The 72,089-nt window shown below is 35.6% G+C and overlaps 2 protein-coding genes across 2 annotated transcripts in view; both read left to right on the forward strand.

The window, feature by feature from the left end:
• The window catches only part of LOC147911167 (killer cell lectin-like receptor subfamily G member 1), a 23,782-nt gene extending 21,582 nt beyond the window's left edge, over window positions 1–2,200 (forward strand). Inside the window, 2 exon segments of the mRNA XM_087428473.1 lie at window positions 504–610; window positions 2,056–2,200. Of these exon segments, the coding sequence (XP_087284599.1) occupies window positions 504–610; window positions 2,056–2,200 (252 nt within the window).
• Window positions 2,201–19,797: 17,597 nt separating this feature from the next.
• LOC147911168 (T-cell surface glycoprotein YE1/48-like) lies at window positions 19,798–37,359 on the forward strand. Its single transcript, XM_087428471.1, has 8 exons — window positions 19,798–19,842; window positions 22,634–22,736; window positions 24,282–24,398; window positions 25,475–25,564; window positions 26,804–27,043; window positions 29,011–29,153; window positions 30,738–30,844; window positions 37,212–37,359. Exons 1-8 carry the CDS (start codon window positions 19,798–19,800, stop codon window positions 37,357–37,359), a joined length of 993 nt encoding a protein of 330 aa, XP_087284597.1.
• The last annotated feature ends 34,730 nt before the right edge of the window (window positions 37,360–72,089 follow it).

Genomic DNA, 72,089 nt, shown 5'->3' on the forward strand with positions numbered 1-72,089 from the left:
TATCCAAGGAGAAAATTGATTTAAAAAATTTTAAAAACAGCGGAAAACAATAAAGATGGGTTTGTTAAATGACAATGAGTTATCTTTGTAAGTCAAATGGAAAGATTTATGGGAAATAAAAGCACTCGCTCGTTATTGAGAACTACTGTGTCAGAGTTATATTTCTGTTTAGGGACAAAGCTTTAAGCTCTCGTGATGATGCTCTGTGTCTGCTCTAGGAAGCAAACTGAAGTTTCTGGAAAAAATAACATCTCTCCTGAAGCTATCAAGGGAGTTGTCCTGTTCTCATGTTCTGTGTTTTGAATTCCATTGATAATAATGGATCTTTTAGTGTGTGAATATTTGTGGCCCATAGGGAATGATTAGGCAATGACAATCAATCCTAATAGAAATATAAAAAGAGTTTTAAAAATTATCATTCTTTGTGTTCACATTATTTTCATGGTTGTATTGTTAAAAAGAGACAGAAGGACTAAATCACATGAAGAGTTCTTCCTTCACAGAAATTTATTCAATCTTTGGTGTCTTATTTTCACTAGATTGGGTTATCTTGAAAAGGGGTCGTCAGCCCCTGGATGTGGGAAGATGGCTCCTGGATGAATTATAATTTGTGAGTATTCAAGACACACTTGAGATCTCAGTTTATTTGTTATTCACTATGAAAATGAGTTACTCAGACAAGTTTCACAAAGCAAGGTTTTCTGACCTCAACAGCAACTCTAACAGATGAATTTTAGTTTCATAAAACACCTTGGGCGTTAGAAAATCGCTGCAGACTGCCATGCTTCTATATTTGTATTCCTGTGGTTTCCTCAACCAGCAATGGTTTTCCCTTGGGACTCTCAGTTTAAATTCACTTTCTCTTTGAAGCCATTCTTGATCTCCTATTTTGGAATTCATTCCTCCTCTATGATCCTAAATCACTTTTTTTCCTTTTACCATGTCATGTCCAATCTAGAGTTTAGTGTCTCTCATCTCTTGTTCACCCGCAGCACACGACACATAATACTTGGTGGTTTAACAAAATTTTAAAAATTTCTCAATATGGTTAGTAATAAATTTTTCTAGATTTGGAAATATATAGAGAGAGGGTAGCCAGAAATTTGGAGTTTCAATGACTAGTGCCATGTTCTAAATAGTTATACAGTGCTATGCTGTGTTTCTTTTTACTATCAACTTAGATAGTCTTTACTATCTAGTAAAGCACATTCCATAGCACAAACAAGTATAGACTAACAAGAGACAATTTGAGAATGAGCTGGATGGGGCTCAGTGTAATATTTTTTTCCATATTTTCTTGATATATTTTTCTATGATCCACTGAATTATAGAATTTTAGAACTATAAGTAACGTTGGAGATCAGATGAATTTCTTTTTACAGATGTTCCATAAACTAAGAAAGTCCTAACAACTATTAATGGCAGAGTGCTTTCCTCTTTGCTATATTTTTGCTTCAAATTTGCAGTTTCTCACATGAGATATGCTGTTTTATATATCTCCATATTTGCCTATGCTATACCCTTTATCTGGATTACCTTTAACTCCACTCTTCATCTTGTTAGATCCTATTCAATATTGTATTAGATAATTAGATCAGTCATTTATTTATTCATGCATACATTGATTAAATCCTTCATAAGCCATGCACCAGGTTCTGTGTAGTGGCTGGATATATAATGGAAAGCAAGGTGGACATAGTCCCTCATCACAAAGTGTGTGTATCTTCTTTAAGACTCAGCTTAAATGTTACCACATCCAAATAGCTTTCCCTGGCTAACTCTTTCCCCCTTGTTTGAGTTATGAGCCCCTCTTCAATGGCCAGTGGATGTGTCATTCCCTCTGAATGTAGACTCCTTGAGGACAGGAATAGATTTTCTCTGTATTGGTATTTCAGGGACTTGATGTATGGTGGTGCTATAAAAATGTTTATTGAGTGAACAAACAAAGAAATACCCAAATATATAACTATCTTCTTGTCTATATAGTTTATCCAATGAGAATATGACATATATCTGATCATTAGGCTCAGTTTTTCTTTTTCCCCTCATTAGCAGAGCTCTGAAAGTTTCAAATATAAACAACAACTGTGTGTATATCACAGCAACTAAAGTGGTTGCCACTCCCTGTACCAAGCAGCTTTTCTTTATTTGTGAGAAGAATTATATTAATTTTGATCTCAAATTTAGTGAAAGTAAATGAAGTGATGAACAATCTGGTGGATCTACGTTTTATCTGCAGGATGCCGGTAAGTGCTCTGCGCTCTTGACACTGCTTTATTTGCGAGCTTAATGGCTTGTGTAAGAAATCTTGTAATTTGGTGCAGATATTCTGAGTGTCAGAGTTTCATCCGCATGGGAAGTGGGTTGACAAGCAGCTTCTTTGACTTGATTGCCAGTTGCATTTGTTTTGATGAAAAATAATTGTAATTCAGAAACAATTAATGATATTCTTTCTTCTTCCACTTTAGCTGGATTTTCTTGCAATGTATTGTGTCACTTATATACTTTGTGAAGAAATGACCGATACATTTGAGTTTTTTTTGAATTGATTTTCATGAAATACCCCTTCTGATCAAGATGCACTATGAAATGGCTATTCACACACATTTTCCTTTTTCTGGGAAGTATATTATTACCTTCAGATAGAATGAGTCTCATTTCTGTAACTTCCGTTATATCACCTTTACGTTTCACAAGCCTTCACAATTAATATAAGAATTAATAGTTGAAAATTAAAAATAAAGTAGAAGTACATGGTACAAAACCTGACTCTACATTCCCTTCTCCTACTTTCTTCGCCTCTCCAGTGGGCACTGATAATTTGGTTTTTATCTTTCCAGACACTGTTTTCTAGCATTTGCTACAAATAAGGCATGAGCCTTTATTATGTGTATATCTCTGTGAATGTATCTAAATAATTCTGTAAAGTAGAAACCTAGAAGAGAAACTGCGATGTTAAATTGTATGCATCTTTTAAATCCTGAAATATAAATAAATATTTACCTTCTATAAGTGCTGTCAATTAGAACTCACATCCTTTTTTCAAATCCTTACTAATATTTTATATTATCAATTTTTTAATGGAAACAAATGTTCTTTTCTGTTGTTTTAACTAATACTTTCAATATTACCTGAGAGATAAAGCATCTTGTGTTTATTGGTCACTCATTCTTCTGTGGATGGCTGTGTTATTTTCTTTATTTACTGATTTTTCTATTTGTTTTCTTCCTTTTTTTTAGTGATTACAAAAAATTCTTTATGTCTTCTATATTTTTACTGAGTATACTTTTAGTATTTTTGGCTTAGTTTTTCATGATTTTTATTATACATATTGTATATATGTCATATGTATTTATGTCATATATATGACAATATTTTCCTTTATGACTCTTGGAGTTCAGGCCTTATATAGGAAGGTGTTTTATCCCAAATATTTAAAATAATCTTTTATCTTCTTATTGTTTAGGGAACTTTTAATTTCTGGAATAGGTGAGTGTGTCTGTGAACTGAAATATGTACTCTTACTTACTTGGATTTTAATTAATATTAAATTTATTGAAGCACTTTTCTCTTGTAAAACTAATATATCAGACCAAAAATTTAGTATATAGTATTCAAATATTTTAAAGCAGAGTCCGCCTCACAAGAAGACTAACTAGCAGCTACCTCTAGACAACACACCACTGTGAAAATCCCAGGACATGGAGGAGAAGTTGAAGCACCACCCTGAGACACAGAGACTAAGAAGGACAATATCAGAAGGATAAGAGGAGTGGCTACAATCTGAACACATCGCCTTTTCCCCAGGCCAGCACAGCACTGCAGAGAGGGGGCACTTCTGGGCCTACAGTTTCTCCGGTGTGTAAAAGAGAGCCCAAGGTGGACATCCAGCTCCCCCAGCATTGTGGGTCACTTCCCAGGAAGACCACTTGGGGCTTACCTCACAGGGAGTGTGGGAGGAATTTGTGGGGCTTGATGGCTAGAAATCAAATTGGGACAGAGAAGGGGATTGGGGCTGAGAGCAACCAGCACTTGGATCTTGGCAGGCCATGTTCCTCCTCACAGTGGCACCTGAGTAGAGATCTCAGCCAGCAGCTTTGCCCAGCTGCAGAAACAAGCTGTCAGAGAACTCAGTGTGCAGTTTTGCCTGATTTGTGACCCAAAACAATAAGGTGTGCAGACTTTGGAGCCTGTTCTGCTGCCTCTCCCTGGCAGGAAATATAATCCATAGCCCCTCCTACTGCTGAATACACACCCAGCCCCATCCAAACAGGAAATCTAACCAGAGTGCCTAGGATGCTGTATAGCCCATTCTATAGCCTGCTTACAGTGGCATTTGAGCAGAGACCACAGTCAGCGACTATGCCCATTTGCAGAGCCGAGCTGTTGGCCTTGGTCCAGCCAGAGCAATCAGTGCAAATTTCTGCCTCATTTGGTCCTCCAGCCAAGCCACTGTGCTTTTCTTGGAGCCTGATCTGTTGCCCTGCCAGGGCAGGGCAGTGGGTTCATGGTTCCGCCTACTGCTGAGTATAGCCTTTAGTTCCACCCAACAAGGAAGCCTAGCCAAAGTACCCAAGAGGCTGCATAGTCTCCCCTACAACCCAAGTCACAGCAGTGCTTGAGCAGAGATCAAAGCCAGTAGCTCTGCTCATCTGCAAATCTGAGCTGACCGGGAAACTTGGTGAATAGTTCTGCCTGATTTAGATCCCCAGCCAACTAGCTGTACTGATGTGGAGCCTGTCTATGGCCTTGCCTGGGTTGGGAAGCAAATTCAAAGCCCTACCCTGGCCTGAATATACCCTCCAGCCATGGCCAACCAGGAAGCCCAATCAGAACATCTGTAAAGCTGCATAGCCTATCCTATAGATGCACTCACAATGGCACCCAAGCAGGAAGCCCAGGCAGTGGCTCTGCCCATCTGCAAAGCTGAGCTGGTGGCCCTGTCTGGCCAAGGAGCTCTTCCTGATTTGAGTACCCAGTCATTGAGCTATAATGGCCATGGAGCTCAATTTAGGCTTCACTCAGGCAAGGGGGCAATTTTGCAGACCCAACTAACTGCTGAATAGAACGCTCAGTCCCCTTCAACTAGGAAGTCTGATCAGATAGTCTGAGAAACTGCTGAGACAATCCTAGATCCATGCTTGGCAGGAAACTAAGCCAGTAGTTCTATCCAAGTGTTCCCAGCCAGTGGCACCTCCCAACCTCAGAGCTCAGGCAGTGGCCTCACTGAAAAAGAAACCCCAATAGCAATCCCCATATGCCCAAGGGTGCTACTGGCTGACCAGCCCAGAACCTCAAACTAAGCTGACTGATGAAGGACTGTTTCTGCCAAAGTGAACTTGTAAAGTCTGGAAGAGAAGATGACTGACTCAGCTGTGCAGATACCAAGAATAATGGATCAGAATCAGGTAAACATGACACCACCAAAGGAAACTCACAAGGCTCCAATAACTAACCCTATAGAAATGGAGATTTGTGAACTGACAAAGAATTCAGAATAATCCTCTTAAAGAGACTTATTGGTCTACAATGACACACAGACAGACGACTAAATGAAATTAGGACAATGAAGGAAAAAACAAGAAGTTCAACAAAGAAATAGAAACTAAAATAAATAAATAAATAAATAAAACAAAATAGAAATCTTAGAGTTGAAGAATAGAAGGAGTGACCAGAAGAATTCAGTAGAGAGCTTCAACATCACTTGACCAAGCAAAAGAAAAAAAGACTTAGTGGACTGGAACATAGGCCATTTGAAGTTATCCAGCAGAGGAACAAAAAGAAAAAGGAGTGAAGAAAGCCTATGGTACTTATGAAACACCATCAAAAGAAATGATATATGCATTATGGGAATCCCAGGAGAAGCGAAAGAGAAAGAGACAGAAACTATATGTAAACTAATAACGTCTGAAAATTTCTGAAACTTGGTGAGAGAAATGGACATCCATATTCGTGAGACAGAAAGGACACCAAATAAGTCGACCTTGAAAAGAGCTAAACCAAAACACACTATAATTAAATTGTTAAAAGTAAAAGACAAAGAGAACTTTGAAAGAAGCAAGAAAGAACAACATGTCACGTACAAGGAAACCCCCACAGGCTGATTTCTCAACAGAAACTTTACAGGTCAGGAGATAGCGAGATGGTATATTCAAAATATTGAAAGAAAAAACAGTCCACCAGGAATACTATACAGAGCAAAGCTGCCCTACAGAAATGAAGGACAGAGAGACTTTCCTGAACAAAGACAAGCTGAGGGAGTTCTTCACCACTAGACCTGCCTTACAAGAAATGCTAAAAGGGGTTCTTCAAGACAAAATTAAAAGATGCTAATTAACATTACAAAAGCATAGGAATATATGTGTAAAACTAACTGGTAAAGGTAAATATATAGTCAAATTCAGATTCTCTATTGAAGGTGCATAATTCACTTAAACTCTAGTTTAAAAGTTGAAAAACAAACATATTAAAAATAGCCATAACTATAATAATTTGTTAATGGATACACAATATAAAAAAGATGTAAGAGCTGTAACATAAATAACCTAAAATGTGAGGAGAGGATAAGTAAAAGTATAAAGTTTCTCTATGCTGTCAAAATTAAGTTGTTATTAGCTTGAAATAGAATGTTATAAATATAAGATATTTCATGTAAGCCTAGTGGTAATTACAAAGGAAAAATGTTGAGTAGATCCACAAAAGATTATGATAAAGGAGTCAAAGCACATCACTATACAAAGTCATCAAATCACAGAAAAGACAGCAAATAAGAAGCTAGTAACAAAGGATCTCAAAAACAGTCAGAAAACAATGAACAAAGTGGCACTAGTAAGTTCTTCCCTATCAGTAACTGCTATAGACATAAATGGATTAAATTCTCCAATGAAAAGACATAAAATGGCTGACAGGACAAAAAAATACAAGACCTAATGATATACTGCCGACAAGAAACTCACTTGACATTTAAAGACACACATTTACTAAAAGTGAAAGGATGGAAAAAGTTATTTCAAGTAAATGAGAACCAAAAGAAAGAAGAAGTAGGTATATTTTTATCAGACAAAATAGACTTTAAGCTAAAGATGGTCAAAACTGACAAAGAAGGTCAGTAAGTAATGACAAATGGGTGAATTTATCAAGAAGATATAACAATTATGAATATTTATGCATCCAACATTAGAGCACCTAAATATATAAAGCAAATACTAGCAGAACCAAAAGTAGAAACAAACAGCAATACAACAACTTTGAGTTCTTTCATACTCGTCTGTCAACAATGAGTAGATCATCTAGACAGAGAATCGATAAGCAAACAGTGGATTTGACAACACTGTTGACCAAATGCACCTAACAAATGTGAACAAAACGTTCCATCCAACAACATTACAGTACACATTCCTCTCGAGTACACATAGAACAGTTTCTAAAATAGACCATATAAGAGGCCACAAACAAGTCTTCGCAAATGTAAAAAGATTGAAATCATGCCAAATACCTTTTCTGACCACAATGATAAGAAAGTAGAAATCAATAGCAGGTGGGAAATTGGAAAATTCACAGATATATGGAAGTTAACACACTGTTAAACAACGAATGGAACGACAATTCAAAAGGGAAATAAATCAAAAGTGAAATAAAAAATATTTTGAGAGAAACAAAAATTGAAAACACATGTCAAAAATTATGAGCTGCATCAAAAGCAATTCTAAGAGGGAAGTTCATAGCGATAAACACATACATCAAGAAAAAAGAGGGGCTGGCACAGTGGCATAGAGGTTAAGTGCAAGCACTCTGCTGTGGCAGCCTGGGGTTCAGATCCTGGGCACACACTGACACACCACTTGTCAAGCCATGCTGTGGTGGCATCCCATATAAAGTGGAGGAAGATGGGCACAGATGTTCCCCTAGAGCCAGTCTTCCTCAGCAAAAAGAAGAGGATTGGCAGATGTTAGCTCAGGGCTGATCTTCCTCACAAAAAAAAAAAAGAAAGAAAAGAAAGCTCTCAAATAAACAACTTAACTTAACACCTCAAGGAACTAGCAAATGATTAAAAACTAAGTCCAATGTTAGCAGAAGGAAGGAAACCATTAAGATAAGAGCTGAAGTAAATGAAACAGAGAAAGGAAAAGAATAGAAAAATGAACAAAACTAAGATCTGGTTCTTTGAAAAGATAAACTGGCAAGCTAATGAGAGAGGACTCAAATAAGATTAAAAATGAAAGTGGAGACCTTGCAACTGATACCACAGAAATATAAGGCAGAGAAGAGACTCCTATGAACAAGTATATGTCAACAAATTTGATAACCCATAAAGAAATGGATACATTTTTAGAAACATACAACCTACAAATATTGAATCATGAAGACATAGAAAATCTGAACAGATCTGTAACAAGTAAGGAGATTGAATCAGTGATCAAAAGCCTCCCGAAAAAGAAAAGCCCACAGCCAGATGATTTCAGTGGTAAATTTTACCAAACATTTAAAAAAGAATTAATGCCAATCCTTCTCAAACTCTTCAAAAAACTGAAGGAGAAGGAACACTCTGAATCTTATTTTACGAGGCCAGCATTATCCTGTTACCCAAGGCAGATAAGGACAATACAGGAAAAGAAAACTACAGGTTAATATCCCTGATAAATATAGATGAAAAAATTCTAAACAAAATATTACCAAACCAAATTCATCAGCACCTAAAAGGATTATACTTCATGATTAAGGGTAAGTCATCCCCAAGATGCAAGGATGGTTCAACATACACAAATTAATAAATATGTTCCATCATATTAGTAGAATGAAAGATAAAAATCACATGCTCATCCTAATAGATCCAGAAAAAGCATTTTACAAAACACAACCCCTTTCGTAATAAAAACTCTCAACATACTGGATATAGAAGGAACGTACCACAATGTAGTAAATGCCATATATGACAATCCCCCAGCTAACATCATACTTAATGGTGAAAGGTTGAAGTCTTTTCCCCTAAGATTAGGAATAAGACAACGGTGCCCACTTTTACTGCTCCTATTCAACATCGTGCTAGTGGTCCTAGCCAGATGAATCAGGCAAGAAAAACAAATAAAAAGCATCAGAATCAGAAAGGAAGAAGTATTATTGTCTTTATATGTTGATGGCATGATCTTATATATGGAAAATCCTAATGACTCCACCAAAAAACTTTTAGTTCTGAGCAAGTTAGGAGAGGGTAGTATTTAGAAAATAGATCATTGCTCAGGCAATGATATCATATCTGGTACTGAGGCTACAATTGGAGGTACCACCTGGCTAAGCTTACAGTAATTGTTGTCATTCTCCAAGGTTCTTGTGTCTCCTACGAAATCCAAATTAGCAAGTTCAATGAATATGTGATGAGAATCACCATCTCTGTATACTTCCAGACATTAATGGTGGCACTAATTAATACTTTCAGGAAAACAAGACTGATTTTTTTTTTTTAACTATTTCCTGGGCTGAGATAGTTTTAGTGGCTTGAACTTGGCCTTTTCCTCCATAATAGCCTTCACTCCATAGGTCAGGGAACCAACATGGTGATTCTGCTGATGAGTATATCTTTTTCAATTGTGCAATCTGAAGCTGGAGAAATAACCTCAGCATGGGTTCAAGGACCCACTGGGCTCTCACTGACACAGATCTGAGCTAAAACTTTATTTATCACCTGACCTCCATAAGCCCCAGTTCTGACTTGTGGACCATGGCAATGTTTTGATTTGATGTTTTGATGATTTGACACTAGAATTAGTGTCAGTTCAGAGCCAGTGTCTAGTAGTCCCTAAAAGTTCTGATTATTTTCTTTTCCCCAATGCACAGTTATCCTGGTAAAAGGTTATAGGTATCTTGGGGGAAGGCTGGGAGAAAAAGTAACAGTATAAATATTTGGTAGTGTTCCAAGGTCCTTCCTCAAGGGGACCTGGCTTCCTCTTCATTCAGGGAGTGTGGGTTTAAAACTGGCTCCAGTCTGGGGTTTGATTGAGAGGATGACTCTCTCTCTTTGTTATTCAGGTTAGATATTGGTGCATTTGACCTGGAACTTTTCTATTTATTCAGATCAAGGAAGAATTGCTTAGGTTTCTCATCTATTTCACTTCCAGAAATACCATAATGAACTAGCCAGTGGCGTAGGTCTGCACAAGTTAGACTATTCTGAACCTGCCACTTTGACTCTGCTGCACATTATGGGAACTGTGCCAATGTTTCACTTGACGATTGAGGGCCACCACTTGGCCCCTGCACCCTGGGATCCAATTACTCCCTTTGCATTTAGGTTTCCCAATTCAGTGACTACAGTTCCTACTGTAAGTTCTGGCCTAATGCAAAAGTTATCACAGAGCTCGTCAAGGCTGCTGGCACTCCCCTCAAACATTTATTTCTCACATTGGGAGTGACAGTTGTGTCTTCTGTACCGTTCCCATGTGCTTGAGTATGTGTTAAATGATAAATCTGCTCTAACACTCCAATCTTTGAAGCTAAGCCTTTGAATCCCTCCCTCTTCATTAACCAAGGCAGGTCTGGAATTTCCAGTTTTCTCTCTGTGGGCAACTTTTGGTTCATATTTCAACCAACCAACCAACCAAACATTTTGTTAGAGCCCTTCCTAGCATGCTGAGCTGCAACATTAAATGCTGAATCTCTGCTTCTTGAGTCCACATTAATATTTTCAGCTCATCCAACTCTATTTTCCTTCTAACATTATCCCACACCCTTAGTATCCATTCTCACACAAGTTTTCTGGATTTCTGTGCATACTAATTAGAAAACTCAAGTATTCCTTTGGAATGTAGTGCATCCCATCATGTGGCACACCCTTACGGGCCTGCTGGCACTTGAATCTAGTTATATATGTAGAAGCAAAGAGGCATATTGAGGGTCTGCCCTGAGGAGAATCAATATTGTCTTGCATGGCTACTGCTTCAGGGGAGGCCATAACAGTTTTTCTCAGGCAATGCGGGGTTAATCCTCTCAAACAGGGATAGAGGAGCTGCCATCAGTGGGGGTAGGGAAGCTGCTACCACTAGAGTTGGAGAGGTCACTTGTGTAGTGGGTGAGGAGGCCTCTTCCACTGGCAAAGAAAACTCATCAGAATTTCTGGAATCAAGGTCTCCAGCTTCACCAGGGTCTTCCTACATGCCCCCATTCCAAATTAACAGCATCTCTTTCTTTCCCAATCAATGCCCTCACTTTAACAGTAGACACCCTGTGAGGTTGAGATTTAATTTGTGTTGTGATTCAAGTAGAAGTAGGATGAGATTCTGCATTTGATTTTCAGCAATCTCAGCCCTGTGGCTGTAAGGGGTAGGGGTCTCCTCCAGGGCACACAGAGAGGCTTTCAGATTATTTATGTGGAACTTGAGTGGCTGCACCATTATATACTCCCATCAACAGTGCACAAGGATTCCAATTTCTCCACATCCTTGTCAACACTTACTATTTTCTGATTTTTAAGAGTAGCCACTTTTATAGGTATGAAGAGTGTAGCTGAGGTCATAGAATAAATTGGGAAGCATTTTCTTCCTTCAAAATTTTCCAGAAGAATTTGTATAGAATTGATAATATTTCTTGTTTAATGTTTGGTAGAATTCTCTAGTGAAGCGGTCTGATCTTTGAGTTTTGTGGGTTTTTGTTTATTTTTTTCCTGTGGAGATATTTTTAACTAAAATGTAAATTTCCTTAATACACATAGGGCTTATTCAGGTTGTCTATTTTTTCTTGAGTGAGCTTTGTGAGATTGTGACTTTAAGATTTAGCCCATTTCATCTAAGTTGTTGGGTTTATTGGTATAAAATTGTTCACAATGTTCTCGTCTTCTCCTTTTTTTTTCTTTAATTTTATTTATTTTTCTTTTCCCACAACGCCCCAGTAGATAGTTGTATGTCATAGCTGCACATCCTTCTAGTTGCTGTATGTGGCACATGGCCTCAGCATGGCCGGAGAAGCGGTGCCTCGGTGCACGCCTGGGATCCGAACCCGGGCCGCCAGCAGCGGAGCACGCGCACTTAACCACTAAACCACAGGACTGGCCCCTATTTTCCTTTTAATGTCTGTAGAATCTTTAGTGATGTAATCTCATTCTTGATTTTGGTCATTTGTGTCTTCTCTCTATTTTTCATGCTCAGTCTGGTTAGACATTTATCAATTTTATTGATCTTCTCAAGGAACCTTCTTACCAAGAGCTCTTTTAAATCTATTTTAATAGCTAGATCTAGTTAATATTAATCGTCACATAATTCTCTAATTTACAACCATTTTATTTTATTCTTACAAAATAGGGTGAAAGAGAGCTTTCAACTCCATGGAATAAAAATTTGAATATCATGAATGGAAACTACCATTAATGTAAGGGTTCTATCTACAAGATTTTAACACCATGGCCATCTCACTTCTTTTTTTTAATGATAAGCATTTTATTTGTTTGTTTTATTTGTGAGGAACATTGGCCCTGAGCTAAGATCTGTTGTCAATCTTCCCCTTTTTATTTTTTTATTGAGGTCATCATAGCTTATAACATTGTGAAATTTCAGTTGTACATTATTATTTGTCAGTCACCATATAAATGCATCGCTTCACCCCTTGTGCCAACCCCTCAACCCACTTCCCCTCTGGTCACCACCAAACTGTTCTCTCTGTCTGTGTGTTAGTTTATCTTCCTCATATAAATTAAATCATACTGTGTTTATCGTCCTCTGTCTGGCTTATTTCGCTTAACATAATCCCCTCAAGGTATATCCGTGAGGTTGTGAATGTGACGATTTTGTATCTTTTTCTGCCTGAGTAGTATTCCATTGTCTATACATACCACATCTTCTTTATTCAATCATCAGTCACTGGATACTTGGGTTGCTTCCACTTCTTGGCTATAGTGAATAATGCTGCAATGAACATAGAGGTGCATAATTCTCTTTGGATTGTTGATTTCAAGTTTTTTGGATAAATACCCAGTTGTAGGATAGCTGGGTCATATGGTATTTCTATTTTTAATTATTTGAAGTATATCCATACTGTTTTCCATAGAGGCTGCACCAGTTTTCATTCCCTCCAGCAGTGTGTGAGTGCATGAGGATTTCCTTTTCTCCACAGCCTCTTCGACACTTGTTATTTTTTATCTCATTGATTATAGCCATTCAAATTCATGTAAGGTGATACCTTAGTGTAGTTTTGATTTGCATTTCCCTGATGATTACTGATGTTGAACATTTTTTCGTGTGCCTATTGGCCATCTGTTTATCTTATTTAGAAAAATGTCTGTTCATATCTTCTGTCCATGTTTTGATCAAATTTTTTGTTTTTTTGTTCTTCAGTTGTGTGAGTTCTTTATGTATTATGGAGCTAAAAACCTTATCAGTTATATGATTTGAAAATATTTTCTCTTAGCTGGTGGATTGTCTTTTCACTTTTTTCCTGGTTTCTTTTGCCTTGCGGAAGCTCTTTAGTCTGAGGAAGTCCCAGTTGTTTATTTCTTCATTTGCTTTCCTTGTCCAAGTAGACATGGAATTCAAAAAGATCCCTCTAAGACCTACGTCACAGAGTGTACTTCCGATATTTTCTTCTAGGAGTTTTATAGGTTCAGCCCTACCTTCAAGTCTTTGATCCATTTTGAGTTAATTTTTGTGTATGGTGAAAGATAATGTTCTACTTTCATTATTTTGCATGTGGCTGTCCAGTTTTCCCAGCATCATTCATTGAAGAGACTTTCCTTTGTCTGTTGTTTGTTGATTTCAAGTTTTTTGGATAAATACCCAGTTGTAGGATAGCTGGGTCATATGGTATTTCTATTTTTAATTATTTGAAGTATATCCATACTGTCTCTCAAAGATTAGCAGTCTGTAGGTGTGTAGTTTTATTTCTTGGCTTTCAATTCTCTTCCATTGATCTGTGTGTCTATTTTTGTACCAGCACCATCCTGTTTTGATTATTATAGCTTTGTAGTATATTTTGACGTTAGGGATTGTGATGCCTCCAGCTTTGTTCTTTTTTCTCAGGATTGTTTTAGCTTTTCAGGGTCTTTTGTTGCCACATATGAATTTTAGGATTCTTTGTTCTGTTTCCATTAAGAATGTCATTGGGATTCTTATTGGGATTGCATTGAATCTGTAGCTTGCTTTAGGTTGGATGGACATTTTAACTATGTTTATTCTTCCAATCCATGTGCATTGGATATCTTTCTATTTCTTGAAGTCCTCATCGATTTCTTTCAATAATGTCTCACAGTTTTCATTGTACAGCTCTTTCACCTCTTTGGTTAAATTTATTCCTAGATATTTTATTTGTTTTTGTTGTGATTGTAAATGGGATTGTATTCTTGAGTTCTCTTTTCGTTAATTGATTATTAGAGTACAGAAATGCAACTGGTTTTTCTAAGTTGATTTTATACCCTGCAAGTTTGCTGTAGGTCTTGATTATTTCTAATAGTTGTCCAATGGATTCTTTAGGGTTTTCTATACATAAAATTGTGTCGTCTGAAAACAGAGTTTCACTTCTTCATTGCCTATTTGAAATGCTTTTATTCCTTTTCTTGCCTAATTGCTCTGTCCAATACCTCCAGTACCATGTTGAATAAGAGTGGCAAGTGTGGGCACACTTGTTCCTGTTCTCAGAGAGATGGATTTCAGGTTTTCCCCATTGAGTATGATGTTGGCTGTGGGTTTGTCATATACGGCCTTTATTGTGCTGAGGTACTTTCCTTCTATAGCCATTTTTTTGAGAGTTTTTATCATAAATGGAATTTATATCTTGTCAAATGCTTTCTCTGCATCTATTGAGATGATCATCTGGTATTTATTCCTTGTTTTGTTAGTGTGGTGTATCACATTGATTGATTTGCGGATGCATGTTGAACCATCTCAGTGTCTCTGGTGTAAATATCCCTTGATCGTGGTGCATGATCTTTTTAATGTATTGCTATATTCAGTTTGCCAATATTTTGTTGAGGTTTTGTTCATCTATGTTTATCCTTGATATTGGCCTATGATTTTCCTTGTTAATATTGTCCTTGTCTGGCTTTTGGTATCAGGGTGATGATGGCCTCAAAGAATGTGTTCTGAAGTATTCCATCTTCTTGTATTTTTGGGAATAGTGTGAGAAGGATAGGTATTAAATCTTCCCTGAATGGTTGGTAGAATTCTACAGAGAAGCCATATAGTTCTGGACTTTTATTTTTTGGGAGATTTTTGATTACTGTTTCCATCTCTGTACTTGTGATTGGTGTATTCAGATTCTGTATTTCTTCTTGATTCAGTTTTGGGAGGTTTTATGAGTCAAACAATTTTTCTATTTCTTGTAGATTGTCCAATTTGTTGGCATATAGTTTTTCACAGTATTCTCCTATAATCCTTTGTATTTCTGTGAGATCTGTTGTAATTTCTCCTCTTTCAGGTCCGATTTTATATATTTGAGCCTCCTCTCTCTTTTACATAGTGAGTCTGGCTAAGGGTTTGTCAATTTTGTTTATCTTCTCAAAGAACCAGCTCCTAGTTTCATTGATCCTTTCTATTGTTTTTTTGGTTTCAGTTTCATTTATTTCTGCTCTAATTTTTATTATTTCTTTCCTTCTGCTGACATTGGGCTTTGTTTGTTCTTCTTTTTCTAATTCTGTTAGTTGTAGTTTAAGACTGCTTATTTAAGATTTTTCTTATTTATTGAAGTGGGCCTGTATTGTTATGCATTTCCCTCTCAGGACTGCTTTTGCTGCAGTTCATATTTGTTGGTATGGTGTGTTTTCATTTTAATTTGTCTCCAGATATTTTTTAATTTCTCCTTTAATTTTTTCAACAGTCCATTGTTTGTTCAGTAATATGTTGTTTGTCTCCACATCTTTGTTGCATTCCTAGTTTTTCTCTTGTAGTTGATTACTAGTTTCATAGCATTATGGTCAGAAAAGATGCTTGTTATGATTTCAATATTCTTAAATTTATGAAGGCTTACCATGTTTCCCAACATATTGTCTATCCTTGAGAATGTTCCATGTGCACTTGAGAATAATGTGTATTCTGCTGTTTGAGAATGTAGTGCTCTATATAAGTCTATTAAGTCCATCTGGTCTAGTTTTTAATTTAAGTACGCTATTTCCTTGTTGACTTTCTGTCTGGATGATCTATCCATTGATGTACGTAGGGTGTTAAGGTCCCCTACTGTTATTGTATTGTTTCTAATATCTCCTTATAGGTTTGTTAATACTTACTTTATGTACTTTGGTGCTCCTGTGTTAGGTGCACATAAATTTATAAGTGATATGTCTTCTTGGTGGGGTGTCCCTTTTATCATTATATATTGCCCCTCTTTTTCTCTCATTACCTGTTTTATCTTGAAGTCTACTTTGTCTGATATAAGTATGGCAGCACTGCTTTCTTTTGTTTGCCACTAGCTTGGAGAATTGTCTTCCATCCTCTCACTCTGAGCCTGTGTTTATCTTATAGCTGAGATGTGTTTCCTTGAGTCAGCATATTGTTGGGTCTTTCTTGTTAATCTACCCTTCCACTCTGTGTCTTTTCATTTGAGAACTCGCTCTATTTACATTTAGAATGATTATTGATATATGAGATCTTAATGCTGCCATTTTATCACTCATTTTCCAGTTCTTCTACATTTTCTTCATTTCTCAACCATTGTGTTTCAGACTACTAAATCAGTTTGGTAGTTCTCTGTGATAGTTTTCTCTTTATTTATCATTTGTGTCTTTGTTCTGATTATTTGTTTGGTGGTTACCATGAGGTTTGTATAAAAAATGTCATAGATGAGTTAGTCCATTTTCTGAGAGCCTCCTATTTCCTTAGACTATGTCGATTCCATCCCTTACCTCTTCCCCTTCTAAGTTATTATTGTCACAGCTTATTCCATCTTGTCTTGTGAATTTGTGGTTAAAATGATGAGATTATCTTTATTTTTGGTGTTTTCTTTCCTTTTATTTTGGTGTTATAATTGTTTCCTATCCTGTTCTGATAGAGAGCTTCAATTGATCTGGTTTTGTCTACTTCTTTTACTCCTTGATCCCCTTTCTGTTCTTCTTTTTTTTTTTTTCCTGGTATGACGGATTCTTGAGCATTTCCTTTGGTGGGGGGGACGTCTTGTGGTGATGAACTCCCTCAGTTTTTGTATATCTGGGAAAGTTTTCATTTCTCCATCATGTCTGAAGGAAATTTTCACTGGATAGAGTATTCTTGGCTGAAAATTTTGCCTTTCAGAATTTTGAATATACCATCCCACTCTCTCCTAGCCTATAAGGTTTCTGCTGAGCAATCCATTGAAAGCATGATAGGTATGCCTTTGTAAGTTATTGTCTTGTGCCTTGCTGCCCTTAATATTTGTCTTTGTCATAAACTTCTGCCAGCTTTACTACTGTAGACCTTGGGGAAAGTCTTTTAACGTTGATATAATTAGGAGTTAAAACTGCTTCTTTCACTTGTATTTCCAGCTCTTTTCCCAGGTTTGGGAAGTTCTCAGTTTTTATTACTTTAAAAAAGCTTTCTGCTCTGTTCTCCCTCGCTTCTCGCTCTAGAATACCTATAATGCTTATGTTGTATTTGCTAATTGAGTTGGATATTTCTCAGAGAATTTCTTCATCTTTTTTTAGTCTTAATTCTCTATCCTCCTCCATCTGAAGCATTTCTATGTTTCTGTCCTCCAGACTGCTCATTCTCTCCTCCATGATATCAGCTGTTATTCAGTGAGTCCAGATTTTTCTTTATCTCATGCATTGTGTTTTTTATCTCCAAAATTTCTGATTGGAGTTTCTTTTTAGTTTTAATCTCTTTGTGAAGAAGTTCTTGATTTCATTGAACTTTCTATCTCTATTTTGTGTAACTCATTGATTTTTCTTATGATAGTTATTTTGAATGCTCTGTCATTTAGATTATAAATTTATGTGCCTCCAGGATTGATTTCTTGGCTTGTCATTTTCCTTCTGGTCTAGAGTATTAATATATTTTTGCATACTCTTTGATGCATGGATTTGTGCCTCCACGTAGTAATAGTGTCTGGTCGCAGATTCCACCTGCTGCCACTAGGTGGTATTCAGGAGCTGTGTATTCTGAGCCCACCACCATGCCTGGTTTGCTTGCTCTCAGCTGCTGCTTTTCTATTGTATGGATGGGTGCTCTGGCCAACTGGTTGAGCTGGAGCACCAAGTTGGGGAAGGAGAGCTTTCTTTTACCTGCACTATCCTGGCGATGTTCTTGCACTGCCCTTGCCATCTGCTCTCCTGGGGTGCTGGCTTGATGAAGACACCCCCATAATAGCTTCTTCACCTCTGTGTGGGGCTTTCCCATTGGCTGTGAGGGAACTTGGAGAGCCAAGTTGTTCCTGGTGAGGGCCGCCCTTCCCCCTCTCCTCTCAGAGCTGTGTGTGTGGTCCCATGCCCTGGGTCACTGCTTTGGGGGAGGGAGAGGAGATCCTCTTACCTCCTTCCACTTCCTCCAGAGGTCTAGCACCTCAGTCTTCAGACATATGGCTGCATGCATCCCTCAGACATCTTTTGTGTTGTGTGAATATCCTCTGTTGGTATATGACTGTCCATTTCATTGCACCTTAGAGAGAAGAGTCTAAGGGCAGAGCTCACTCCACCGTGATGCTGATGTCATTCTCTCAAAAGTCTTAATTATAGCCCTACTTCACAGAACTATTTTCCCTTTCACCCTGTGAATAGACTTTATCCCTTAGTGGCACAGAGACCAAATAGCAATCTGAAATACTTTTTGCCATTATTTTTTCTTGCTTACTTATATCCTGAGATGGCCCTCTCATTTAGTTACCTAGAAATTGGAGGAAGGATGGTTACTGTCTCATTGACTGCTGGAGGCCAGTTGGCACAAATAGAGGACTTTAACTCTAAAGCATTAGAATTGCTTTTATTGTAAAGACAAGATGGAGGAAAATGAGATAGCTAATTAGGGGAACAGGAAACTCAAACAAGAGGTCTTTTCAGTTTTTACTGTAAGAGACAGGAAATTTAATATCACTCAGTGGTGTAAAGGTTAGGCATTAAGACAAATCACCATGGATGTAGGAATCTGCCCAGGTGAGGTTACTCCTCACAATAGAGTCATACAGACCATCTTTCCCTGGGAGCTGTGGTTATTCCAGACATCCTTTACTTCAGCTTAGGACAGGAAGAACAGCATGCTTCTGTGAAATGATGTCACTGAGGTTTGAAGGTGTGATCCGAAAGCTTGAAGGTGTGACTAGAAGCTATGTGTTAAACTTCTAGCTGAGAAAGTTAACATTGTCAGGAAGAGATAGGTAAAACATGTGGTTTCCCAAATGAAAAAAGGCTTTGCAGCAAAGCAGAAAGGAAATAAATATATGAATGCTTTATTTAGTCATATTGTGTATGTGTATGTGTTTTTTGCAAAAAAGTTAATATGGAAGACAATGTTAAAGCAGACAAAACATTCTTCAAATTTCCCACCTTTCTGTTTTATTAACAGTAATTGGGATAGAGGAAGTTTGATGCTTCCAATTTTGTGCTCCTTTGATTAAAGAGCCATGCTAGGAGTTTCCGTTGGTCCCATCTGAAGTTATTGCTGTTATTCTGATGCTGGTTGTCTTCTCATTTAAGAAATTTACCTTTTCCAGAAATTCAGAGTTTAGGGATAAAAAGAAACTAGTGCTTAGAGGGAACAGTTACACAATTTGTCGTTTCAATCATTAATTTCATTCTGCCTTTTTCTAAAACTGAAAAAACTAGATTTTGTAGTCAATTTCTGTTAACTGTAACATATTCATCGAGTACAGATGTAGGCATCGTATCTCTTCTACGTGCTGCAGTTATAATAATGAACAATACAGATGTACTCGCCCTATGGAATTTATATAGAGGAGACAGACAATTATGCAAGTGTAAAAAAGTATTCTGTACCTGTCTACCTTCCACCAGCTACAAGGGTATAAATCAAAACAGGAGAAACAGCTCAACATTACCAATATCTCTATGGGGAAGCAAGATGTAAATAATCAGATCTAAGGTTACAGAATGGCTTTTCTAGAGAGGTAGTTATATGCTGCCACATGATTCTCAGCTCCTAAATTATAGTAATGTGCATCCCTTCCCCCAATATACACATACTTTCCTTCAAGCATCTGCACTCCAAACCTGATGTGTTAGGATGGAGAACCCAGATCAGTGTGTCAGGATTTCTGGGTTGCAGTCCTGGCTTTTCCACTATTTATAGCATCTTGGGAGAGAGATCAAAAAATGAATATTTACCTATATTTAAGTCTAAGAAATCCTATCTATAGTGATAAACTTATTGAATTCTTCCAAGTCTATGAAGTGAGTGATATTTTTATTGAACATGTTCAAATTTATACAGCTAGAAAGTATTTGACTCTTGGACCTCAAATAATAATATTTAACCCTTAATGAGTGTCTACTATATATACTAGGCACTTTATATACCCTATCTCATATTAAATATTATTAAAATATTATCCTTATTTTACTGTGGTAAATTCAATGTTTAGAGAAGTGACTTGCCACATGTCACACATAGAAACTAGGCTGGTATTTGAGGCCGGATCTGCCTGGTTCCAGAATTCCTGCTTTGTGGCATTGGTTTGTTGAAAATCCAGGTCCTTTTCAATCCATAGTCCATTTGTGCTCTTTGTATTCAGTCAGGTCTGATTTTAAACACGGGTCAAGAATTAGCAATAATGTGTCCTTTGCCAAGTCAATTAACCTCAACATTAATTTCTTCATTTGTAAAATGGGGACAATAATAAATAGTTGTCAGTGTTGATGGTTTCAGTATGGTCATACACACAGTAGGTCCTCCAATAAATGATAGTGTCTCTCTCTGCCACCTTTTGGCAACCATTACTCTTTCTCCCACCCCTACACCCTACGTTCTCTCAGCAGAGCTTCTTTTATTTCTTCAATTTTGGCATTGGGATAGAGGGCTGGGATCTTTCTCTGTTTTGTGATTGTCAAAGCCAATCCAGGATTAAGGTAAAGAGAAGAAAATGCCCAGCAGCAAGTATTCCTGAAGTGTCCAGACTCCACTCATGAAACTTTGCTTATATTATTGAATTAAATTAGTCTCTGGGAGGTAATTCAGCAGACTGACTGCACATGGTGACAAGTGGCAGACCTCAGTGGTGATTCAGAGATTAAGGACTTCATCGGGGGACAGAAGTAGGCCAGTTGAGGACAAACAACAGGCAGACAACTAGACTGGGTCCTAGTGGTAAGAACACTCAGTAGACCGTGTCTGTAAAGTAGTTGGGAGGAGAGGTGGTGCCATGAGTAAACTGATGAATGGGGACGCCTTCTAAAGTGTGTTGGTTTAGCTGTGGCTAGAGGTGGGTAAGAGACGAAAGGAAAAAACAAGGAATTTAGTCAAAGTTGGTGAAGTAGGTGTGGGTTTGTCTCTGCATAATCAATTTCCCCTTGTGTCCCACATCTCACTGCTCTTCCTCTACACTCCATATTAACCACTGTCACTTGATTTGAAGAGCAATGTAAATGGGCCTCATAGAGGTATATCAGAAGATCGACAGGGCCTGTGTCAAACGAAATTGAACGTCAATGAGAGATTTGGGTGTATTCTGGCTGGGTCCGGCTCATGGTAACAAGAGTTCTAGAAATGAATATCTTTTAGCTGGAAGGTTGTAGGTCTTCATGAAGTAAGATTTGCACACAAAACCTAAGTAGAGGAATAATTCACCAGTATCTCTTAGAAATCAATAGCAAACATTTTCATACAGAACTTAGTGGTACATAAATGGGAACAAATTTTCTGGATGACATTTGATAATATGTATCAAAGTTCTTCATTTTATATATCCGTTGACTCCATAATTTCATGTTTAAAAAATTTTCCTAAGAAAATATTCAAAAGTCCAGGCCAAATATTTTTAATACTAGCAAAAATTTGGGAACAACCTAAATGTGCAATAGTAGGAGATTCCCTAAAAAAATATGGTATAATCCATATGGGTAATAACTACATATGCTTTTAAAGTCATATATCAGAAAAATAATTTTTAAGTGAATAAATTCTTATTTATTAGAAAATAATAGATCAAAAACATTGTGTAAGTGATAACAACTTTCATTGTAAACCTAATTTATGGATAAACACCTAGAAGAATATACACCAAAATTTTTATAGTGGAATTATGGATGTTTTAAAATAATTTCTAAAATAAATTTATCTGCAATAAACATAAATGGAAAAAAGAAATAACCTTTTTTTCAAATAGCAACATATAAGAGAAAGTTTCCAAGAAATTATTTAAGAGGTAAAGAGTCTAGTCATAATATTTCTTATGTGTATATGTGTATGTATATTTATACGTATACATTTTAATCATTTGTTCTTACTAGTAGTCTTTTAAGCATGCTGGTTTTTGTTAAAGATATTAGTTTTTGTTTTCTACAAAGCTGTGTTTCTTTATCTTTTCAGTCCTCAAATAGAGGTTTTGAATGTTATTTTGTGAAGAGTACTAAGTGGTTGGTTAGTTGAAATGGAGGAAGATATAGCTCATGACCATTATTCCTTTCCCGTCAACCTCAGCTTTTATCATACAATTTCCTTTTACCACTTTGGTCAAGAGGAGGGGCAGAAAATTTTGAGTTGTAGTACCACTCAGAGACAATTCATTTCTGCCTTCCGTCTTGCAGCCTCTCACGCACCCCAGGGATCCCGGATTGGAAAGACCAACTTCTCCAATCTTGTTTTCGGGTCAGCTTCCTCCACCTGCATCACTGCATGGCACAGACACAGGTAACATCTGCTCTCATTCCTTCAGATCTTTGTACCTGGGTATACTATCAGTCCTACTTATAAAGAAAATATTCTAGGAATATGGCATTTTATTACAAATGACTTGTCATGAATATGGGATTGATGAGAAAGAATTCTCTATTGATTGCTTTAGGGCTGTGTTAACTCGGAAGGATGTGAATACTGCAGTTCACTATTCACAGAAAGTTATTTTCTTTTTTTCAACACACAACGATTTTTGCTTTGTGCTATCTAAATGAAGAGGGATTTGGGGGGGTTAATTACTTTTCGTTTGGGTCTAATGATTTACATATTATCTTATCAATCTTAAAGGATTCTGTAATAGAAAAGACTCCTTTTCCTTAGGGAATTAGAGAAAATGTGGAAAATTGAGTTTAGAAAATTTTATAAATTAAAAACACTTTTAAAAGAATAGTTACATGTGTAATTTGTTTTCCATATTTCTTGTTTTCTGGATGTCATCTTTTCACACTGATTAATATAATCAGCAAGTAAATTTTAAGTATTTACTCTTTAAAATATTCTTTTTATATTAATATCATTAATAGATTGAATTCTTTTTTTTTTTTAATTTTTTGTTTATTGCAGTAACATTGGTGATTTCCTTTATTAAGTAGTAGATAATAACAACAATAAACAAACACATAGGGACAGAGATTGGAATAGATTGAATTCTTTATGGATATTAACTAATGATTGCAACCAGATGAATTTATTTTCACGTAGGCTTCTCTGGCAACATCATACTATAGAAGATTATTTCCAAAAATTTTAATATATGTGAAATCATTTGGGATTAAAAATACAAGTGTCTAGGCTCCAACCTAAGAGAGTTCCAATCAGCACATCTCACATGAGGCACTGGAATCTGGAATGTTAACCAGTCTGCAATGTGAACTCTCAATAAGTCTTTTCCAGATGGTGTATAAGATACACTTTGGGAAACACTCTGATAGAGTCATGTTGTAATTGAAAAGAATGCAAAAACCTTTTAATATTTATATCCAGATCTGAACATGTATATTAAGTTGTTCTTAAGCCAAGATATTTATATTTTTTCAGAATTTCAAAAACATAGAATTTTTGTTTTTTGAATTGATAGTTTTAAAAGTGTCTCAGTAATTTCGGATGGTAAAAATTCTGCCTAACATTTGTACATGTATGTTGAACATTTTGAGCTATATTGGCTGGGTAAATAGGACCCTGCCTATTCACCCCATAGGTAGATTTTCAAGAAAATTCTTTCCCTATTTTCTAATAATTATGACAGTAGTCATGAGGACTATAAATAATTTTACCAGAGACATTGAAAGGTTTTCCATTTCTTAAATAAATCAAGCTCAGTCTACATGCTTTAGGCACTTTAGGGAGTTAATAAACACACACCCGCATACACATACAAATATACACACATGCCTCTTAATCCTGGTATGCGCCTATAGACTGACCTATTAATTTTTCTTTAGGCAGAAATCATCCTGTGGCAAAGTTTTAATGCAAAACATATTTCTCTTCTTACTCTAGACATGAGCAATCAGGAAGTGATTTTTTCCTCCATGAGAGTTCTTCGGTCTCCTTCAGAGTCACAAAATAGATCAAGGCCTGGTAGTGCTCCAAGTCCTGGGAAAACTCGTGACAAAGGTATCTGCCTTAAGCATCTAGATTCACCTGTCTCTTATGGATTGTCAAACTTTAGACTTTTGAAAAAAGTGTTCCTATCTGTGCTTTAAGTTCTCAGATGGTAATATGAAATCATAATTATGTAGACTAGTAGAACAAGTCTTTGTTTTTTTTAAAGTTTGTGAGAATGGAGAAATTAATGAATTCTTTTAAATTTGAGATGGTAATAGAATATTTTCATTCAAATTTGCTTAATAGGAATTTATGAGGCCTTTAAAAAAAGGCCAGCCTAGAGTCCCGAGAAAAGATTGCATCTTCTGGAGAAATAAAAGTCTTAAAAAATGAGAAATGAAAAATATTCATTAGAAACAATGTTTTTTCCAGAAAAAAGATATTTTAGATGTCTTAAATATTTATCAAAACTCGATGGCAGTGAAGAAGCAAAAATATTCAAATCAAAAGGCACGTTCTAATTTTTCTATTCTCTCTCCCCTCAAATTTCGTCACAAACTCTAAACAGAGAACAAGTGTTACCTGTTTAATTTAGTGACAGAGATATAACTTTTAGATACTGAAGACCTCAAAAGTAGGAGGATCAATATAGTACTGACTAGAGCTAAATAGAATTGATGAAAAAGAAAGGGAAGTTGATTTCTGGAAACTCCTTTAAGGTTGAACCCCAATCACACTTGCAGCTTCAGAATATCCACTATTGGCCACCAATTTCTCAAGATTATTGACTGCTTTGTCCTTTTCCTGATTACTAGTGATCACAGGAAGGAGTATACATGTCGGTGTGGATTCTCATAAAAGTGTATTGTGTCTGTTGCCATATGTGCTTTTGTAAGTGATGTACTTTTAAAATCCTATAGGACTGTTCTTGTGTGTAGGATTTCCACAATGGGTGTATGTCAGTCAGAAATCTGAAACTTTAAAACTGTAATGACTAGATCACAAATTTAAATCCATTTGTATGATATATTTTGTAAAATTTTGGTAGAAGACTGTCTTTTTGTGCCAAATGGTGTCCTAGGTTAAGGTTAGCAGTGGGCCAGGCTCTATTCCTAATGATTATTTTCTTCCTTCTTTAATTAAAGAGTTTTCAGTGCCATGGCATCTCATTGTAGTGACTCTTGGAATCTTCTGTTTACTTCTTTTGGTGACAGTCAGAGTGTTGGAGACAAAGAGTGAGTAATTGAAATATATCCTTCAAGTCTGAGTAACAGCAATAACCATCAATTCTGCAGATATTAACCAGGCTCCTACCATTGTGCCTTGGCTGTAATGGGGGAATGCCCCAGGTGGCTCTATCTTGTTGATTTTTCCTCAGACACATCTCAGTGTCATTTTCATTTTATTTGCCTATTCCAATGACTGCACCTGTAATAAGCTTTCTCATTCTGTATAATACATGGTAACATTCCTTCTGATAAGGAATTAGTAATTTTCTGCCTTCCGAGCTTAGATCATTGTAAATTTTAGGTAGACATTCTTTGAGAAACAACTATTCAAAAGAAATTATGACTTTCTCTTGATTTTTTCTAAGTATACAATGAAGAAATTGTTTAGTAAAAAGAATGATTTTATACATGGATGTTAGATGATCTCGACTTCGACCTTTATTGTTTATTTGAATTCCTTGACATCTTTAGAGAAAATCACTAATATGACACACTCAGATAAAATTAAATATTTGGATCTTCCTCTCTTTTCTCCTACAGATATTCTGTCTACTCCAATAATAACGATGCCATTTCTTCATGTTATTAGTGCAGATTTTCATACTCAGAAAACATGTTACTAAATATTCATAGACTGGTTTTTGCTTTAACGCCTGTTTGTACATGATGCGCTAACAGTTAAAAAGAAACTAAACAGAGGGGCTGGCCTGATGGAACAAGTGGTTAAGTGTGCGCGGTCCGATATGGTGGCCCGGGGTTCGCCCGTTCAGATCCCCTGATATGGTGGCCCGGGGTTCGCGCGTTCAGATCCCGGTGCTCACCGATGCACCGCTTGGCTAGCCATGCTGTGGCAGCGTCTCATATAAAGTGGATAGGCATGGATGTTAGCCCATGGCCAGGCTTCCTCAACAAAAAATAAAAAACAGGAGGATTGGTAGATGTTAGCTCAGGGCCGATCTTCCACACACACACACAAAACTAAACTGAACGGTAAGGTGTTACCATTATAATTTCATTCAGATACCTTATTTTATTTCTTCTACGCTTAAGTTGCTAATAGTGGGAAATTTGATGTTTCTATTTCTGTGGTCAGTTTATTGAGGTGTTACTTTCTAAATGCCAAATTAATAATTAAAGTAATGAAATGGCTTGGTTGTCAAAGTGAGACTTTTTCTCTTGTATCAAATTCCAACACTTAAGCATTATGAGTACTTTTTTGTATTATATGAATGTTATTAATTTTAGTTTTTCAGTGTACTCAAGAAAAGCACCAACAGGAGGCAATTCCACGAAATCTCAGTCAAAAGTGCCACAATATACAAAATGACAACTACTTAAAAGAGAAGCTTTTGAATAAGACTTTAGAATATGACATTCTCAAAAATGAAACCCTTCAGCAGAAAAAGGAACTGGACTCACTCTTTATAGAAAAGAAGAGATGTCATAGAAAACAGGAGAGCTTTTCAAAGTCTTTGCAAAATACAGGTATTTTGGATACAGGAGGAAATCTTGAATGAAAGATTGCATGATTTTTCATTATATTTTCCCCCTCCAGAGGCTTTGAGGCCTAACAAAAGGGTTATGGTATATGCTAGAGATCTGTGTCTACTGGACAACTTTAATTTGTGCGTCTTAGATGTAGTATGGGTATTTGTGTTTACTTGTTTCCAACATAGGATTAAGACCCCAGAAGCCATGTTTGGAGTAGTAGAGCCCTATGCTTACAAAACTCAATGGCAGTTCTTGCATTCCTACTGCACCCAGAAGGTGAAATAGTATGTCTGCTCCCCTGAAAATCTGTGTCGTTTTGGAACTGTGGGCCAATTAGACACTCTCAGTTTGTCACTGACATGAAATACGGAGGCTATCAGTAAAAATATACTGAGGCTACAATGGGCACAAGGCTTTTTATTTGGATGCTGTTGTAAAGATAACTGTGTGTGTGTGTGTGTGTTTCCATTCTGCCCTGACTTCAGGTATTTGGTCTATTTGTGATCAATACACATTCCCTGCAGCACATCTGCAAGATTCACCAGTGTTGATGCTTGTGCGACTCTGTGTGATGATACCATTATAAACTACCAAGAGATAAGAATATGAAATCTTGGGCCGGCCCGGTGGCTTAGCGGTTAAGTGTGCGCGCTCAGCTACTGGTGGCCTGGGTTCGGATCCCGGGCTCACACCAACGCACCGCTTCTCCAGCCATGCTGAGGCCGCATCCCACATACAGCAACTAGAAGGATGTGCAACTATGACGTACAACTATCTACTGGGGCTTTGGGGGGAAAAAAAAGGGAGGAGGATTGGCAATAGATGTTAGCTCAGGGCTGATCTTCCTCACCAAAAAAAAAAAAAAAAAAGAATATGAAATCTCATACAATAGACTCCCTTATCATGCATAACAATGAAATGAACTGACCTGGTCAATCAACTAATAAATATTTGTTTATGATTTAGAGTTTACAAAGATATTTTGCACATTTAATATCATTTAGGTATGGTAGTTAGTAGAATTTGACTCTCTCTATTACTACAGGGTCAATATTATTTTAAAAATTTCTTATTGTAAGATACATGAGGAGGAAAAAAACACAAAGAATAATGTTTATTTTATTTAGGAGGCATTCGAGAATATTTTTTTTTGCATTTTATTTTATTATTTTTAAAAACAGCTTTATTGAGTTATTATTATACAAAAACTGCACATATTTAATATATGCAATTTGATGCATTTAGCCTTTGCACATAACTGTAAAACCATTCACAGTGTGGGTAATAGACATATCCATCACCTCCAAAAGTTTCCTCATGTTCCTTTGTTTGTGCATGGTAAGAACACTTAAAATGAGATCTACACTTTTAACATGTTTTTAAGTGCACAATTCAGTATTGTTAACTGTAAGCACTATGATGTACAACAGATCTCTACAACTTATTCATCTTGCATAACCGAAACTATATACCCATTGAACAACAACTCCTCATTCTTCCGCCCCCTCCCCACCCCAGCCCGGCAACCACCATTCTACTTTCTGTTTCTCTGAGTTTGACTACTTCTTATATCTCATGTAATTGAAATCATGCAGTATTTCCTTCTGTGATTGGCTTATTTCACTTAGCATAATATCCTCAAGCTTACCTATATTGTCTCACAAGCCAGGATTTCCTTTTTTAAGGCTGGATAATATTCCATTGTATGTATATACCACATTTTCTCTATCCATTCATCCCTGAGTGGACATTTGGGTTGTTTCCATATCTTTGTTATTGTGAATAACGCTGCAATGAATATGGGAGTGCCAATATCTCTAGGCCTTCCAGAATATTGATGAACCTCTTATTATCATTATTTATAGCTAAGAGTTTATTTATAGAGGACTGATAAATATATTCCTGTGCTTAACAGAATTCCAGATGACAAGAAGTTTAATGTTTCACCTTATATGTTGTAGGCAAACTCTATGAAGACCGCTGGTCCTGTCGTGGAGTAAACTGTTATTATTTTACCACTGAAGTTAAAACCTGGCAGGGATGTAAACAGACTTGCCAAAGTTACAATTTATCTCTTTTGAAGATAAATGATAAAGATGAACAGGTATCATGGTTTGTTACATTCACTTTTATTCCCTTGGACTCTTTCTCTCTTCCTTGGACCCAAGATGTTGAAGACCGGGAGGGGTCCAGAAAGAGGGACCTTCAGTTATTCTTTGTGTTGTGTCTGTTGAATGAGCAAAAGTTGTGTAATTGAGTCTCCCAGGTGACTCCTGCCTGTTAATAGGTGTATGATCTTGTTACTAAGCATTCAATACGTATTATCTATCATGATGACCAATATTATTTCTAAAATGGAAACCTCCTTGCAGGTGCAGGTTGCGTCTTTGCAATCACCTCCCTCTCTAAGGAGTCTATAGGAGACCTGCTCTCGGAGAAGTGTGCTTTTCCTTCAAAGAAGTACTTAACCCTTTGGTAAATTGCAGCCTGGAACCAGCAGTTATTTCTTCCTATAAAGTGGCGACTCAGAACCCAGAGGCAATACAGTCTAGTAGTTTCTGTTAGGTATACAGGGGCCAGACTACCTGGGATAAAATCCAGTTTCTGTCTGGGTGACCTTGGGTAAATTACTTAACCTCTCTGGGCCCCAGTTTTCCTATTTGCAAAAGGGAGATAATAATGAGGAATGTAAAAGTGCTCACACTTTTACAAATTAGCCTTATGGTGATTTTCATTGCATCTGTAGGTAACATTTACTTGATCAATATTCTTATATATTACATCAAGATGTGTAGCTTTCAAAAAGAATAATAAAAAGAGAAAATACAGTGGCAACAATTTCTAAACTATCTTTTTAATTTATTACCAGTAACAACTATCTACGTACATAAAATGTGTTTTTATAGAGAAGTGTTTGTAAAGATCAGCCTGAAACTTCTATTTATTATTTATGAAAACAACACAAAGTTGATATGCAAATCTAATAGATGTTTTAAATCACAACATAAAAGAATTTAGGATATCAATTGATAAAATAACTTTTTATGTTTGTTGCAGTAAAACACAGTTAAATTTAAACCAATATTTTAAAATACATTCAATCACTTATTCAAAAGTTATGTAATGTGTCACTTTTCTATATTATATTATTGGACAGTAAATATTTCGTAATGCTGCCCTTTTTCCCTTCACCTCTTCCAACTACTGAACTACAGCCCGTCTTTTTCTTATGAGGCTGAAGGCTGAAGTCTTTCAGGCACATCTCCCCAGATACACTTGTTTTAATAAATTTATTTTGAAGATAACTGTTTTCACTTAAGAATATGTAATGATCATTTTTCTACATCCTTAAGTATTTTTCTGGAGCATGATTTTGAATGGTTTTATAAAGATCAAAAATTATTTAATGAATCTCCTATTCTGAGATATTTAGATTTTAAATTTTTGCATGTTTTAAGTAATCTGTGAAACTGGCAGCCATTTTTAACATAAGTAAATAATCCCTGAGAAAATTACTTTGCAAAATGAAAATACAAGGTTTGAGGAGAGAGAAGGTTTTCTAGGAAGGAGGGATGAAGGATGATGTAGCAGAGTAGTGGCCTTAGAAACAGTTAGCCCCTTTACCTATCACTTTCATTCATCTGACAGGTGGGAATTTAGTCACATGATATGTTTTTTTCCTTTATAGGCCTTCCTTCAACCCCAGACTTATGGAAATAGCTATTGGATTGGATTATCATATAATGAAGAGGAAAGGAAGTGGACATGGATTGACGATGACACATCTTCTGGAATGTAAGTCTCTGGAATGCATTCAAAGTCTAATATTGGTGTTACGGCTGGAAGATTGTATCTAAAAAGAATCTTCTCTTATTATGCACAGCTTAACTCATTTTCAAGTAGCCATCAGTGGTAAGAATAAGTAGAATGATTAAGAAAGTGTTTTAGGAAGCATACTTAAAAAATAAAAGATACATCCTACAGAGTTATTAATAATAATAAAATTATGATGCTAAACACATGCTCAGAAGTATGTGTTACGAGGTACACAAAATAAAACAAAATCATAAAGTGATATGAAATGATCAGACCATCCTGACTCAGCCAAAGTGATCCCTCCCACAACCTCAAATGAATATTTGAGCATCCTAAGAATTCATTTGAAACTCCTTTACATTATTGGTTTATAGTATTTATAAATATAAATATATGTGAGTAAACACACACACGCACACACTTGCACTATGGTTCTTCTATTTTGAAGTGCAGTATTTTGTAAACTCTTGGGTTTACATTTAGTTATAATCTGCTGTTAAACTGTTCAATGATTTTTAAAAAATCTGAACTATGTATTATATTATTTATGTCTAGAAATTCCCATTTATGTTTCTAAATCTTTCTAGTTACTCATATTTTCAAGCTGTCTTTTATTTCTTGAAAGATACTAAATGTTCTCATTGTATATTTGGCGTCTGATAATTCTTAGATTTGAAGTTTTGTGGGTCCACTCTATTGTTTCTGCTGGTTTTTGTTCACCATGCCATTTTCTTTGTAGTGTTGAGTGGTTTTTTTTCTCATTTTTGAGCTGCTGTGGAAATTAGTCAAGGATGGAGATGAAGATGACTTCGTCAAGAAAGAATTTGCTTTTGTTGGATGCCTTGGGGCACTATGAGTCAGGGCCACTGTTTTTGTTATTATATTTATTGAGGTCATAATAGTTTATAACAGTGTGCAATTTCAATTGTACTGTATTATTTATCCGTCACCATATATATGTGCCCATTTACCCCTTATGCCCACCCCCAACCCCATGCCCTCTGGTAACCACTACTCTGTTCTCTTTGTCCATGTATTTGTTTATCTTCCACATATGAGTGAAATCATATGGTGTTTGTCGTTCTCTGTCTGGTTTATTTTGCTTAACATAATACTCACAAAGGCCATCCATGTTGCTGCAAAGGGGGCGATTTTGTAATTTTTTTTCTCTTTTGAGGAAGATTAGACCTGAGCTAACATCTCTTGCCAATCCTCCTCTTTTTTGCTGAGGAAGATTGGCTCTGGGCTAACATCTGTGCCCATCTTCCTGAGCTTTATGTGGGATACTGCCACAGCATGGCTTGATAAGCGCTGCATAGACTCGCGTGGGAGATCAAAAGCAGCGAACCTGGGGCCACCAATGCCGAGCGAGTGAGCTTAACTGCTATGCCACTGGGCTGGCACCACGATTTTGTCTGTTTTTATGGCTGAGTAGTGTTCCACCGTGCATATATACCACATGTTCTTTATCCATTCATCAGTCAACGGGCACTTGTGTTGCTTCCATGTCTTGGCTACAGTGAATAATGCTGCAATGAACATAGGGGTACATAAGTCTCCTGGAATTCTTGATTTCAAGTTCTTTGGATAAATACCCAGTAGTGGGATAACTGTTTCGTATGGTATTACTATTTTTAATTTTTTGAGAAATCTCCATACTGTTTTCCATAGTGGCTGTACCAGTTTGCAAATCCACCAGCAGTTTATGAGGGTTCCCTCTTCTCCACATCCTATCCAACATTTGCTATTTTTTTCTTGGTAGTTATAGCATTCTAAGAGGTGTAAAGTGATATCTCAATGTCATTTTCATTAGCATTTCCCTGACGATTAGTGATGTTGAACATCTTTTCATGTGCCTATTGGCCATCTGTATATCTTCTTTGGGAAAATGTCAGTTCATATCCTCTGCCCATTTTTTGATTGAGTTGTTTGTTTTTTTGTTGTGGAGTTGTGTATCTTTATAAATTTTGGAGATTAACTTCGTGTCAGCTATATAATTTGTGAATATTTTCTCCCAGCTGGTGGGCTGCATTTTCACTTTGGTCATCGTTTCCTTTGCCTTGCAGAAGGCAAGGCAAAAAGTTCACTTTAGTCTGATGAAGTCCCATTTATTTACTTTTTCTTTTGTTGCCCTTGTCTGTGTAGACATGGGATTTGAAAAGATCCTTCTAAGACTTATGTCAAAGAGTGTAATGCCTATATTTTCTTCTCGGAGTTTTATAATTTCACGTCTTACCCTCAAGTCTTTAATCCATTTCGAGTTAATTTTTTGTGTATGGAAAAAGATAATGGTCTACTTTCATTCTTTTGCTTGTGGCTGTCCAGTTTTCCCAACACCAGTTGTTGAAGAGACTTTCCTTTCTCCATGGTATATTCTTGGCTTCTCTGTCGGAGATTAGCTGTCTGTAGATGTGTGGTTTCATTTCGGGGCTTCCGATTCTATTCCAGTGACCTGTGTGTCTGTTTTTGTGCGAGTACCATGCTGTTTTGATTACTATACCTTTGTAGCATAGTTTTAATTCAGGGATTGTGATGCCTCCAGCTTTGTTCTTTTTTCTCAGGATTGCTTTAGCTTTTGGGGTCTTTTGTTGGCTCATATGAATTTTAGGATTCTTTGTTCTATTTCCATGGAGAATGTTATAGAAATTCTTATTAGAATTGCATTGAATCTGCATATTGCTTTAGGTAGTGTGGACATTATAACTATGTTTATTCTACCAATCTATGTGCATGCAATACCTTTCCATTTCTTTATGTCATCATCAAGTTCTTTCAATAACGTCTTACGGTGGTTTTTATACCTCATTTTGTTAATGTGGTGTATCACATTGGTTGATTTGCTGATGTTGAACCATCCCTGCATACCTGATATAAATCCCACTTGAACATGGTATATCATCCTTTTAATGTATTGCTGTATTTGGTTTGCCAATATTTTTTTGAGGATTTTTGCACCTATGTTCTTCAGCGATATTGGCCTGTAATATTCCTTCTTTCTGTTATCTTTGTCTGGCTTTTGGAGCAGGATGATTTTGGCCTTCTAAAATGTGTTGGGAAGTGTTCCATCTTCTATTTTTTAGAATAGGTTGAGAATGATAGGTATTAAATCTTCTTTGAATTTTTGGTGGAATTCACCAGAGAAGCCGTCTGGTCCTGGACTTTTACATTTTGGGAGGATTTTGATTACTGTTTCAGTGTCTTTACTTGTGATTGTCCTGTTCAGATTTTCTATTTCTTCTTGAGTCACTTATGGGAGGTATGAGTCTATGAATTTATCCATTTCTTCTAGATTGTCCAAGTTGTTGGCATATAGTTTTTCATACATAGTGTTCTCTTATAATCCTTTGGTATTTTTGTGGTATTTGTTTAATTTCTCCTCTTTCACTTCTAATATTATTTATTTGTGTCTTCATACTTGTTTTCTTAGTGAGTCCAGCTAAGGTTTTTTCAATTTTGTTTATCTTCTCAAAGAACCAGCTCTTAATTTCTTTGATCCTTACTACTGCTTTTTTTGTTTGTTTGTTTCATTTCAATTTTGTTTATTTCTGCTCTAATTTTTATTATTTCCCTCCTTCTTGCTACATTGGGCTTTGTTTTTTCATCTTTTTCCAGTTATGTTAGGTGCAGTTTAAGATTGTTTATTTGAGATTTTTTCTTTCTTGTTAGGGTGGGCTTGGGTGCTATGAATTTCTCACTTAGGATCTCTTTTGTTGCCTCCCATATGAGTTGGTGTGATATATTTTCATTTTCATTTGTCTCCAGATATTTTTAAATTTCTCTCTTGATTTCTTCAATGATCCATTGGTTGTTCAGTATCATGATTTTTAGTCTCCACATCTTTGTTACTTTCTCAGCTTTTTTCTTGTAGTTCATTTCTAGTTTCCAACGTTATGGTCAAAAAAGATGCTCATTGTGATGTCAATCTTCTTATTTATTGAGGTTTGCCTTGTTTCTCAACACATGGTCTATCTTTGAGAATGTTCATGTGCACTTGAGAAGAATGTGCATTCTACTGTTTTTGGATGGGATGTTCTATATATATCTATTAAGTCCATCTGGTCTAGTTTTTCATTGAATTCCACTATTTCCTTGTTGACTTTCTGTCTGTATGATGTATCCATTAATGTAAGTCGGGTGTGAAGTTCCCCTACTATTGTTGTGTTCCTATTAATGTCTCCTTTTAGGTCTGTTAAAAGTTGCTTTATGTATGTTGGTGCTCCTGTGTAAGGTGCATATATATTTATAAGACTTATGTCTTCTTTTTGGAGTGTGCCAGGGTTGCTGCAGTTGGGAGAGGGAGAGGATATCCCTTTCCCTCCTTCCACTGCCTCCTGGAAGTTTCAGCACCTCCACCTTCAGGTGTATGGCTGCGTGGGTCTCTCAGACATTTATACTGTTGTGTGAATGTCCTCTGCTGGTTTATGAATATCCTTTTCATTGTATCTTAGGGAAGAGAGTCTAAGGGAAGAGCTCATTTTGCCATGATGCTGACATCACCAGTTTTCCAAGGCTGCTTTTAATTCTAAATATGAGCCTTGCAAGTAGTATAGATCTGGGCTGCAAACCTACAAAAGATGTCATACACAAATTTACCTTAATGTGACCATAGCTTGTAAGTACACTTTCAGGCAAACAATCTCAGACATCATAGAACAGAAAGGCTCATGGGCCAAATAAATACACTTAAATTGCACAGTTAATTAAATCAATTTAAACCACGTTGCACTATTCAAGGGGAAGGAAATGGAATAGCTCTCAGACTTGGATGGGATGCGATAGGTTGTCACACTTAGGATAAGTTGCAAATTGGTGAAAGGATCACCTGAATCCTAGGTTATGCAATCTTCATATGGCCTGCCTCTCTCTGCTGCATAACCCTTTCTTGATGATGGTGTGGTTTCTAGGACCAGACTTGAGGTTTGAGTAAAAGGGCCCAACAGATAGAAGGTTCTTGTGCCCAGCATACACATTTTCTCTACTGGGGAGATGCAGGAGCATGTAAGCCTCACCTCAGCTGCAGTGTTCTAATAAACCTTATGAGCAACTATGGATTTTATCTGAGTTTCTTAGGCAGGGGACCAGAAATAGTGTCACCAATGGGTGGGGGAAATGGAGACCTCATGAATGTTGAGTATATATGTGCATCATGTATATTTGGAGTATTATATTTAGTGTCTACTTGGTTCTTTCATCCTTTCCTATGTTTACCTTTCATATGCTCTACTTTCTATATCTATACCTAACATGTCTCAGAGGTTACCAACTTACTCATACATACTTCATACATCCTATGTGTTCTGCCTATGACTTACCAGCTACTCAGTTTCATTTATCATCCTTGTTTGTTTCTCTTCATTCCTATAGCAGATTTGAATATTCTTAAATAATACAGCAAATGCAAATTATGAGAGATGGTTTAATCTTTTGAAGTCTTAGGTAGGATTATTCTTTTTCTCTTCTGCCTAAGTGCAATGTTCAAAGACAGTTCTTGGGTGGTTTATACTGAAGATATATTCCTTTGGGGTCTCAACTCTTTATGGCTTGTCTTCTATTTAGAATCTTGGGTGGAATTCATTATTCAGCCTACTACATCAATAAAGTGAAAAACTGGCTTCAGAGCTTCCATTACGCTTCCATGTTCCCACTTTTACTTAACCCTCAGCCTGAGTATGAATTTGTTTCTTTCCAGTTCATAAATTTGTTGAAGTACATTTAAATTTTTCTTTATTCATCATTTTACTGTTTCAACGGTAAGATAATACTGGTATCTAATCCACCACTTTGCTGAAGCAGAAGTCCTGCTTTTAGACATCTTTCAAGGGATTGTCATGAAATAATAATTATTATTATTAATATAATAATAATTATTAGCTATGGGGTAGGGAAGGAAAAGAAACAAAACAAATGAAAACCTCAATTAAATAACCTCATCTCTGGCTATATTCCAATTCTGCTTTTTCTCTTTAAGGTGTATGAACATGAGACCTGGTTATCTCTGTCACAGAAATTAAGTTCTTCTTCTTTTTCATCTCTCACTTTTACTGAAAAAAATTAACATGAGAAAGCAATTTTGCTATATATCATGATCCCTCAGCACTGCTGCAAGGTAATTTTGCCTTCTGACCAAAAACTCCCAATGTGGAATAAGATGGATGATTGTGGGTGTGATCAAGAGGCTGTTATTCTATTTAACAGGCTAGAGCAAAGGAAAGTCTTTTAGTGATGAAGTCGTGATTAACATTTCCATATTCCAGATCTTTAGGCAACACACTTGAAAAGATGATGATTTATGTTATTGTAAGCTTCATAATTCAACACTGGACCATATATGTTTTCTGTTCTACAGTAATTCTCCAATAATGAGTTTGCCGACTGGGAAAGAAGGATGTGCATTTTTAAGCTCAACAAGAATAGAAAATACTTATTGCTTTAACACTTTCAATTGTATCTGTGAGAAGAGATTTGATTGTGTTTCCACTGCCTGCTTCAAGTAGACACAGAAGAAAGGGTGAAATGGAATTTTGTCATTTTGTTTCCTGTGATAATTTGTGATTATTTACAAATTAATGTTTTTGACAGCAGGACTTATTCCACTGCGGAAAAAGAGATGAGTTGGAAGAGGAAGAAAATGCTCTTTTGGGCTGTGATTTAAGAGATCAGATGCCGGCTGTCTTCTTGGGGAAGAGGGGAAGATTTTGTTTTTGGAAATCAGTTACCCCTCTCTTTAATGACCCTGAGAAAGTGTCTCTTCTTCATTCCCTGAACTACCCACAGAGCCAGTCAGAGAACTCTGGATCTGTTCCTTACCCATAGGGTACATCATTTCCATAGCCTTAGGCTTGAGGAGATAGCACAATTAAGAATGAAAAAATAGGTATCCTGCCCATTCCCCATCTAGATGCTTACCTCTCATTTCCTTTTTTTTTTTAATTTTGTTATGATTTCAAACTTATTGAAAAGTTGAAACAATAATACCAGGAACTCTCATATAAACTTTACTCATAGTTACCATTTGTTTGTATTTTGCTCTAGCTGCGCTTTACAGTTCTCTCTCTTTCTCTCCATACTGATCCGTTTGATAATAAATTTGGGATATTATATTCCTTTGTCTACATATTTTACAAGAACAAGGACTGTCTCTTGTATAACCATAGTACAATTATCAAAATCAATAAATTTAGCATTTCTACAGTACTGTGATTTATCTATAATCCGTATTCAAATTTTGTCATCTGTCTCGACAAGGTCATTTATAGGTGATTTTCCTCTATGTTCAGGATTTTGCAATACATTTAGTTGTGATGTCACTTTAGTCTCCTTTAATCTGGGAAAGTTCTTCAGGACTTTTTTCTTTCTTGATCTTAATATTTTAAAAATCAACTTTAGATTTATACTTTCATGCAATAAAATGTATCGACTTTAAATCATGAGATCAATGTGTTTTTAACAAATGTATACACTTCTCAAATACCATCAAATCAAGACATACAACATTTTCTCACCTCCAAAAGTTCTTTTCTGCCCCGTCCCACCCACCTGGCCCCATGCTACCAGTGATATGCTTCCTCTCACTATAAATAAGTGTTGCCTATTGTAGAATTTCATACACCACGTGCTCTTTTGTATCTGGCTTCTTTTTGCTCAGCATGTTTTTGAAGTTAATTCATGTTCTTTCATGTATCATTAGTTCATTCTTTTTGTTACTAAGTTGTATTCCATTGTATGGATATACCATAATTTGTTCATCCACCTATGGACATTGATGTGTTTCCAGTTTTTGTCTATTATGAATAAAACTACCATGAACACTTATGTGCCAGTCTCTGTGTGGACATGTGTTTCCATTTCTTTTTATTAAATACCTAGGAATTTGATTGTTGAATCTTATGGTAAGTGCATGTTTACTTTTATAAGAAATTTCTAGTTTGTTTTCCAATGTGGTTGCATCATTTTCTTTTCCCAGTAGCAACATATGAGAGTTCCAGTAGCCTCGTATCATTGCCAAGACTTGATATTCTCAGTCATTTTAATTTTAGCCACTATGGTGGATGTGTAATGATATCTCATTGTGGTTTTTAATTTGCATTTCCCTGATGACTAATGACATTGAGCATCTTTTCAAGTGTTTATTGGTCATTTGTATATATTTTGTTCAGCCAAGTGTCTGTTCAATCATTTTCCATTGAACTGTATGTTCTACCTTTTAAAAATTGGGCTTGTCTGTCTTATTATGGAGTTGTAACATTCTTTATGTAACTTGGGTACAAATCCCGTGTTAGATATATGCACTGTAGATACTTTCTCCCAGTCTGTGTCTTCCCTTTCCATTTTCTTTCTTTCTCTCTTTTTTTTTTTTTTTTTTTTGGTGAGGTAGATCAGCCTTGAGCTAACATCCATGCCAATCCTCCTCTTTTTGCTGGGGAAGACTGGCCCTGGGCTAATATCCGTGCCCATCTTCCTCTACTTTTTTATATGAGACACCGCCACAGCATGGCCTGACCAGCGGTGCGTCGGTGTGCGCCTGTGATCTGAACCGGGGCTGCCAACAGTGGAGTGCGCACACTTAACTGCTACTCCATGGGGCTGGCCCCCACTTTCCATTTTCTTAATGGTGTCTTTCAAGAAGCAGAAATTTTAAAATTTGGTTGAAGCATACTTTATCATTTTTTTCTTTGTTTTTTGTACCTTTTATGTCCTATCTAAGAAATCTTTGCCTACATCAAGATCATAGAGACTTTTCTCCTATGTTTTCTTCTAGAAGTTTTATAGTTTTAACTTACATGTTTAGACTATACCCATTTCTAATTAATTTTTGGGTATTAGAAAAGGTTTGAGGCTTACTATTATTTCATATAGATATCCAGTTTTTTTGCATTATTTGTTGATGAGACTTCCATATCCTCCATTCAATTACTTTGGTGACTTTGTAGAAAATTAATGGACCATATCTGTGTGGGTTTCTTTTTGGATTCTCTATTTTGTCTCAGTGATCTCTATGCATGTTCTTGCAGTGATACTGTACTGTCTCCATTACGTAGCTGTATAGTGAGCCTTGGAGTCAGAAGTGCTAATCCCCCAAATTTGTTCTTTTTCAAATGTATATTGGCTATTCTGGGATTTTGTATTTTCTCAACATTTCTTCAAAAATTCTTGATGAGATTTTGCCTGGGACAGCAGTGAATCTGTAGATTAATTTGGGAGAATTGTTATCTTAGCAATTTTGAGTGTTAGAGTTCATGAATATGATTTCTCTCTCTCCATTTAGTTAGGTCTTTTTAACATTCTCTCAGCAATATGACACATTTCAAGACATAGGTCTCATATGTATTTTGTTAAATTTTTATTTTTGATTCTATTATAAATGGCATTTAACATTTTACCAAATTATTTGTTATTAGTTTATAGAAATGAAATTGTTTTTTGTAAATTAACCTCATGTTCTTTCACCTTGCGAAATTTACTTATTTCCTGTAGATTGTTTTTTTCCTTTTGTATACCTCAGAATTTTTCTTTTCTATGTACATAATCATGTCCTATGAGTATATAGAGTTTTATTTATCTTTTTCTTTCATTTTTTCTCTTGCTGTATTGTACTGGTTAGGACCTCTGTTTGGGGAGGAGTGATGATAGTAGGCATCCTTGCCTTTTTCCAGTCTTACATAGAGAAGTGTTTAGTCTTTTACTATGATGTGTGAGGTCCGCTGTAAGTTTTCTGTAGATCCTCTTTATCATGTTGAGGAAATGCCCTTTTATTATTGATTGAGTCTTTCATCATGAACGGGAGTTGATTTTTGTTATTTGATTTTCTGCATCTATTGAGATGATTCTATAGATTTTCTCTGTTAGTCACTTAATACGGTAGATTCCTTTGATTGGTTTGAATGTTAAACACAACTTACACTTCTTGGATAAATGCCACTTGTCATGCTGTATTTATCCTACTTTTTTGTAGGATACCCAAAGCTAGATTTTCTTGGGTAATGTTTTGTTAAGGAAGTTTGTGTTTATATTCATAATGGATATTGGTCTGTTATTTTCATTTTTAAAATGTCTTTTTATGGTTATGGCATTGGAGAAATACCTGCCTTATATAGTCATGTGGCATTTTTTAAATATCTATCTCTTTTGGGGCGATAGGATTTATATTTTCATTCCTTAAATGTTTGATCAAATTTACTAGTGAAATAATCTAGGTCTGAAATTTTCTTTGGGAGAAGGTATCCAATTAGGAATACCATTTCTTTAATAGACTTAGGGCTATTTAGACCTTCTGTTTCTTGTCAATTTTGATAATTTTTATCTTTCAAGAAATTTGTCCATTTGCTTTAAATTGTCAAATTTATTGACATATTATTTTCCAAGTTGTATTAGTTTCCTAGGGCTGCAGTAACAAAGGACCACAAATGTGATGGCTTAAAACAACCGAAATGTATTCCCTCACTGTTCTGGAAGACAGAAGTCCAACACCAAGGTGTCAGTATGCTTCCTCTGAGACTGTGTGGAAACTTCCCTTGCCTATTCCTGTCTTCTGGTGGTGGCTGTCCATCCTTGTCATTACTTGGCTTGTAGCCACCTTCATCAATTTCTGCCTCTGTCATCACATGGCATTTTTACCCGTGTGTCTCTGTCTTTACATGCCGTTTCCATTTCTTATGAGGACACTAGTCCTATTGAATTAGGGACAACTTTAATGACCTCACCCTAAGTTGATCACATTTACAAGGACCCTATCTCCAAATAAGGTCACAGTCATAGGTGCCAGGGTTAGAACTTAAACGTATCTTTTGGGAAGACACAATTCAACCCATAACAATAATATTTCCTTATTATCTGTCTACTGTTTGTAGAATCTGTAATCATGTGCTTTCTTTTCTGATATTGTTTGTGCTTCTAATATTGTGTTTTTGTGCTTTTCTTTCTTGATCAGTCTAGCTAGAGCTTTATATCAATTGTATTGATCTTGGTGATGAACCAGCTTTTTGTTTCATTGATTTTTTTAGGTTTGTCCATTTCCCATCTTATTTATTTCATCTTTTTTCTTTATGATTTTCCCTCTTCTACTTATTATAACTGAGTTTATTCATGGCTTTTTAAGTAAAAACTCATATATTCTCTTGTCAAACTAGATCTTTGCATATATGAGATCAAAGTTACACATGGAAAGTTCATAATAAAGCTTTTGATATACTGGTTCAAGCATCTCCTATCACTGTGCAGTATACTGGACCTAGTTCATGTGCTTTCCCGGTCTCTCAGCCCGCCTGTCTCACTCACCTGGATGCTTGCCCCTCTTCCTAGCCAGAGCAGCCACAGAAATGCTTGTTTTGTAGCCATGGTTGTAAAACTAGATTATCATGACCTGTACAATGGCCAGACTGTGGCACAGCCTCCATCATGTCCACCTTGGCAGGAACCACAGCAGATTCAGTACCAGATTGACCAAATCCCTCAGAGGCTGTGGCTTTCAGAGGTGGCCTGAAGGGTTCAGGTAACACAATCTAGAAATGCAGGAATATAAAGGCCGTCTATGGCAAGTTTTCACCAGAAAAAGACAAAAGACAGGAACGAGGCTGCCAATGAACTGCTAGCCCCCTACTCCATCCTGATGGACTCTTTATATATGCAGTGTTTGTGCATGGGCTCCTTGAAGATGTTCCATGTGAATGAGTAAAAAACTGTTTTCTTATGGAGTTGTGGTCAGCTTCTGAAAATGTATCATCTTGTACTTCCTTTTCTTCCTTCCCTGACTCACTTCCCTTTCCTTTTGCCTCTCCTTCTTTCTTCCTTTGCATTTTACTCCTTCCCCATTAGGTGTTATCACACTCAGGCTCTGTTTTCCAAGAAACCCTGGGTTAAGATGGTGCCATCTAATGAAAGGCAGGTTTGTAGACGTACAGAGTAGTTTGGACTGAGGATTGGGTCCACATCGTATAACCCCTCTTTAAATAAGCACATATACCATTAGTCAGTGAGAAAGGCTATAATGTTTACAATATCACAGAAGGTAAAATTCTATATTATCTTCAGTCCCATCATTGGGATCCATACCATACCCAGAGAGTAGGTATAGGGACAGCTGTCCTCATGCCTGTCTTATGCTGCTTAGGAAATGAGAACTCAAATCTCTTCCCCCACAAAATGTTTAGTTATTTTTACTACTACCATTGCATTGACAAGTAACTTATGGAGTTTAAATTTAATCATGAATGATTGAAAATTAGTTATGAAAAACCTGTTGAATGTAGAAATGCTGATAATATGTGACCGTCAGGTGCATATAGAAAGCAGATCCTCTGTACTGCTAATAGATATCAGATGTCTAGAAGGTATTAACTCTGATGTTTTTATGTAAGGAAGAGAGACAAAGGAAAGGACAAGTCAAGAAGGCTGGACATTGCCCACTGTCTAGAGCTAAGAAGCTAAGACTCAAAGTGACCTCCGAAAAATGAATAGTGCAGAAGACATAAGATGGAGAAGTTAGGCAGACACTGAACATCTGTGATGGGGGATGTCCCTCAATGCAATTCTGTCAGTATGGCAGGATTAGCTGATGGGAGTTATATCAGTACAATAGCCTAGAGATCCTAAGGTGAAGGAGGACATAATGGAGATAGTTCAACCAAATATAACTTGTATGTAAAGTAAAATAGGAAAGGAACACTTGGGAGGAGTTATTACCCTAGATAAGGAGCCCCAACCAGTGGCGACATTAGCCTCATGAGGAAAATGAATGGAGGGTGGGAGTAGAAAGTGATAAATATCAACTTTGGCTTCATGACATCTTACAGAAGTGAAGCTATGATGATAAGCATATGATATCTGTGTATGAAAAGCACCCATGCTTTTTTTCTTCTGTTTCCAGTGCCACTTAGTATAGGAGGTGTTAGTGGACTTTATCATTGCAATACAGATTTCCAAACTATGAGGGGCCACATCTACAGCTGATGGGGAGGACTGCATATCATTTGGAGGCCCGATATTTGAGGTAGATAGACTCAATGACTAAATGGGCTTTGTTTCTCTCCTTGTTGGGGAGAAGGTAAGATCCTCTTTCTTGGTGTAGCAGACAGTTGTCTGATGTTAGGTGAAAGCATGAAGTTGTTACATAAATTTTAAATGTGAATATAGGATGGGATTGAACGTTGAGGTGAGAGTACGCCACTCTGGGCCTGTTTGTGTTCAGATCTATACCTTGCTCTTCTTCTGCTCAGCTTTGCATTGCAGGGGAGTTCACCACTCCAGGCTGCGTTTCCCAGTGTCTCAACCAAACAAAGCCTGAGGAGAAACTTACGTGCTTTGAATGCTTTACAGGGCAGTAAAATGAGGGAAAAGGGAAGTGAGGCAAGGAAGGATGGAAACACATATAAGGTGGTACATACTTGAGCTGACCACTGCTCCACGATGGAACAAAGCTGCTCAAGAGTAAATAGTCCAGGGAAGGGAGGAGCGGAGAGGAATTTATGTGCCAACTCCTTTCCATCAGTCTCCCGTTGGTTATAGTTCATTCCAAGTGGAAACAAGTAACCGGCACTTCTAGCCTGTACAGCTGCTGGTGAATCCAGCTCTCATGTCCTATGGCATGATACTTAGAAGAGTCTGGAAATGGTGTTCCGAGCTAGAGAGTTCAGTTGTAGACTTCAGACAGTGGACTCATTCAGCCTCACCTGCATGTGGTCATTGTGAGGGCAACTGTGTAAAGCAAGTGGTTAATAACCCGAGAGACACATGAAGCTGAGGCTGAGAATCTGAGAAGGTGCAGAAGATGTGTTCTGTATAACCAGGTTTCTGGATTTGAGGTGGGTTTTGTCAATAGGAGATGCTAATAGGAATTTGGAGGATGGGAGAAAGGGAGAAGCCAGGCTAGTTTAATGCCTCTCTACTTTAGGTTGCATCTCTAGCAATAGCTGCCTTACTTCATGGTCCTCTCATTGGACAGATCTTCTGTGGTTCTAGCTTCTGCCAGTGGTCTTGGTTCCGGGAAAACCACCTCCTTCTTGTATTCCTCGTTTAGAGACAGTAGAGGCTTCCTGGTATAGCTAAACTCTTGAGTTCCCTTATAGACTCCCAAGTGGTTTCCCAGCCTCTTTATCACCTGCTCAGTCAATTCCCTGTGTAAAGGAATTATAATAAAAGAGGAAGAAATTCTACTCACGTATGATTCTTATTGACAGCTAATTCCCATATGTTGCACGAGTGTATGAAGTGTAGTGATTTTTTTCTTGCACTATTGTGGAGGAGGTTCTCCTTTCCCCATATCTTATCTGAACATGTTTCTCTAGTCTCCAGAAATGACTGAGAATATTTACACAGTGGTGAAATCTCATGCCAAAGGGAAGAAAATACAATCCAGAACTTCTGATAGGAAATATGATTACAGTAAACATCTATTTTCACAGAATCATAAAATCATAGGTTTGAACTGGATCTTGTATGTCCAACAATCCAATGAATTTGGAAATTTCTCTGCATAACTTCCCTGCCAAGTGGTTATCTATCATGTTTGAACACCTCCAGGGAAATATAACTCATTTTCTCCCAAGATAGTAAGACACAGACTTTACCTGCTCTTAGAATATTTTTCTTTACTCTGATATGCACAAACACTACTTATAAGCCTTTCAATGGTGACGAAGAAGTAATTCTCATAAGATGCCTAATGACTTCTGAGGATGAGTCCAACATCTCAGAGCAACAGATCCTCATCTCTTCCTGGGTCCGTGCATTAATTATGGTGTAGAAAATACATGAAAGTTCATCTTGCTTTATTTGACAGATCAATGTATGTTCGCTATTTAAGAGTCTTTGTTTCTTTAGGGAGGTGAATACTAATGTCAGAGAATTGTGTATATGCATTATAGAGTAATGTTTGGGCCTTTTTCGCCATTCTTTTTCTCTTCTGACTATCCTTCTCAATAATCCAAGTGAATATCCTGTGCTGAACCGTGTTTCCTGTATCAACAGATGGCTGTACCAGGGGAAGAACTGAAAGAAAATCTCTTGGCTTTCATGGCTTTGGAGAGTTTGTGGAAACTCCTTGCATACAAAACGTCTGACTTGTAATTATTTTAGCTCTTGTACTTATAGCAGCTGTAAAAAAACAAAAGTCAAAGAAAATAAAAATATGTGCTGTAATTTGTTGTGAGTGGCATTAGGAAGGGGAGCTTCAGACAAACATGAATCATATCATTTGACTTTAATGATTTATTAAATGTTAGAAATTCTGCACATTAGCCATTTATTCTTAGATATTGTAGGAAGTCATTATTTGTTGATACATATTCTATATATATATGTATAAAATGAGGGCAGACATGCTCTTTAAGCAAATTGAGGCAGAGACTGCAGCACATACATAGCAGTTTTCAATGAAAAGATTTTGTTTTTGTTTTTGTTTTTTTTTTGCTGAGGACTGTATTTACCTTGAGCTAACATCTGTGGCCAATCTTCCTCTGTCTTCCATGTGAGCCGCCATGACAGCATGGCCACCAAGGAGGGGTGTAGGTCCATGCCCAGGAACCAAACCCAGGCTGTGAAAGCAGAATGTTCTGAACTTAACCACTAGGCCAGTGGGGCTGACCCAAAAAGATTTTCGTAAACTCATTTTTTTCAGTGTCTTTCATTGGAGAGTGTTCCACATGACGCTGCAGCCATCTCCAATAATTTTATTCTTCTGCAATTTTGTTTTGACCTAGATAATTAATGTGTGTTTTGTTTGAAACACTGTAGCAATAATACTTTTAATTTATACATTAATTACTTTCATCTGGCTTATCATACCAGCTGACTCTTACTTTAATTTAATCACAAATTGTTTACTGCAGGTCAGCTATGATCCAGGAGCTGTACTAGGTGCCAGTGATACCAAGAAAATATTGCGTTGTTGTTGTTGCTGTTTATTGCAATGTTTTTTTCCACTAGACTAAAAAATCCTCAAGAACAGAAATTATGCCCAAATACCTATCTGTGTGCATCTGAGACCTCAAGGGAGGCCAGTGTGGGAGGAGATTACAGGTAGTGGCAGAATGACAGAAAAGGAAAAAATTTTAGATGTTCATCTAAAGTTCAAAAGGAAGTCATTAAAAGCTTTTAATGGAGGAGAGAAAGAAGCAGGGTTCTTTAGAATTTAGCTGATTTCATGTCTTCAAGAGAGAAAAATTAAGGTTAGATCAGGAATATCTCATTGTTATCAGCAAACAAGGAAAGATTTAAGACAAAATTCATAGAAGTTAGCTTGAATTAGGCTTTTGGGGGGCAAGTGGTGACACTTTGAGCATTAATACTAATAATTGATTAATTAATTAAAGTAAATTAATTTTATTAAATTGTGTGTTAATGTGTCCACATGTATTTATTTCCTCTTTTTAAATACATGTGTGTTTATAAAGTATGAAGAGTTATTTGTTTTAACTGTATATGTAAAGACAGGAAAACATTGGGAATTGTAAGTCAAATAGTCCAGAAAAAGCAGAACCAAAAACAGGATGACTATATACAATAAGAAAGTAGAAAGAAGAAAAGAGAGTTAAATAACGTGTTTTAAAATGATGATTGAGTCAAATGTCTTAAAAAGGGAGCTTGCTACAAAACTTTGATTCCTCTTTTCCTAGGATAGAGAATTTCTAAATGGCCCTAAAATTTAAATAACACAATAAAGCATACCTACCTTATAACAGTGCTAACAGATAATATCAATATACAATAATGATAGGATAATACATAATGAAATGTTGGCTAAGCGAAACTTAAAACACATATCACGTATAATTGGGAGTTTACGTTCTAAAAATACAACTTATGTGAAAGTTCAGAATTTAAAATTTCCTATTTTTTTCCAGTTTTTTTGAAAAATAGTTTACATACATCACTGTATCAGTTTAAGATGTACAGCATGATGGTTTGATTTATATATATTTTGAAATGATTACCACAGAAGGTTCAGCTAACATCCATCATCTCATAGAGATCCAATAAGAAGAAAAGAAAAAAGAAAAGCAAAAAAAAAAAAAAAATTCTTGTGATGAGAACTCCTAGGATATACTCTCCTTACAACCTTCCTATATACCATACAGCAGAGTTAACTATAGTCATCATGTCCTACGTTACATCCCTGGTACTTACATATCTTATCACTGGAAGTTTGTACATTTTGACCACCTTCCTCCAATTCCTCCTCCCCCTATGCTCCACCTCTATTAACCACAAGTCTGATCTCTTTTTCTATGAGTTTGGTTTTATTTTAGATTTCACATATAAGTGAGATCATTTAGCATTTGTGTTTCTCTGTCTGACTTATTTCACTTAGCATAACGCCTTCAAGATCCATCCATGTTGTCGCAAATGGTAGGATTTCCTCATTTTTTATGGCTGAATAGTATCCATTATTGTATGGAATTGTATACAGTTGTATACAGTAGTCTACATTGTATACAATAGTCCCCGCTTTTCCAGTGGAATACGTTCCAAGAACCCCACTGGGTGCCTGAAACTGCAGATAGTACCGAACCCTGTATAACCATGTTTTCTGCTATATATACATATATATGATAAAGTTTAATTTCAAAATTAGGCACAATAAGAGACTAATAACAATAACTAATAATAAAACAGAACAATTATAACAAAATACTGTAATAAAAGTTACCATAGATCTTAGCAACTTCAGCATAGGATTTTTTTTCATTATTAAGTCGAGAACTTTCACCTTTTCACTTAAAGGAAGCACTTCTTCTCTTTGGCGTATCTGAACTGCCAGCATCACTACTCTTGTGCTTTGGGGCCATTAGTAGGTAAAAAACAGGTTACTTGAACGCAAGCAATGCAATAGGCATCTGATAACTGGGGTGGCTCCTAGATGGAGAAAGAGATGACTCATGTCCAGGGTGGGATGGAGCCAGATAATGCAAGATTGTTATCACACCACCCAGAAGGATACACAATTTAAAAGGAATGAATTTTTTATATATGGAATTTTTCATTTAATATTTTTGCACTCCGGTTGACTGCGGGTCATTGAAACCAGGGGAAGCAAAACCATGGATACGGGGAGAGTACCACAACTTCTTTATCCATTCATCTATTGATGGACCTTTAGTTTGCTTTTGTACCTTCACTGTTGTAAGTAATGCTGTTATGAATGTGGGGGTGCAGATATCTTTTCAGGTTAGTATTTTCATTTTCTTTCAATATCTTCCCAGAAGTAGGATGGCTGGATCATATGGTAGTTCTATTTTTAATTTTTTGAGAACCTCCATACTGTTTTCAGTATTGGCTTTTACAATCCCACCAACAGTACACAGGTATTCTTTCTCCACATCCACTCCACGATTTGTTATCTCTTGTCTTTTTTTTGTTTTTTTCCTGCTGAGGAAGAGTCACGCTGAGCTAACAATTGTTCCAGTCTTCCTCTATTTTATATGTGGGTCACTGCCACAGCATGGCTGATGAGTGGTGTAGGTCCACGCCTGGGATCCAAATCCATGGACCCGGAAAACCAAAGGGAAGTGTGCTGAACTTTAACCACTACTCCAGGGGGCTGGCCCCTCTCTTGTCTTTTTGGTACTAGCCATACTAAAAGGCATGAGGTGATATCTCATGGTTTTAATTTGCATTTCCTTAATGACATGAGCATCTTTTCATGTATCTGTTGGTCTTTTGTATATTTTCTTTGGAAAAATGTCTATTCAGAACCTTTGCCCATTCTTAATTGGATTATTTATATTTTTGGTATTGAGTTGTATGAATTATTTATATATATATATTTTATTGTTGGTTTATAAAATTATGTACATTTCAGGTGTACGTCATTACTTTCCAGTTTCTGAATAGAATATGTCGTGTTCATCACTCAAAGACTAATTACAATCCATCACCATACACATGTACCTATCACGTCTTTCATCCTCCTTCCTCCCCCTTTCTCCTCTGGTAATCACCAATCCAATATCTGTCTCTGTGTGATTGTTTGTTGTTGTTTTTGTCTTCTACTTATGAATGAGACTGTATGGCATTTGACTTTCTCCCTCTGACTTATTTAGCTTAGCATAATACTCTCATGGTCCATCCATGTTGTCACAAATGGCCAGATTCATCCTTTTTCATGGCTGAGAAGTATTCCATTGTGTATTTATATCACATCTTCTCTATCCATTTGTCCCTTCATGGGCACCTAGGTTGCTCCCAAGTCTCAGCTATTGTAAATAATGATGCAATGAACATAGGGGTGCATGGATATTATCCATGAGTGTTTTCATGTTCTTTGGATAAATACCCAGCAGTGGAATAGCTGGGATCGTATGGTAGTTCTAGTCTTACCTTTTTGAGGAATCTCCATACTGTTTTCCATAGTGGCTGCACCATTTTGCATTCCCACCAGCAGTGTAGGAGAGTTCCCTTGCCTCCACATCCTCTCCAACACTTTTTTCCTGTCTTGTTAATTAAGGACATTCTGAGGAGTGTGAGGTGGTATCTCAATGTAGTTTTGATTTGCATTTCTTTGATAGTTAATGATGTTGAACATCTTTTCATGTGCCTGTTGGTCATCTGTATATCTTCTTTGGAGAAATGTCTCTTAAGGTCTTTTGCCCATTTTTTAATTGGGTTGTTAGTTTTTTCTTTGTTGAGATGTATGAGTTCTTTGTATTTTTTGGATATTAACCGCTTATTAGATAAATGATTGGCAAATATCTTCTCCCAATTGGTAGATTGTATTTTTGTTTTGTTCATGGTTTCCTTTGTAGTGCAGAAGCTTTTTAGTTTGATGTAGTCCCATTTGTTTCTTTTTTCTATTGTTTCCCTTGCCTGGTCATACGTGGTACTTGAAAATATGTTGCTAATACTGATGTTGAAGTGCATACTGCCCATGCCATGGTTCATTGTTTCAGGTCTACAACATGTCTTTAATCAATTTTGAGTTAATTTTTGTGTATGGTGTAAGATAATGGTCTATTTTCATTTTTTTTTGCGTGTGGCTGTCCAGTTATCCCAACACCATTTAGCAGAGACTTTCCTTACTCCCTTGTATGTTCTTGTCTCCCTTGTCAAAATTTAGCTATCCATCGGTGTGTGAGTTTATTTCTGGGCTCTCGATTCTGTTCAATTGACCTGTGTGTCTGTTTTTGTGCCAGTACCATGCTGTTTTGGTTACTATAGCTTTGTAGTATATTTTGAAGTCAGGGAGTGTGATACCTCCAGCTTTGTTCCTTTTTTCTCAGGATCCTTTGGCTATTTGGTGTCTTTTGTTGTTCCATATAAATTTTAGGGATCTTTGTTCTATTTCTGTGAAAAATGTTGTTGGGACTTTGATAGGGATTACATTGATCTGTAGATTGCTTTAGGAAGTATGGACATTTTAACTATATTAATTCTTCCAATCCAAGAGCATGGAATATCTTTCCATTTCTTTGTGTCCTCTTCAATTTTTTTCAACAATGTTTTATAGTTTTCAGTGTACAGATCTTTCACCTCTTTGGTTATGTTTATTCCTAGGTAGTTTATTCTTTTTGTTGCAATTGTACATGGGAGTGTATTCTTAATCTCTCTTTCTGCTACTTTGTCATTAATGTGTAGTAATGCAACTGATTTTTGTATGTTCATTTTGTATCCTGCTACTTTGCTATATTCATTTATTATTTGTAAAAGTTTTTTGGTGTGTTCCTTAGGATTTTCTTTATATAAAATCATGTCATCTGCAAACAGTGACAGTTCCACTTCTTCCTTTCCAATTTGGATCCCTTTTATTTCTTTTTCTTGCCTCATTGCTCTGGCTAGGACATCCAATATTCTCTTAAATAGGAGTGGTGAAAGTGGGCATCTTTTTCTGGTTCCTGTTCTTAGAGGGAAAGCTTTCAGTTTTTCACCATTTAGGATAAAAGCTGTGGATTTGTCATATATGGCCTTTATTATGTTCAGGTACTTTCCTTCTATACCCATTTTATTCAGAGTTTTTATCATAAATGGGTGCTATGTATTGTCAAATGCTTTCCCTGCATCTATTGACATGATCATGTGATTTTTATTGTTCATTTTGTTAATGTGGTATATTACATTGATTGATTTGTGGATGTTGAACCATCACTGCATCCCTGGAATAAATCCCACTTGATTGTGGTGTACGATCTTCTTAATGTATTTTTGTATTTTATTTGCTAGTATTGTGGAGGATTTTTGCATCTATGTTCATCAGTGATATTGGCCCATAATTTTATTTTTTTGTGTTGTCCTTGTCTGATTTTGCTATCAGGGTAATGTTGGTTTTGTGGAATGAGCTAGGAAGCTTCCTCTCCTCCTCAATTTTTGGAAGAGTTTGAGAAGTGTAAGTATTAATTCTTCTTTCAATGTTTAGTAGAATTCACCAGGGAAGCCGTCTGGTCCTGGACTTGTATATTTTGGAACATTTTTGATTACTGTTTCAATATCCTTACTGGTGGTTGGTCTATTTGAATTCTCTATTTCTTCCTGATTCCGTTTTGGAAGGTTTTATGATTCTCAGAATTTATCCATTTCTTCCAGATTATCTAATTTGTTTCCATATAGCTTTTCATAGTATTCTTTTATAATGTTTTGTATTTCTGTGGTGTTCATTGTAATTTCTCCTTTTTCATTTCTGATTTTACTTATTTGAGCCTCCCCAGTTTTTTAACGATGAGTCTAGCTACAGGTTTCTCAATTTTGTTTATCTTTTCAAAGAACCAGCTCTTCGTTTCATTGATTTTTTTCTATGGTGTTTTTACCCTCTATTTCATTTATTTCTCCTCTGATTTTTGTCAGTTCCCTCCTTCTACTGATTTGAGGCTTTGTTTTTCTTCTTTTTCCAGTTCCTTTAGGTGCACTGTTAGATTGTTTATTTGAAATTTGAGATAGGCCTGTATTGCTATAAACTTCCTCTTTAGAACGACTTTTGCTGTACCCCATAAATTCTGGCATGTAGTATTTTCATTTTCATTTGTCTCCACGTACTTTTTGATTTCTCCTCTGATTTATTCATTGACCCAATCATTGTTCAATAGAATTTGGTTTAATCTCCATATACTTGTGGTTTTTCTTAGTTTCTTCCTATCGTTGATTTCTAGTTTCGTAGCATCCTGGTCAGAAAAGATGCTTGGTATTATTTCAATCTTCTTAAATTTATAGAGACTTGTCTTGTGGCCTAATATGTGATCAATCCCTGGACAATGTTCCATGTACATTTGAAAAGAAGGTGTATTCTTCTTCTGTTTTTGCATGGAATGTTCTGTAGATCTACTAAGTCCATCTGGTCTAGTTTCCTATCAGTCTTCGGTTTGAATGATCTACCCATTGGTGTAAGTGGAGTCTTCATGTCTTGTACTATTATTCTGTTGCTGTCTATTTCTTCTTTAATATCTGTTAGTAATTGCTTTATATATTTAGGTGTTCCTCTGTTGGGTGCATGGATATTTTATTTAGTGCTATTTCCTCTTGTTGTATTGTTCCATGATCATTATGTAGTGCCCTTTTTTGTCTCTTGTTACAGTTTTTGTTTTAAAGTCCATTTTGTCTGAGATGAGTATTGCTACTCCAGCTTTCTTTTCATTGCCATTTTCATGGATTTTCTTTTTCCATCCCTTCACTTTCAGTTTGTGAGTGTCTTTAGGTCTGAAGTGTGTCTTTTGTATGCAGCGTATATATGGGTCTTGTATTTTCACCCAATCAGCCACCTTATGCCTTTGGATTGGAGCATTTAGTCCATTGACATTTAAAGTAGCTATGGATAAGTAAGCACATACTGGACTTTTTCACTTTTTTTCTGGGTGATTTAGTAGTTCTTCTCTGTTCCTTTCTTCTGCTCTTGCTCTTTTCCCTTGTGGTTTGATGGCTTTCTTTAGTATTATATTTGGGGTTCCTTTCTCTTAGTTTTTTGTGTATTTATTATCAGTTTCTGATTTTTCATTACCATGAGGTTCATACATAATAACCTATGTATATAGCAATCTGTATTAAGTTGATGGTCTCTTTAGTTTGACCTCTTTCTAAAAGCTCTAATCTTTTACACACCTCCTCCCACATTTTATTCTTCTGATATCGTATCTAACCTCTTTTCTTGCGTTTGCATCCCTCTTATCATGGACATAGATAATTTCTACCTATTTGTGGTCTTCTCTTTCCCCCTTAAATAAGTCCCTTTAGCATTTCTTATAGGACTGGTTTCTTGTTGATAAACTCTTTTAATTTTTGCTTGTCTAGGAATCTCTTTATCTCTCCTTCCACTTTAATGATATCCTTTCCACCTAGGTATTCTTGGCTGGAGGTTTTTTCCTTTTGGCAGTTTAAATATGTCATGCCACTCTCTTTGAGGCTGTAAGGTTCCTGCTTAGAAGTCATCTGTTAGCCTTATGGGATTCCCTTTGTATGTAACTTGTTGCCTTTCTCTTGCAGCTTTTAGGATTCTCTCTTTACCTTTAATTCAGGACATTTAAATTATGAGGTGTCTTGGTGTGGGCCTCTTTGTGTTTATCTTGTTTGGTTATCTCTGTGTTTCCTGTACCTAGATGTCTGTTTCCTTCCCTCAGTTAGGAAAGTTTTCAGCTATTATTTCTTCAAATAGATTCTGTGCCCCTTGGTCTCTCTCTTCTCCTTCTGGGACACCTATGAGACAGATGCTACTCACTTGATGTTGTCCCAGAGGTCCCTTAGAGTGTCCTCACTCTTTTTAATTCTTTTTTATTTTGTCTGTTCAGCTTGGGTGATTTTCTCTACTTATTTTATAACTCTAAGTTTGCACTTTTTATTCACCTTCACCCATTTCACCCCCCTGCTCTCATATAGGATTTATCTTTAATCTCTGATCAAAGATGATATAGAATTGATGATCTATGGTACGAATGTACAGTTTTTCTTTATCTCAGAATCACCAAGAATTAAAATTTTTGCTTTAAAGTGCTCCACATTGTTGAATACATCTCTGGGGTTTCTTAACATTGTTTCCTAGTTATTGTATGTTCTCCTCTACTGTGTACACTTGATGACAAATATGCAAAACAAAAGTGTGTGTTCGACATTCTTAAATGCATGACAATGTACATAAAAAAATCTCTATGAAATAATTAAAAATTATTATAATACATAAAAGTACAACGAAGAAAAATTTCACCATCTGTAATCACTTAAAAATTCTTTTAAACTTCCATTCTAGTCATTGTTTTCTTGTTTAATTAAACTGACAATTGTTTTTGAAAAACACAGTATAGATTCTTTACAAAAATTGAAATTGCAGTTAAATAAAAAAATAAAGTTTTTCAAGATTTGAAATGTTATGTATCAACTAGAAATAATCTTTGCGAATATACAATCTATGAATGTATAACAGATATGTAGATAGATAAATAGGTAGATACATAGAAGATAAAAATGCATTTAGTTAAATAGGATCATACTATGCCTGCAAAGCTTTAATTTTAAAACAGTACTGAATTTTATTTTAGGAGGATCTAGAAGAAAATAGCAGAATAGAAATTAGACTAAAGGAATTACAACTTCAAATGAATCCTTCTTTAATATAAGATATTATTTCCTAGGTTTTTCTCTTAAGGCAAAGAGAAAAGTATTACTTAAAGAAATATGCTGAAATCATCAGACTATTATTCTTTTAAATATGTTTTAATTTTATTTTTATTGTATTTAAAAACATTTTCCTCAGCTTTATTGACTATAATTGACAAATTGTATATTTTTAAATTGTACTATGTGATGATTTGTTAGACATATACACTGTGAAATGATTTCCACAATCAAGTTAATTAACACATCCATCACATCACATAGCTGTTTTTGTGTGTGTGTGTGAGAATGCATCAGATCTATTCTTTTAGCAAATTTCAAATATACAGCACAGTATTATTGACTATAGTCACTATGCTGCACATTAGATGCTTAGAACTTACTCACCTTAACACTGAAAGTTTGTAGTTTCTGACCAACATATCCTTAGTTCCCTCACCCCCGACCCATGGCAAGCACCATTATACTCTCTGTTTCTATGAATTTGACTTTTTATAGATTACTCATATGAGTGATAGAAAACAGTATTTCTCCCTCTCTGACTTATTTCACTTAGGATAAAGCCTTCAAGTTTTATCCATGTTATTGAAAATGGCAGAATTTCCTTCTTTCTCATGGCTGAATAATGTTCTGTTGTACATATGCCAGATTTTCTTTATTCATTCATCCATCAACAGACACTTAGGTTGTTTCCATGTTTTGGTTGTTGTGAATAATGCTGTAATGAACATGGGAGTGCAGATATCTCTTCAAGATACTGCTCTTGTTTCCTTCAGCTATATATCTAGGGGTTGGATTGCTAGATCATATGGTAGTTCTATTTTTAATTTTTTGAGGATCCTCCACACTGTTTTCCACAGTGGTTGTACCAATTTACATTCCCATCAATAGTGCACAAGAGTTCCCTTTTGTCCACATCCTCACCAATATTTATCTCTTTTTTTTTTCATGATAGCCATTCTAACAGGTGTGAGGTGATATCTTATGGTTTTGATTTGCATTTCCATAATTACAAGTGATGTTGAGCACCTTTTCATGCACCTGTTAGCCATTTGAATATCTTCTTTGGAAAAACTCTATTCAGGTTCTTTGCCCATTTTTAAATTGAATTATTTGATATTTTTATTGAGTTGTATGAATTTGGTATATATTTTTGATATCAACCCCTTATTAGATATATAGTTTTCAATTATGTTCTCCAATTCCATAGGTTGCCTTTTCATTTTGCTGGTTCTTTCCTTTGTGTGTTGAAGCTTTTTAGTTTGATATAGTCCCTATAGTCTATTTTTCTTTGTGTTGCCTACACTTTTGTTGTCATATCCAAAAATCACTGCTAAAACAATGTCAACCGAAGAGCTTATTCCCTGCTTTCTTCTAGAAGTTTTGCAATTTCAAATGTTACATCTAAGTCTTTAGTATATTTCATGTTAATTTTTGTGAGTGGTATAGGATAAAGGTCAATTTCATCCTTTTCCATGCAGAGATCCTGTTTTCCCAGCACCATTTGTTGAAGAGACTATCATTTATCCATTTTGTGTTCTTGGTGCCCTTGTCAAAGACTGGTTGACTGTATATGTCTGACTTTATTTCTGGGCTCTCTATTCTGTTCCAGTGATGTATATGGCCATTTTTTAGGACACTACCATATTGTTTTGATTACCGTAGTTTAGTAATACAGTTTGAAATCAGGAAGCGTGATGCCTCCAGCTTCTTTCTTAGGGTTGCATTGGTTATTTGGGGTCTTTTTTTGTTCCATACAAATTTTAGGATTTTTTTCTATTTCTGTGAAAAATGCCATTGGAATTTTGATAGGAATTGCATTGAATTCATAGATCACTTTGGACAGTACGGATATTTTAATAATATAATTTTTTGCCAATCCAAGGCATAGAACATCTTTCCATTTCTTTGTGTCTTCTTCAATCTCTTTCATCTATGTTTTATAGTTTTCAGTATATAGATCTTTAACTTCATTGGTTAAATTTATTTCTAATTTTTTTATTCTTTTTGGTGCTATTGTAAAAGAGATTAATTTTTAAATTTCTCTTTCAGATTTTTTTGTTAGTGTGTAGAAATGCAACTGATTTTCGTATGTTAATTTTGTATACTGCAATTTTACTGAATTAATTTATACGTTCTAACAGTTTTTTTGTGGAGTCTCTAGGGGTTTCTAGATAAGATTATGACATCTGCAAACGAAGACAATTTTACTGATTTTTTTCTTAATGTTGCCTTTAGTTTTTTTTCTTGCCTATCTGCTCTGGCTAGGACTTCCAGTACTATTTTGAATAGAAGTGGTGAAAGTGTACACCCTTGTCTTGTCCCTGATCTTAGAGAAAAGGCTTTCAGCTCTTCACTGCTGAGTGTGATACTACTTTTGACCTCTCATATGTCCTTTATTTTGTTGAAGTGCATTTCTTCTATACCTAATTTGTTCAGCATTTTTACTATGAAAGGATGTTGAATTTTGTCCAATGCTTTTCTGCATCTATTGAGATGATCATATGATTTTAACCTCCTTCTGTTAATATGGTGTTCACATTTATTGATTTCTGTATGTCGAACCATTCTTGTGTTCCAGAATAAATGCCACTTGATCATGGTGTACGATTCCTTTAATGTATTGTTGAATTCAGTTTGCAAATATTTTGTTGAAGATTTTTACATGTATGTTTATCAGGGATATAGGCTTGAACTTTTTCTTTTGTAGTGTCTTTCTTTGACTTTGGTATCAGGGTAATGCTAGCCTGATAAAACGAGTCTGGAAGTGTTTCCTTCTCTTTAATTTTTGGAAGAGTTTGAGAAGGATTGCTATTAATTCTTGAAATGTATGGTAGAATTCACCAGGGAATCTATCTGGTCCTTGGCTTTTCTTTGTTAGAAGCTTTTTGATTACAGAGTCAATCGTCTTACTACTTATACATTTATTCAGATATTCTATTTCTTCATGATTCAGTCTTGGTAGGCTGCATGCTTCCAGAAATTTATCTATTTTTCTTGGTTATCCAGTTTGCTGGTGTATAGTTGTTCATGGTAGTCTCTTATGGTCTTTTGTATTTACGTGGTATCAGTTGTAATAACTCCTCCTTCATTTATAATTTTATTATTTGGATCATCTTTCTTTTCTTTCTTGGTTAATCTAGCTAAACATTTGTCAGTTTTGCTTATGTTTTCAAAATGCAGCTCTTAGTTTCATTCATATTTTTTATTGTCTTTCTATTCTCTATTTTATTTATTTCTGCTCTGATTTTTGCTATTTTCTGTTAACTTTGCACTTAGTTTTTTCTTCTTTTTCCAGTTCCTTGAGGTGTAAAGTAAGTTTTTTTATCTGAGATCTTTCATTTTCTTAATGTAGGAATTTGTCACTGTAGACTTTCCTGTTAGAACAGCTTTTGTTTCATTTCATAAGCTTGGTATGTTGTATTTCCATTTTTGTTTGTCTCAAGACATTGTTTCTTCTCCCTTTTGATTTCTTTATTAATCTGTTAACTTTTTAAGAGTGTGTTGTTTAGTTTCTGCATATTTGTGAAGTTTCCACCTTTCCTCCCGTATGGTATGATTTTTAGTTTTATACCGTTGTGGTTCGAAAAAAATATTCAATATATCAATCTTAAATTTGTTCATACTTGTTTTGTGACCTATCATGTGATCTATGCTGGAGGATGTTCTGTGTGCACTTGAGAAGAATATGTATTCTGCTGCTGTTAAATGGATTGTTCTGTGTTATACATGTTAGGTCCTTTTCTTCTAAAGTGTAGTTTAAGACCCATATTTCCTTATGATTTTCTGTCTGGATGATCTATCCACTGTTGAAAGTGGGGTTTTGAAGTCTCCTAATAATATTGCCTAACTGTCTATTTCTGCCTTCAGATCTGTTTATATTTGCTTAATATGTTTAGGTGCTCTGAGGTTGGGTGCATGTATATTTACATTTGTTGTATTTTCTTGTTGAATTGACCACTTTATCATTAAATAATGACACCCTCTGTCTCTTGCTGCAGTTTTTGACATATTTTTTCTGTTATAAAAATAGTTACTTCTGCTTTCTTTTGGTTTCCATTTACCATTCTTTTGGTTTCCTTTTTCCACCTCTTCATTTTGATATTGTGTGTGTCCTTAAAGCTGGACCGAGTCTCTTGAAGGCTGCAGATAGTTGGGTCGTGTTTCTTTATCCATTTATCCACTATGTGTCTTTTGATTGGAGGATTTAATCCATTTACATTTCGAGTAGTTATTGATAGATAAAGATCTATTATTACCATGTCATTAGTTGTTCTCTGGCTGTTTTGGAATACCCTTTTTCCTCGCGTCCTCTCTTTCTTTTTTTCTTTGTGATTTGCTGATTTTCTGTAGTAAAATGCTTTAATTCCTTTATCTTTAGTCTACCTCCTACAGGATTTTCTTTGTGGTTGACATGACATTTACATACAACATCTTATATGTATAAGTATCTATTTTAAACTTAACTTCAATATCAACTTAACTTCAATTGCATGTAAAAACTGTACTCTTTTATTCCCTTCCCATATTTTGTTTTTGATGTAACAATTTACATTTTTTATATTGTGTATCCATTAACAAATTATTTTAACTATAGTTATTTTTCACTTTTTTCTTTTAGCCTTTATACTAGAGTTAAGTGACTTACAGACTACCATTACGGTATAAGAGTATTCTGAATTTGACAATACATAGAACCTGCCCAAGACTGAAGCTAGACCAAGAGAAATTGGAATTTCTACTTTTTCCCAACACTATCATACTTAATGGAAGAAACCAGATGTCTACCACTGGGAGAGGAGCAAGAGTTTAAGGATGCCCTTTTTTTTTTTTTGCTAACCAGGGCCTCCCCAGACAGGCTAGGATATGACAATTCATTTATTTTTTCTATTGAGTTAACGTTGGTTTATAACATTATATAAATTTCAGGTGTACATCATACATATCGATTTCTGTGTAGATTACATCATGTTTACCACCCAAAGACTAATTACACTCCATCACCATAGACATGTGCCTAATCACCCCTTTCATCCTCCTCCCTCCCCCCCTTTGGTAATCATCAATCTAATCTCTCTCTGTATGTGATTGTTTCTTGTTGTTTTTATCTTCCATTTATGAGTGAGATCATACAGTATTTGCCTTTCTTTCTCTGACTTATTTCATTTAGCATAATACCCTCAAAGTGCATCCATATTTTCACAAATGGTGAGAATTCATCTTTTTTTTAATGGCTGAATAGTATTCCATTTTCGCATCTTCATTATCCATCTGTCCCTTGATGGGCACTTAGGTTGCTTCCAAGTTTTGGCTATTGTAAATAATGCTGCAATGAACATAGGATTGCATATATCTTTACACATTCATGTTTTCATGTTCTTTGGATAAATACCCAGCAGTGGAATAGCTGGATAGTATGGTAGTTCTATCCTTGCTTTTTTGAGGAATTTCCATACTGTTTTCCATAGTGGCTGCATCAGTTTGCACTCCCATCAGCGGTGTATGAGAGTTCTCTTTTCTCCACATCCTCTGCAACATCTGTTATTTCCTGTCTTGTTAATTATAGCCATTGTGTCGGGCGTGAGGTGATATCTCACTGTAGTTTTGAATTGCATTTCCCTGATGGTGATGTTGAACGTCTTTTCATGTGTCTGTTGGCCATCTGTATATCTTCTTTGGAGAAATGTCTGTTCAGGTCTTTTGCCCATTTTTTAATTGGCTTGGTAGTTTTTTTGTTGTTGAGATGCATAAGTTATTTATATATTTTGGAGATTAAGCCCTTATCAGAAGTATGGTTTGCAAATATCTTCTCCCAATTGTTAGGTTGTCTTTTCGTTTTGTTGATGGTTTCCTTTGCTGTGCAGAAGCTTTTTAGTTTGATGTAGTCCCATTTGTTTATTTTTTCTATTGTTTCTCTTGCCCGGTCATATGTGGTGTTTGAAAATATGTTGCTAAGACCGATGTCGAAGAGCGTACTGCCTATGTTTTTTTCTAGAAGTTTCATAGTTTCAGGTCTTACGTTCAAGCCTTTAATCCATTTGGAGTTAATTTTTGTGCAAGGTGTAAGGCAAGGGTCTCCTTTCATTTTTTTGCATGTGGCTATCCAGTTTTCCCAACACCATTTGTTGAAGACACTTTCTTTTCCCCATTGTATGTTCTTGGCTCTTTTGTCAAAGATTAGCTGTCCATAGATGTGTGGGTTTATTTCTGGGCTTTCGATTCTATTCCATTGATCTGTGTGTCTGTTTTTGTGCCAGTACCATGCTGTTTTGGTTACTGTAGCTTTGTAGTACATTTTGAAATCAGGAAGTGTGATACCTCCAGCTTTGTTCTTTTTTCTCAGGATTCCTTTAGCTATTCGGGGTCTTTTGTTGTTCCATATAAACTTTAGGATTCTTTGTTCTATTTCTGTGAAAAATGTTATTGGAACTTTGATAGGAATTGCATTGAATCTATAGATGGCTTTAGGAAGTATGGACATCTTAATTATGTTAATTCTTCCAATCCAAGAGCACGGAATATCCTTCCATTTCTTTGCGTCGTCTTCAATTTCTTTCAGCAATGCTTTATAGTTTTCGGTGTACAGATCTTTCACCTCTCTGGTTAAGTTTATTCCTAGGTATTTTATTCTTTTTGTTGCAATTGTAAATGGGATGGTATTCTTAATTTCTCTTTCTGCTACTTCGTTGTTAGTATACAGAAATGCAACTGATTTTTGTACGTTGATTTTGTATCCTGCAACTTTACCATATTCGTTTATTACTTCTAAAAGTTTTCTGGTGGATTCTTTAGGGTTTTCTATATATAAAATCATGTCATCTGCAAATAGTGACAGTTTCACTTCTTCCTTTCCAATTTGGATCCCTTTTATTTCTTTCTCTTGCCTGATTGCTCTGGCTAGGACTTCCAGTACTATGGTAAATAGGAGTGGTGACAGTGGGCATCCTTGTCTGGTTCCTGTTCTTAGAGGGATAGCTTTCAGTTTTTCACCATTGAGGATGATATTAGCTGTGGGTTTCTCATATATGGTCTTTATTATGTTGAGGTACTTTCCTTCTATCCCCATTTTATTCAGAGTTTTTATCATAAATGCATGCTGTATCTTGTCAAATGCTTTCTCTGCATCTATTGAGATGATCATGTGATTTTTATTCTTCATTTTATTAATGTGGTGTATCACGTTGATTGATTTGCGAATGTTAAACCGTCCCTGCATCCCTGGAATAAATCCCACTTGATCATGGTGTATAATCTTTTTACGTATTGTTGTATGCGATTTGCTAGTATTTTGTTGAGGATTTTCGCATCGATGTTCATCAGTGATATTGGCCTGTAATTCTCTTTTTTTGTGTTGTCCTTGTCTGGTTTTGGTATCAGCGTAATGTCAGCTTCGTAGAATGAGTTAGGGAGCTTCCCCCCCTCCTCAATTTTTTGGAAGAGTTTGAGAGGGATAGGTATTAAGTCTTCTTTGAATGTTTGGTAGAATTCACCAGGGAAGCCGTCTTTATTGTTTTCTATTGTTTCCTTTGCCCAGATAGACAGGGTACTTGAAAATATGCTACTAAGACTGTAGTCAAAGGGCCTATCTCCCTTTGTTTTCTTCTTGAAGTTTCATGGTTCCAGGTCTTACACTGAAGTCTTTAATACATTTTGAGTTACTTTTTGCGTACAGTGTAAGATAATAGTCTGCTTTCATTCTTTTGTATGTGGCTGTCCAGTTTTCCCAACACCATTTATTGAAGAGACTCCTTTCTCCATTGTATCTTCTTAGCTCCCTTGTCGAAAATAGTTTTGTTGTATACTTTGAATTCAGGGAGTTTGATACCTCTAGCTTTGTTCTTTTTCCTCAGGATTCCTTTGTCTATTCGATGTCTTTTGCTGTTCTGTATAAATTTTAGGATTCTTTGTTCTATTTCTTTGAAAAATTTCATTGGAACTTTGATAGGAATTGCATTGAATCTGTAGATTGCCTTAGAAAGTAGGGACATTTTAACTATGTTAATTCTTCCAATCCCCAGTATGGAATATCTTTCCATTTCTTTGTGGAGAGACTCCCTTCTAAGTGCAGGTGTGCAAGGCCTGCTAAAATCAGAGAGTGGAACAAAAACACTCAGAGACACCCTCCAGCTCCCCAGACCCCACACTAAGTGCTAGGCAGCAGCAGCTCATCACTAGAAGAACTTCAGGTCTGTCATGTACTGAATAGACCAGAGAAACATAAATCAACACATGATCCCACTCTAATAGCCTTAAAAATAAGAGATGCCTCCATTTCTGAGAAGACATACAGTGTTCACTATTCAATAAAAATTTAGTAGACACGAAAGTGCAAAAGTCAAGAAAACAATCCACTGTCAAAAGACAAAATAGCTGAAATAAGCTCAGGTATGTTCAAGATGCTGGTGTTATCAGTGAGATACTTTTAAAATAACTTTTTTAATATGTCAAAAACCTGGAAAATTAGTGGAAAAGTGACATGAACATATGGGGAAATTTTATCAGAGAGATGGAAACTATATAAAAAAGAGTCAAATAGTAATATCATAGATAAAACTATGATATCAGAAATAAAGAATTTTTTCTTCAGGCATATGAGAAAACTAGTCACAAGATAAGCAAAAAGTACCGACTTGAAGATGGTTCAACAGAAATTATCTCAACAGAACCAGAAAGAGTAAAAAAGAGTAAAAATTAAGTTTTAGTTTGTTTAATTGTTTCTAATTTGTTTAATTGTTTCTAATAATTTCTAATTGTTTAAGAGCTTTGGGACAATAAGAATGATAGATTTCTCATGTGAAATTATGCAAACTAGAAGATGATAATGTGACATCTTTGAAGTACTGACTGAAAGAAAAATCTGTCGGCTGCTATGGGATAAGCAAGAATATTACATAATGTTGAAGGAATCAATGCAATAAGATGACATAATAATAATGAATTTGTATACACATAAGAACAGAACTTGAAAATACATAAAACCAAAACAGATAGAATTGAAAGGATAAATAAATCTTCAATTATATTTTGACATTTCAACATAGTTCTCTCAGTAAAAATCAGAATATTTATACAAAAATAAGTAAGGATATAGAAAATCTGGAAGAGCACTAGCAACAAAATTGACCTAAGAGACATATATGTGTATATCACTCCACTCAACAATAGAAGAAAACATATTTATTTTAAGTGCACATGGAATATTCATTGGAATAGCCTGTATTTTGGCCCCCCAAAAGTCCACAAATTTAAAATAAATCATACATAGCATGTTTTCTAGTCATATTTAAAATAATTTAAAAATCAACAACATAAATATATCTGGAAAATACCCAAATATATTAAATTTAAACATGCACTTATAAATAACATACAGCTCAAGGAAGAAATCACAATAGAAATTAGAAAATATTTTGGACTGAATGAAAATGAAAGTACAATATAGCAAAATTTGTGACACTAACTTGAGCAGTTCTTAGAGGGAAATTATAAAACAAAATAATTCTTTTAGAAGAAAAGAGACATCTGAAATCAATTATCCTAGCTTGCACCTTTAGAATTATAAAAATAAGAACAAATTGTCCCAAAGCTAGCTGAGGGGAGGAAATATTAACGATAAGAGCATAAATCTAGGAAATAGAAAAAAGAAAAACAATACAGAAAAACAAATTAAACCAAAATCTGATTCTTTTTTTCTATTAAAGTCTATTTGACATACCACATTATGTGAGTCTCAGCTGTACTACATAATGACTCAATATTCGTATATATTGCTAAATGATCACCATAGTAAGTCTAGTTAACATCTATCACCATACATAGCTACAGAAATTTTTTGTATGATGAATACTTTTATTTATTTATTTATTTATTTATTTATTTTATTTTTTTTAAAATTTTTTGTTTATTGCAGTAACATTGGTTTATAACATTGTAAAAATTTCAGGTGTACATCATTGTACTTCTATTTCTGCATAGATTACATCATGTTCACCACCAAAATACTAATTACAACCCATCACCACACACATGTACCCAATTATCCCTTTCACCCTCCTCCCTCCCCCCTTCCCCTCTGGTAACCACCAATCCAATCTCTGTCCCTATGTGTTTGTTTATTGTTGTTATTATCTACTACTTAATGAAGGAAATCATACGGTATTTGACCTTCTCCAAAATATATAAAGAACTCATGCATCTCAACAACAAAAAAACTACCAACCCAATTAAATAATGGGCAAAAGACCTGAACAGACATTTCTCCAAAGAAGATATACAGATGGCCAACAGACACATGAAAAGATGTTTAAATCACTAACTATCAGGGAAATGCAAATCAAAACTACAATGAGATATCACCTCACGCCCGTCACAGAATGGCTATAATTAACAAGACAGGAAACAACATGTGTTGGAGAGGTTGTGGAGTTAAGGGAACTCTCATACACTGCTGGTGGGAGTGCAAAGTGGTGCAGCCACTATGGAAAACTGTATGGAGATTCCTCAAAAAATCAACGATAGAACTACCATATGATGAATACTTTTAATATGTACGTTCTCAGCCACTTTCAAATATGCAATACAGTATTATTAACTATAGTCACCACGCTGTACAATACATCCTCATGACTTATTTATTTTATAATGAGAAGTTTATACCGAAAGGTAATTCTTTTAACATATCAGCAAAATTGATTGCTCCCCACAAAAGTAAGAAGACACAAATTACCAATATCAAGAATGAAGCAGGGAGAGTTATACAGATGCTAAAGGCATTTAAATCATAATAAGAAAATATTATAAACAACTTTCTACTAATAAATTTAGTGACATATAATCTGTATTCTTGAAAGACACACTCCTAAAGTCCACTTAAGAAGCAATAGTTAACCTAACTAGCTCTATATCTATTAAAGTAATTCAATTTCTAGCTTTAAAAAGCCTCATATACAGAAAACGTCACACTTCGCTGAAAAACTCTACTGAACACTTGAGGAAAACATAATACCAATTCTACAGAACTCTTCCAGATATTAGATGAGGAGGGAACATTTCTCAATTGATTTTATGACACTAGCATTACTCTGATACAAAAACAAGATAAAGATTATTTTAAGAAAAAAAATTACAGACCAATATGCCTCCTGAATATAGAGAAAATTTCCTTAGCAAAATGTTAGCAAATCAAAGTCAGGAATATATTAAAAAAATTATTAATACACCATGACTAGTTGGAGTTTATCCTAGGAATTCAAGGTTATTTCAACTTCTGAAAGCTACTTAGTATGATTCCTTATTTCAACACACCAGAAAAAAGAGGAACTATGTATTCAACTTAATACATGTAAAAAAATACATGACAAAATTCAACATCCATTCTTGGTAGAAGGTCTTAGAAAACTATGAATACAAGACAATTGTCCTCAAACTGCTGAAGAGCATATACAAAAAACCTACAACCCACATCGTTCTTGAAGGTGAAAAACTGAACGCTTTACCCTAAGATTGGAAACAGGCAAGGATATCCACTCATTTCTTTGTATCAGTGCTATACTGGAGGCTTTCACCTATGTAATTAATCAAGAATAAGAAATAAAATGTATACGGATTAGAAAAAATGAAACAAAATTTTCTTTATTTGCAGATGATCTGATGGTAGAAAAAGTATTTACTCGAATATATTTAAAAGCTATGATAACTAATAAATAATTGTATTAAGTTTATAGGAAACATAGTCAATGCGTAATTGTATTTCTGTGTATGTCTGGCAGGCAGCCCTTAAAATGGCCTCTTGTGATTCCTGCCTTCTCTTACTTTTGCCCTTGTGTAATCTCCTCACCTTGAGAGTAGATTGGACTTGGTGACTATCTTCTAAGAATAGTTGTGGTAAAAGTAATGGTATGTCACTTCTGTGATTTGGTTACAAAAAGGCTATGGCTTCCATCTTGAGTGCTCTCTCACTCTCACTCACTTGCTCTGAGGGCATCCAGCTGCCATGTCCCGAGATGCCTTATGGAGAGATCCACATGACAAGAAGCTGCTTCATGTTTATATAAATCTCAATTAGAAAATGGTTAAATGATTTAAATAGACGCTTCACCAAAGAAGATATACAGATGGCAAAAAAGTAATTGGTTATTAGGGGAATGTAAATTAAAACCACAATGAGATACTATGCAAAAATGAAAAAGATGGATGATACCAAGTGTTGATGAGGATGTGGAACATCTGAAAACCCTCTTTTGAATGTGAAATGGTACAGCCACTTTGGAAGACAATAAGCCATTTCTTATAAAGTTAAATATACACTTACCATATAACCCAGAATTTGCACCTGGGTATTTACACAAGAGAAATGAAAATATATATCTACACAAAGCCCTATAATATGAATGTTATGGCTTTGTTCATAATCACCAACAACTAGAAGCAGCCCAAAAGTCCACCAATTTGTGAATGGTTAACAAGTGGACAACAAGTGAATGAATAACAATTCATAAAATGGAATAATCTCAGCTATAAAAAAGAATGAACTACTGATACATACAACAACATTCGTAAATCTCAAAATCAAAAGCCTTCATATCATTATGAATCCATTCCTATGATGTTGCAGAAATTCAAATTTATGAAGAAAATAATTAGATTAGTGGTTGCCTGTAGTTGTCAAGAGAAAGGTTGCTGGGAGATGATTGTCTACAAGGGGGCATGAAGTAACTTTTTGGGAGATGGGAATGTTCTATATCTCCGTTATGTATGTGGGTACAAACTACATATATCTGTTAAAACATCAAACTGTACTCTTAAAAAGGAGGAAAATTGCTGTACGTAAATTATAAATCAATAAAATATTTTATTTAGAGAGATGCTTGAACTTAGAAGTTTTATGTGCTTTGTAGGTTTTACTTTGATCTCATATAGGTAAAGATCTAAGTTTGACAAGAGGGCCTATTTCAGTAGAAAGACAAAGAACTTTGTTGCCCTGTCCACATTGTTGTGACATTAAGTAATCTATTTAATTTCTCTGAATTCAAATGTAAAATTCCCTACCTACTTCTAAAAGTCTTTATAAAAATAAATTCATTTATTATTAGTTTTTAAGATAGTGTAACATATATGTATTCAGTGTTTAAAATGTGCCTGATGCTGTGATTGGCAAGGATAGATTAATGAGCAAGTCAGACAGGTCTCAAACCTCATGGGTTATATAATCTAATGGAAACAGTGAGAAATAAACACTAATGCATAATATTTTTATGATAGGGAATATTGGGAATAATGAGAACATATAGTAAGATTATAACCCAGTTTAAGAATCAGTAAAAGCATTCCTATATAAGTGATTAATTTTTTTTTTTTCATCTAAGACCTGAAAGATGCATGGTATTTAACCAGCTATGGTTTGGGAAGAAAGAAGAGAGATGAGTGAGAGGAGTGGCATTGTGCAGACAGGAGAAGGCATTGGCTCAAGTCAAGATAGTGGAGTCAATGAAAAGAATGCAGCGTATGAAATTAGAGAAAAAAAGAGCAGAGAATAGCTAGGGTTGTAGGCATGGGCCAAAGAATTAACTTATAAAATAGAGAAGCTATACAACTCACAGATTTGAAATGCCTTATTTGTTATTAAAGATACTATCCAAATATGTTTTGATCTCTCTCTCTGTAATTTTGATTTATCGTTTCTTGTATGGGTATTGAATAATTTTATTTATTGACAAAATGGTCAGCACATAGAAGTTGCTCTAAATGTATTTATTCAATTATTATTTATATAGTGAATAATAAGACATGATTTGTGCTCTGATGGAGTTAATTTATATTTAGAATCATAATCTCTTCTCATATCTTTTAGGATTTTATTGAAGTGTTTTCTTCTCAAGTGAGTTCTTCTATTACTTTCCCCAAACTCTGTATCCTCTCTTTGGATATATTTTTCTTCTTAGTTTTTAAGGTCAAAATTTAGTATGCTTTTGACTTATTTACTGTCTTCCCCCTTACTACAAAATAAACTTCACGACCATGGAGATGTTCATTTGCTTGCTATATTTGTAGATTGCTATATTCCTACCTTCCAGAACATAGCCTGGCATAAAATTATGTAATCAGTAAATATATATTAAAACAATGAATTAATGATTGTATTGCTTTCACGAAGAAAGAAAAATAATTTTTATCTACCTTAGAGAATTATACTTTTTAAATTAAAAATTTCTTAAAAATGTGCATCCCCATGCCGGCCGGGTGGTGCAAATGGTTAAGTGCACAGTCAGCTGCGGAGGCCCGGGCTCCGCCAGTTCGGATCCTGGGCACTAACCGACGCACTGCTTGTCGAGCCATGCTGTGGCGGTGTCCCATATAAAGTAGAGGAAGATGGGCACAGATGTTAGCTCAGGGCCAATCTCCCTCAGAAAAAAGAGGAGGATTGGCATCAGATGTTAGCTCAGGACTGATCTTCTTCACAAAAAAAAAAGAAAAAAATTTGCATCCCCATTCTTAAAATAATATTGGCCAGAATTCTGAGAAAAATGTAAATATATATTTTGGTGTTACGCCTATTTTCATAGTTCAGCAACAATGAGTTGTAGATTCAAATGTACTTATTGAACACAGGATCATATTATCTGATATTGAGCAGACTTTAAATGTCCTCATCATTTTACCTATAGTGTGAAGGGAGAGCAACCTGAATGTGAGTCTGTGAGGAGACGTCTTGTGCAGGGGTTAGCTGGAACATCACAGAGCAATTAGATTCTTCTTTCTCTGCTCTTATTGTCTTTTTGCCAACTCATTGGTTAGTGAGACGGACTTCCTGCCCGGGACCTGGAACACCAAACCATGAGGCATAAATCACACAGAGGTGAGATGATCTCAGGATAAGAGGTGATAAGTACAATTTAATAATTTACTCTACCCTCTTGGGAATTAAGTTTCATTGTATCTACTTTGTAGTAAATATAGTTTTCTATAAAATATATATATTGTGAGCACTGATTACATTGATGATACTAGAGAGATGTTTGGTGTATTTTTTTCTTAGCAGTTTAATGGAATTTGGTCTCTGAGATACACAAGCATATACCTGCACATACAAGAGACAAATGGTGTCAAGGAAACTTTTGGAATAAGCCTCCGTATTCTTATTATTGATTAAATTTTCTACAAGAAACATATGAATAGAGTCATATCTCTTGTGCACATATTCTTTTTACGTGTCGTTGTAATTGCATTTAGCATACAGAGCTCAATAGATTTTTCCATGCTTTTTCATGCATCCCTTTCCTCTTCTGTAAAATGGGATATATATCTTTATAGCTTCTATCATACAGAGTGGTGAGTAGTCAACAAACTAATACATATAAATACCTGGAATAGTGCCTGGCATGTAATCAGTACTAATTATTATTATTATTATTTTTATTATTTTAACCTAAATGAAAAGAGCTGTACTGATTGTTCAGTACTGGTGTCAGATACTGACACCCAGGAATATGGGAACTCCATGATTCACATGCAAAATAAATGCTTTCAAAGGATCACTTAAATTCAGGTATGGAGTAAAATATAAGCATTAGTAATTAAAAATTGGTGTAACAGGTTATTGCCAGGCAACCTCCATTTCATTGTTAAACTAATGGTCTACAAAAGTCAAGTATGGTAGAGATACTTTTGAAGGGGATTGCAATTTCTTACCACATGGTCTGCCGACATCTTTGAATTGGGGATAACCAAAGTTTAGTAGTTTCTGTTAATGGACCCAACAGCTAGTTGACTTTGCAAATAATAGGGGAACTGAAATAGTTTTGAACCTCTTTCAGAGCTGTGTAATCAGCAGCTGTATCGATCAATTTTTTCAGTGCATTTAATTTATAGTATGCAAATGGTATAGCATAATTGATTTTCTGTTTCATATTTGGCTATAGGACAATATTGCCCATTGATCCTTTTTAAAGCTCTACTATTGTAGGTATATTTGTGCTAACTAGACTTCCTTGAAACAAATCCCAACTCCTGACTTGTTCATGTGGGTGAAGTTCACCTTGCAGGCAATTCCATCCTGTCTCTCAAAGTCATGAATAACCTAAAAATCAGGGAACTTCCCTTCCTTAAGTCATCACCTGAAACAGCCAATTCAATAGAACTCGTATCCAAATACATTTACTGATATTGAATAAACACTATGGTGGGACTTTCACCTTCTGTCCATATTGCCCATCACTACCAGTTGCCTTAAAATTTTCCTGCTAGAGTATAATTCATTTATCTTGGTTTTGCCTTCTGTGACAATAACTTTGAGGATGAATTTTTGGTAAACATTTTTACTGTTTTTATATTTTTCAGGTAGCAAAATTTGATGGGTAGGAGAAGGGAGAAATGGATTGTTTTCTTTCTTTAAACAAATAATTATTATTCTTTTATAAAGCTAGAAATGTCATGGAGGAAAAGGGTTCTTAGTGTAGGTACAAAAATTAAATGATGAGAACAACGCAGTTTGTAAACGCTTGAATATTTCCTTCTTTTGCACTCCTTACATGGTGCCCATGGCATTGGAGAAAGCTTTGCAGAAAAAGAAAAATACTGTTTCTCTCTCAACATCAAATATGTTATTTTTCCTCTGGAGGCAACAATGATGTCCTCAGATTTCATGGAGAGCAATAACACTGTAGGACAGGGAAGGGTGTCTGGATCACAGCTCCCAAGAGCAGAAACTTTCCAA

This window comes from Ceratotherium simum, unplaced genomic scaffold (genome assembly GCF_057802395.1).
Source record: "Ceratotherium simum simum isolate JZ-2026a unplaced genomic scaffold, ASM5780239v1 HiC_scaffold_52, whole genome shotgun sequence".
Classification (NCBI taxonomy): domain Eukaryota; kingdom Metazoa; phylum Chordata; class Mammalia; order Perissodactyla; family Rhinocerotidae; genus Ceratotherium; species Ceratotherium simum.

Excerpts from the sequence above, each read along its gene's own strand:
- LOC147911168 (XM_087428471.1), top strand. The coding sequence starts at position 19,798 with ATGTACTCGCCCTATGGAATTTATATAGAGGAGACAGACAATTAT. Across the intron at positions 27,044-29,010 it reads AAAGTCTTTGCAAAATACAG|GCAAACTCTATGAAGACCGC; the intron begins GTATTTTGGATA and ends TATATGTTGTAG. Across the intron at positions 30,845-37,211 it reads GATGACACATCTTCTGGAAT|TAATTCTCCAATAATGAGTT; the intron begins GTAAGTCTCTGG and ends TCTGTTCTACAG.